Consider the following 60,948-nt stretch of genomic DNA (forward strand, 5'->3'; position numbering starts at 1 on the left):
CAAGTCTAAAATATAATACCATACGCGCTATTTATACATGTACCTATCTGTACATTATACTTACCTGTTAGGTAGCAATGGCAGTAGCCCTACAGGCTGTTGGGGCGCTGGGAGCTGTTCAACGCTTGCCGACCATCGTGTGGCTAAGCCATAACTTCAACAAGTACCGCGAAATTCAAATATTTACAATCAGCTATCGTGCCCATTTAGAAATAAAACAGTATACAAATTTCTATTCGGTAGAAGACAATTTTTCTATTCGGAAGTTAGTAATTATCGATTCAAATAGCCGCGGTAATTTTTATCCATTGCCTATTCGTCGTATTATATTTAGGTAGTCGTTGTGCAGGCTAGATGGCGCTGAGGCTATACGTGAAAATCACATACGATTATTAAAAACGACGCATGCGATTCACTTACGCAAGCAATTTCTTTGGATTAATCAAATGCTCGATATGAGTATCAATCACATATCAGATTCGGCTCGAACTAAAGTAATATCTTATAAGTAGTAGGATAATTGGTCGGCTCGTTATGTTTTTACAATTATCCTACAATATCTTTTGTCAACGTTGGCAAAAATATTGCTACAGATCATTATCAATACCGGGGATTGTGACGACAGGAAGAGATCGTAAGCTGCACAGTTTCATAGATCTGTTAGAGAGACCACAGATAGACCCTGGCAAAAGCCAGCTCAGCTTGGCCCCTTGTAGTGAGACAAATCTTTCTTCCATCGAGACAAAACCTTCTTACATCGAAAAAAAAATAAGTAAAAAATAAAAAAAAATAAAAAAAAAGGCTCTTTCTTAGTAGATCACGTAAAGAGGAGGAATGAGATTGACAAATAGTATCTATAGTTGCTAGCTAGAACGCTGAGTTATTTAATTTTAAATCTACGATAGATGGCAGAATCGTAGATAAACTCACCATTCCGCTACGTCGCCACCAACAGGCAAACAATAATTGCCTGAGGCCTGAACAGATCATACCATAGATCCAATACGTAGTTTGAATGTTTTTGTTTATGTATATGTATTTTATTCGCAAAATGCTTATTGTTATTATCATTGTCTTCTGCACAATGGAACCTTGAAAGTAGCAGCCTCAGTCGTCACTAACTCACCGCGACCTCGCAAATGAAAACTATCTTGAACAGGCTGATGAGCGCTACATGCTTTCGCCCAGTTTTTTTCCTACTAGCACTTTTTTTTTATTTAGCGACAGCATTCAATAAGTGAATATCAAACAAACCTAGCCTCTTCGACAGACTTGGAGTCGGCTTTTGCTCGACGCCTCAATGGCGTTTACAGTTTGAGCTAGCCTCTAACAGGCATACGCAGATCTAGATTTTTGCCGGGTAACGCCAAGTGGAATTGGATGACGCACACGATACGTATGCTAGATAGGGACGTAGTTTGTTGAGTTAACTTCAGCCTGCTGTAAGTAGAAATGTCGAACACTTGATACCCAGTTGCTATGTGGTACCGCTCGACAAACAATGACCTTCTACCATACATAAACGACACATCGGCAGGGCACCTGTAAAGGACATGCGTGAATGAGCGCTGGTGCGTATGTTGAATACACATACGCATATAAGAACTAGTGAGCCTCGTTACTGCATTTCAGAGGACTGCTCGGCTCTGTCAGAACATGACGGCTGATGCGTCAAGCGTCAAAATCAGTCTTCTTTAGGCCCTCAATATCGAATACATAATAAAAGTTAGTTATTAAATAAATAAACAAACACTCTAGTAAAGAAGCTCTTCCAGCTAACGCATTCTTGTAAGAGAAATATTGGTCGGACAAAGCACATGATTGTTCGAAGGAAAATAGACACGAAGTGCCATCTAGCCTATGTATAGCTGCTTTTTCTAGAAGTACGATCTATATCGTCTTTTGTGGTGCATTGAATTATTAGCATCGAGCTTCTTTCCATATCCTTCGACCGACCCACATTGATCTTACTTTGTGATATAGCAGAACCGTCCCTTCAAGCTCCAAATGGGCCCGTTCATTGCAGCTTTGAGATTTCTGCATGTTATTGTCTGCACACATTTTTGAGCAGTTCTTTTAAACTTTTCCCTCTAAAATACCTAAAAAAAACGAATATTCACTAATAGACACAAATAAGGTGCATACTGTAAGATGATAAATTAACGCTTCTCTTGCACAGTATCTATAAGAGCCACAAATTTTCAAAACGCAACGATTATCCTATCTTTTGTTGGGATGCAAAGTTTTCTTTCTAGACTAAAATCAATGAAATACCAGCATCAGCTGACATTCTCTTATGTTCAGCCACTCTTTGACAAAAGTTTAGCTTGCCCTTATTGCGCGGGTTCCGTTAACACCTCCGCCTCTAATGCACAGCGTTCCTATCGACCTAACATTGGACTTCTACAGTAAAATCTGGCATTCATCGGCTCATTTAGATGAGCATCGATGGACTCGGTTGGTGAACTGATCATGTATACCATGACATTCGAATTCTGACAACTCAACCAGAGCGAATATTTTTATAATCGATATTATTATGCCCTTTACACCTATAATAGTTCAGTGAGTCACTGCAAATGCGTCTGTGGGCCTGCCTGATACGGACACGTACGTCCTACCGCTATCGAAGCTCGTGTGTATCTTACCGTCCAGCTACATAGTAATGGACAATCAAAGATCAGAATTGCCCCGGCGGCGGTTGCTAATTCCCATTGAAGCGTTTTGCCAGTTACCTCTCATCACTAATCAAAGCAAAAAGAACTATTTAGTTCGAATAGCGTATCATACTGCCGCGTGATAGTGTACACACACATAGAGATTCAGATGTACCGTTTGCGCTAAATGTCCGATCGCACCCGTAGTACTTACACTACGAGCAGCATTAAGGAATTTACCAACTCCGACTAAAGATTTTTATCGATTGGCGCCGTGTCCTACTAACAATACGCGTCCAGCTTTAGAAAGGCAAGCACGGACATTCTTGTCGTTCAGGACGAGTTTCTCTCATAGCGTAGCTTTCATAGTAATCTGTCACAGTTGAATGAGCTACTGGATATGATTGAAATGAAGTAGTCAATATAGACTTAGTATCGATCATTGATACCTGTCAAAAATTGAAACCAATACACGGTGGAAGTGAAAACGGAAGCATACTTGTTTTTTGCGGCATGTGTACGATCGATACTTGCCACAGATGAAAACGCGTATAATTTTCTCGTTGTTACTGTCGCACCTAGATTAGGCCCATTGCCAAGGCTTTAAGTCATATTATTTCAAGAAATGTGCGCCATACGAGAAACATTCTCTGTCTTTACATCAGTAGTTTTTGGCATCCACTATACCGGTCACAATAGTTCCATTCATCTGCCACTTTACGAGGTCAAGAAGTAGAGCTCATCAATGAGGCTGCAGAACCCCGCGGTCTAACTTACAGACGTGAACCACTCTGGACCAAAAATAAACTATTCCCGTCCTTGCTATGAGCTCGTTACATCAGGTCGCCATTCACAGAAAACTGCTTCCACTGTTCATTCATTCATTACTAACGATCTTACAAAAACTGACAAAAAGCAGGTTTCCTAGCAACATTTAATGCTAATGCTAGGCAGACGGTTCTACTCTACACCAGTATGAATTTCAACATGGAGTAACACGAGTAGCACATGCAAGGCCTACACACAATCGTCGCGAGTTCGCTGTTTACTGCCAGCCGCTAATCGTCTCCGAGCCTTTTGGCGCCTGGAAGTTCAGTATTTAATTACCTTCACTGTGATCGCGACCCGCACCATTGGCGCTGACTTACATCCTTTTATGCCTATGCCATAACCCTATGCTTCTTTACTATACGGATCAACTTTGCTGGGCCCGACGCTGCAGTTTGTTTTAGCCTTTTTCACTTATATATCCAGTCAAATGTTGATAAGTAGAGCCGCACAATTGAATCTAGGTTGACGGTAGTGCAGTTCCTTAACACTCATTCGAGCAGCTCTTCACTCTGTTGAAGAACCCTTCGCTTTTTTGTTTGGCCTTTCCGAATATGTTCTCCTTTTGCTTTGCATAATAATGCATCCACACGCACATACACAGATTTACAAGCAAATTTCGCTTTCGATACTTTTGTGTGTTAAAAACAAGTCATCGACATGCTTGAGAATCAAAATTAAGCGCAAACCATCCCATCGCCTTTAACGCTGCAGAGGCAAGCAACCCATGAACACCGAACGGACGGTATCGTAACCTAAGTGTCGTCCTGAACGAGGGCTGCTGCAGGACCACTTGTCCCCGCTACTGAATCGTACGTAAACTACAGCACAAGAACGAAAACGTCAGGTTGGCGACAAGAACTACAAATCCGCAACCTGCCCGCAGGGCGCAAATCGGCCTGACTGGTTCGGGGTAGAAAATGCGGGGGTTAAGCCCGTGGGAACTGAGGAAAGATCAAAAGCAAGGTGGCTCTTGTTCGCCAGAAATAAATGCGAAAGGAGGCGGTAAGGCTTATCGTTTAACCTGCCGAACCTGACAGCGTACTCCCGTTTTCAAGCGAAACGTGACCGCCGAAACAGCAAATACCTGGGAGCCGTTTGTAAACCAGCTTGTACGACTTAGCTTCCTTTGACGAGGGTTCCTCTGTGGAGCTTCAAGATATCCCTAGTATCTCATTAAGTATTTTAGATGTTTCATCTAAAATAGAAAAAAAAAATAAAAAGTCTCATGATTTTATTGATCATACTATGTAGCCGTAAAAAGTAACTTTTCAGAGGCCCATTTGAAATGAAAAAAAAAACCAAGTTACAAAGATGGAAACAATGATTCAACTAAGCGCATTTCTAAGTTTAGAATGAAAAGCGAGTACTTTGAATATATGCATATATTCAAGGTACTAAATTTTCATATATACATATACGTATATGTAATACATATAATTATATATGAAAAATATATGAAGCTGTCAGTTTTCGGACCTCTACAGTGAAAAAGATTGGCAACAAAATCAAAAGCTATATGGCATGCCATTCTGTATACTAGACGTATTATTCTTTTCATAAGAGCATTGGAATAGTAATTATCTACGTAGTAAGAGATGGATCAGATATCTTCACTGATCCTAAGCTTCTTCGATAATAATCAGGCTAATGTTAAGTTCACTTAAAACTTCATCAAAAATGGCAACAGCCAAATGATTCTTAAGTACGTATTATATTCTTTCTGCTTTTCCCGATTCTGGCTTTTAGCTTATGAAATGCGCCCATATCCTATGAGACAGAACAACAAGGAGATCACAATTCTGCGTTGTCTGTTACTTACACTTGTGTTAGGATACGCTCATTATCTTCTAGGAGCGCATCTGTAGGTAACAAAATCACCCAATCGAGAGACTCACTGAAATAGAGCCTTTTTGATCCTGTTTTTTCATGTATGTTACTGGCTTGGTTATTACTTGATTTTACATACGATCAAAAAGTATCGAGTTAGCCGCTAGTTTTTTTGTGCCGGGATAAATTCGGAAACTTATATTTCTCCGACGATTTGTTTGAGCAAACAGCTCTTTTCTTTGAAACTCGACCCAGTATATCGTTATTCTATCTTATTTTTCCTTATAAAGTAAGCGACCGTACAGCTTGCTCAGGAACCCATACGACGATAAGATACGAGCGTCCGCGTGTCTTAAAAGCACGTATTTACGTACACATAGCTACTGTTATACATACAAGATTTGCGCAAAAAGCATTTTGTACGCCATACATACCTATATGGTAAAAGCGTTAAATACATCTGTTTCTCTTCACTCTGGATAGTTTGATGGATATCTCCGTGGCGCGCCCTGTCGCCATCGTTGTCGACAAGAGTGGGCGAAACGTTCGCTCTTCCGCCACTGTCCTGTTTAGTGACAAGCGACTAACTATACTCTTGGTCCATGTATCGTATACCACGCAAAAGGTGTCCAAAACAGAGTAATTTGTTGCGTCGTCCAAGGAGGCTGTTCCGTTTCACAAAGCTCTCTTTTGAGAAAAGGGCGGCCCATGACGGGCTACTACGATTCTTCCAGCGTCAAAGGGCTTCCAGCCCATCCTAGCACTAACGCACTGCACACCTGCATGATGGGCAGTGTGCCAATTAGTCCCGCGGCCGGAACTACTTTGCTTCAGGGTGGCCACCATCTACTCGGTGATATTCCTTCTCACGGTAACGAATGGTATACTGTTAACATATCTTGCGTGTTTTCTTTCCGCCAAACTGAATTCGTTTGCCAAGTTCTCCTGTAGGACTCAGTGCTCCTCGAAGCTCTCGTAATTCGCGGTGGTATTTCCGCTTTCGATGATCGTAGAAACGGTGACTTTGGCAAAAAAATTTAGTAGCATAAAACTAGCAGTAAAGAAAGTCCAAACAATGGAAAATTTCGATAGATTAGAATTTAGGCGCATAACCCAGACAACTGAATGAATTAAAAAGCATGGAACACATGGCTTTTCACATGGTAATTGTGCAGAAACTATCACTCTATGCCTGTGAGCATAGGACAGTTATAGTTTATTGTTTCTTATTAACAAGATAATAATAATTTAATAATCAATTAAATAATTTTTAATAGGGAACATACTGTGCAGGCAAATTTACCAGTCAACGTAAGCTGATACGCATTTCCCCACGACTGACGACAAACAATTACCTGTTCCAGCAAAATTATTCAGTTGAATTAAAATAGATTATAATCAGAGCTCAGTCCGCTACGCCTACCGTTATCATGCCAAGTCAAAATTGTCTTTATTAATTCGAAGAGTAGATGGTAAGAGGGCTAGATCCCATGAAGTTGGCGCAAACGTTTTTCTAATTTCCGCCGGACCGTTAGTAGTTAAAAATAGATTTATTTACCATGTGCCTGAAACCGCCCTGGCATTTGAAACTTTGATATAAGGCATAGAAAAAAACCGTGGCGGGCCCATTTTTTGAGCCACATGAAACGAAAACCGCGCAATAGACAGTGGATTCCCATGAAGTGAGCAGTAAATCTGATTTCACAGATCTTATACATAGCAGTAGAATAACAACGTGAGGACGGTAAGATGTAGTGTATTAGTGAAAACTTCCAGTACGTATTAACAGCAAAATTATAGTAGTTAGTACTTTCGCGGTAAAAAGACGTATGTAATCGCTTCCGGAAGAAGCACGCCAATCTCAACATTGGCCCGCAACTATCGGTCACACCTTGTCCTATTTGTTGTATCGCCGTTGCCTTCAGGCAATTAAGCACACACAGAAAACTAAGACTGATGTATACGAAGAAAGGATCGACCGTGGGCTATACCAGCAGCGATGCGGAACACCGTGTTTGACTTAACTGAGCGTAAACAAATTATATGAGGAACCGCAATGCGATTTTGCGGCATTTGCAGCGACACACTTAAGGTAAGACAGGTAGTTTCTAATGCTCAATAATAACTTCGCGGGCAGCCGCCTCCAAGGAAGTTCTACAGAAAGTTGAAAAACAGAAAAGCACAAACTAGTACCTAATAAAATGACGCATGTTTAATCTGCTAAACGTAAACTAGACTTTAATTCTTTCAAGCGGAATTTGTATAAGTCATAATAAGCCAGAGAGAAAAGTGGTTCAGCTTATATAGTCAACCGCTAATGGCCTCTGCCTTAGTAAAAGGTCCGTTGTGCATAGCACGAGGGAGTTTGCCATTACCGCCAAAGTGTTCAAATGGCCAATATCTAATTAATGCAATGCTACATTGCCTATAAGGACGTCCTGGACGCTTGCGAGCTGGACAGTGTGCAACCCTTAGTATATGAGTATTGGCACAGCTATTCTAGTCGCACCGCGAAGAAAACACATACTGCTCTAGAGAAAATACCAGGATGGATTGATGCGCCTGGGCTGTAAATGAGCCCCGAAACGAGTTAAGTAAAAGAGCTTCTACCTGCGAAAAAAAAACCACGCACCTATCTCGCTCTCACTAAATGAAATAGCAATACGAATTAAGTAGTTAGTTTGATATCTAGGCGTTGCAATGAATCCAGGCCTTAAACGAGGCCTTATTGTTGAGAAAAAATAAAACAAATAACGAAAATAGCGACTAACATAGCAAAAATCCTGTTGAGACCGACGAAAGCTACACGGAGCAGAAAAACACTGTGAGCGACAATAGGTGACCTTACCACATTATTCGCGGCATCTACATGGGAACCGATGAGACTGAGGCAACATAAGCTGGAATTCCTGAAGTATAGCAATAAAAGTAAAACGGGCTTATGCAGCCTCAAGATAAAATGCCGCATTCGCCTAAGCATAGTTAATATACCAGCGAACACTTACTGAGGAAGAACCAAGTTAAAAAATAAGCCAGCACGAGCTAAATAAAAAAACAGGGCTGTGAACTATGAAAAGTGGCAGCGCTTGATTCCAGAGGGGGTGGGTTCAGCAACCGATCTCTGACATAGGCCTGTGGTTCAACAAAATCATGGCGACAGTACCCAACACGAGTCCTGGCTGGGCACAGAAGTTCCCAGAACTAACTGTAAAACATAAAGCAGGCTGACAGCTCTCCTTCGCATTGTTTAACATTTGAGCTCATTCGCATGGGATTTTACATTGTCAGAATGACGTATGGGACTACCTGTCGCCTGCATGATCAAGAGCAACCGTATATGAGCCTCGGCAATGGATATGGTAAATGGATAGGGTGATAGGTGACAAAACGAGCTCGAACGAGAAAGGGTAAGGAGAATCGCTTGGGACGTCGATAGGTCCAACGTAAAAAACGACCAATGAGCGTTTTAAGAACGAGCGCTAATGGGGCTTTATGTTTTATCACTGCATATCTATGCACGTGACACCTTTGGACTTGGGCTCAGCTCAAAGGCAGGCATTGAAAACTTGTTAAATATATATATGCATACTACCAATAAATAGTATGGTTAGCGATAGTGCTATTCATTAACGGGTACGATTAAATACGCATCCCTAACATTCAGCAGTTAGCTCAGCTACGTCCATTATATTACTCAAGGTCGAAAATCCTGCAACGTCTTCTTTTTCGTAAGGTAAGCAGGATAAGACGGGCTAGTTTGGGAAGTTAGTGGATTCCTGCTAAATGGCATGCCTCATCTTGTTCTAATCAGCTGAGCCGTACAAGCTTATATGGTTTATAATTTATTTAGATAGGCTAGCTACTTTTGTTCTATTTCTTCGTTGTTTTAAAGACACGAATTACAGTGCTTTTTGCTCGATCAAAGTCCCGTTGTAATTCAAGATCCTTTGTTAGCTGTTCCACAATGCAATGTCGAATTGCTAGCTATTGTACTATCCACGTCTTGCCTGACCGGGAGTCTAGCTGAAATGTACTGCGTATGGCTAGTTCAGCGAACACACGTGCGGTCCTGATACGCTTTGTTGCTAAGTAACACTGCGTCAGATTCATTAGACACGTGTGGTGAATGTAACGATCCCAATTGAGCCATGACCTCACCAACAAATGCACCCAACTCACCACGCGTTCACATAATGATAAAGTAACTGGCGGTTGATCGTTGGCCGCAGGTTCATGAAAACGTTGCCTGTTTGGTAAAAGTCCTTATAAAAATAGCATACGTGGTGGCCAAACATTTTTCTGAATACACAAATGTTAAAAAAGTAAAATAGCCTCAAAGAATACCTAAAGTCCTGTCAATAGTCATATTGACGCTAAGAAACTCGATTTTCGCAAAAAAAATATTGTTTAATGCTGGCGCGGATCAAAAGCGCAGGCATGATCTCCTGCCAATGTTTTTGGTACAGAGATATCAGCGAACATTAGCGTAGGTCGTGTTCTGCCTGAAATTCACGCGAGTAGGACGTGTTTACTTGTATCTGTTCATTATACTAAATCTCTCATGCAGCCTATTTTTTTGAACGCGCAATGTTGACATGTGGCGCGACGAATTTTGTTATCGGGCTTTTGTTTTCATTAAGTTTCGATCTATTCGTTTAAAAAGTCGTTTCTTTTTCGTTGAAGAATCCTGCTTCATTGAATAGCAGAGCGTACCGTACCATCATGTAGTGGGCGTCATTTTCCATACTTTCTACAGAAAACTACTAAAGTAGGTTCAGTTGCCTATTACTTGCTTCTTCTTTCGTTCTAAATCTACCGTGCAGCTTGACTGTAACTTAGGCAGGTCATCATTAAGTGGAAAACTGTGTCTGACATTCAATCTGTATGTGAATCTGAATTTCATAGCAATGGCACCATTGATTTTCAGTGCAGTGACGACTGGTCGTATCGCCTATGGCACTTATCAAACCCCGCGGGAGGCATGGTTGAAAAGGCAATGAGAATGTAAGACTGGCAAGAACACCATGGATCAAGGGATTTGGCACATAAAAGAGTTCCTTCGACCAAGGAACAGAGAAGAATACTGCAGCGACACGAAGCACAACCAAAAAGAGACGCCATTTCCCCAGGGGTTAAAAGGAAGCTGGCAACACCAAGCACACGTAATGCTGGCCGACTACAGCCGGTTGTTCTTGTCGCCAATGATGTAACATACCATGGCATGTACGAACCACAAACTAGACACAAGCTGGTGGACAAAAGAGGTGAGAGTGAAACGTCGTTGAGCTGCAAGGACACCCTTTGTTTTTTCTTGGTGCAAAAGTATTGCAACTCTGTTGCAATAGCCCACGTTTTGGGTTTTGAAAATCCAAGCCTCAATGCCGAAAAACTCTCACCAACGTTATCGTTGGCTAGCCTTCTTATGTCATGTGAATCGGAAGCATGCTTGCGTTTCTGGATTCGCATCGTAGTGCTCAGCTACTAAAAATGGCGATGACAAACCTGAAAGCCTCAGTATCAGTCTGGTACGGAGAATCGTTCCGGTAAAGCGTAAACAAATTTGAGCAGTGTAAAGCAGGGGAACTTATTTACGGGCTGTGGTTTCAGGCTGATGGTTAACTTGTCTGGAAATTCAGATGATGCCTATCAGGAGAAGATCTAATAATTATATCAAAAATATAATCTGTATATTCACTGATGTCTTATATAGAGTTTCGATGATCAATTCGGTTTTGCTCGCGCGATGATTTAGTAACAATAGGTTTCCTTATTAAGCTTAAGGACGCACGAAATGGTCTCGGCTCAAACTATAATGTAAAACATATTTTGCCTCGTACTGGCCTTAATACCTTAACTTTAGCTGACAACCCGGCCTACTGTCAGCGTAATTATGTACTAACTGTTAGGAAACTATGTTCATACGAGCAAGTTCAAAATAACTAAGTGTCATAAACGAAGACCTTCCAGCGTTTGCCGAATTGTTCAATTCTCATTGCTTTGTCTGGCGGGTAAAGACGATTACCACTCGACCGCTGGAAAAATCGTTCGCATAATGATTATACGTAGTTTCTACAGCGATCGCTTCCATGTGCAGTGAATTAGCCCTGTATTGTAAAGCAAATCTTGGCATTGTCCCCGTGAAAGTGTACCGGTAATATTCAAGGACACGTGGCCTGAGTTTCAGGCTTAAGTACATTTCGGTTCGAATCTATAGAAGCCAGTCGTATAAAGCGAGGTCTAATTATGGTCGTATCGGATGCCAAGTAGAAAATGATCCTTTGGACAAGTGCCCAATAGGGAAGAACGAAAACAATGGAGAAGTCTGAAGCGTTCATGGGGGCAATAGGTTCGCTAGCCATTTAGAAAACACTACAGTATCGATGGAGGATATAGAAGTAGCATACTATATTCACAGCCTCATGTTACGATGAAAGGCAGATGCAGTTGACATTTTGTAAGCAAGAACATTTGGCCTCGTAAGTGCTATAAATGGTTGCTTTCCTATACTCTATCGTACAACCATTTTTGACCGGGCCCAACACATAGCGCACTGTAAACGCAGAAGACTAAAACTAATTGATTTCTACTTTTTACCATGGCAAATCGTTAAAACGGTATAGATCATTTCATAGCATTCACCATAACGTTTAAAATTCTTTGCATGTATGTACGTTTATACGAGACTATTTAAAATAGACAGAAATAGTTGTAGCTCTTTTTTTCAGATCTGGTCGAATATTTTTTTGATAGGCTCGGATTGGTTTAGCCCTGCCTGCGTCGTCTATACCTAAACCTGACCTAAGGGAAAGTTCCAAATCGAGCTGGAGAGTTAAGGTTGCACACAAAGAGTCGTGTATCTGATGCGGACGAAAACAATAAAGCAAATCATGATTAATCGTAGTTTGTCGCTGATATTTCCCTGCCAGCTGCGAATACTGCGGCTATACGGGACGCTAGGCGTTTTAGAACTCAACTGCTTTCAACCAGCATCGAGTAGTTCATCTATACGACGCCTGACGAAGGCTGACGAGTAATAAAGGGGCAATGTTGTGCATAATAATCATCATGTATTTTTTTCGCCCACGTTTTGATTAGGATTACGAATAAAATAATAAATCAAATAGAAAACGTCGTCACGACCATGAAAACATTTCCTCTGGGTATTTACTAAAGAAAACCACTGTTCTCTGAAAATATTCACATCGTTACTAGCTGCATAAGCACCCGCAGCTTTAAAAAACCCTGCCTTCACCCTTATTGTAGTTTTACTCTTATAACGCTCAAAGTTTATCGTTCTGTTTACTAAATACAGGACAAGTTCCGAAGCAGGTCACCGGGCGAGGTTCACAAAACGATGTTAGGCGATTTCGCGTGTAACCTTCTGCGTCATAGTTTAGTTTGAACGTCAAGTTTAAAGACCGCTGAAGTTTTGTGGGCTTTTCTTCTTTCTAATTCTTACGTCATATTATCTTCGGAGAACCACACAGGGCATAAACGCTGTGGTTCGGCACGCGCGTTTCAGCAAAATGAAGACATTTTGTGAGTCAAGCTTGCCCAATAAGCGAAGTACCTGAATGGAAGCCAGCTGAAAACCTGAGTTGAGAATAAGGGAAAAATGAACGGGGTGATTTCACCCAAAAGCTAGAAGTTCGGCATGGGGGAGCATCTCGAGGTGGAGATAAATTTGAGTACCGTGGGTTGGTTAAAAAGCCAGATGCCCGGGCTTTTGATGAGACTGACGTTGCTCAGTTAGCCATTTGAAAAGGGGCTCACGTGAAGGAACGCTATTTTCTAGTTGGATCGTCGTCAGGCTGTATGACCAGCTTTTCGGAACATACTAGGGGAAGAATACAATATAATTATTTGTAAAAAAAGTTTATAACGGTTTTGTCGCAGTAATTAGTCTAGTCATTAAAGCGTCACAGAAGTAGCTATAGTAAAGTACGTTAACTTGAATTCTCACAATCTAACGAACCTCAAAAATGTGGATTAATATAGCTGACGTAGGCATCTTAAGCGTCTCTGCCTAACAACACTAAAAGATCAACTCTTAAGTTGGATGCCCTGTATGACGGTGAGTTATTAAGGATATTTTTCAAATAAAAAGCTTTGGTACAAAGTTCGTCTTACCATATACGTATATATATATATATATATATATATATATATATATATATATATAAGTTGCACTATATGTTAACTCGATTTCCGTATATGAGACTAAAATAATATTATTCATTATAATAAACAAGTCATTCGAGTATTTACCAATGTGCTATGTCAGCCTGCAGTACTATCTTTTCTGCCAAAGCTTGGACGGAGTCTAACTCAGTGCCCTGCGCTAGTTGGCCGCCTCGATTTGTTTCTATTTAGGACAATAGTTAAGCTTCTCGAAAAGTGAATTAATAACCCGTAGCCGCTGACGCTCTTTTCTTCGGCTTATTGGTTATTGTTATGGGCTAAACGATTTTGCATGGCAGATAACTCCAATAAACGCAAACACGAGAATTGTTAGATGCACCTGGAAGATCACAAGCCCAATTCACGCACTTTTCCCGTGCCAGTGGGGCATCGTGTCGTATCGTTTCATTTCTATCCATTTTATTTGAATCCACGATAATTTTAGATTTTGTGTAATTACGGTTCGGCACTGCGGAAGTTCCCGATTAATTATCGGAGTCAAAGGAAATAATCAAGATGCTATGATCAATATGGGCACGTGAGGCTTTTGCGATAGGTGTGAAAAGTTGATATTAAGAAATAGAAACTTGGTATATAGGCTATTATTGTTCTGAAACACAGAACTGTCCAGTACCATTGTGTCCATTGTGACCTAGCCGTTAGTTACTACTATGTTCCAGAGATGACAGCCCCAACATTGTGAGGCCTGTTTGCCTGAACAGAGGTCGCACAAGAGTCTGCCGAGCAACCGCATTTAACGAAGTGAGGAAAGTATCTTTTTCGCTTATTTCATTTATGAACCCAGTCGTGTTTAGCTCAGTGTGCCTATTATTAAGGATAGGTTTAATAAACGGAAAAGTAAATGAAACAAAATCTATTTCTTTACATTTTACGAAGTTAGCTGTTTAGAAAATCAACTTGCTCCTTTCAAGCTCGTACCGACACAAACCCGGTCCCGATGATGGCTGATAGCAAGGCTCTATCATAGCCTTCTTTGGCTCAATCATAAGCCATTGGCTCGAATTTAGATATCCGCACGAAAGGTATTTCCGAAAGGAATTTTTTCATGAATAAAGAACTGTTAGTAACAAGGCCAGAAGGTCAAATGGAAACTGCGTAACTACAGAGCGCACCCCATGACTTACAATAGTACCCCCAAAACACTTTTGAGTCAAAAAGCTCAAGGCACTGACGCCTGTGGGTCGGCCAGAAAAAAAAAATCTATTTTTAGGCCCACACAAACGTTGATGAAAGGCCTGGATATGGCGACGCACGAGAATTACGAAACACGAGCGATCATGTGTTGTCAAGTCTCGTTGATGTTTGGGTTGCATTTAGCCCGCTCTATTTTTTGCCACCAGCAGCCGTCACTGTCAATCTATTATAAACCGATTGAAGCAATCTATACTATTTTCAACTATGCCGAGCTCCGTAAAGTGTACACCATTTATATTATAGATTTAGATTATTTGTAACGGATGAGCAATCGTCCTGGGGAGTTCTCTAAGCACTCCAGAAGCTCAGCGCAGGCCTTTCCTTTCTTTGGCTGCACTGAAATTGATATATAAATGATCGTTACGATCGAAAATGAAAAAAATAACTTTGTCGACAATTTGAGGCAATTAATAGTGTCTATACGAGCCCATTATTCAAATGCTTCCCTCGTTAAAGGCTATTACTTTTGTTTTCGATATTTAGTCTTTGTAAGATAGGGTACTGCTAATACCTAACCACTAAGTTTCATTTGGAATTCTGTCTCAAACAGCGTAATCAGCGCCTCCGACCTACTATTCTGCGAGTATATAGCAAGTGCGTTATGGGCACACAAAAAGACAAAATGTGCGTACCCTATCGACCTGTGTTTAGACATAAACGTTTTTGTGGCGAAACGTTCATGTTAAAAACAAATGGTACCTGATGGCTGGATTGCGAAAAAATAACATAAACAACAGTTAACAGCGACTAACTTCCTGGGCTAGCGGAGACGAACATCAAGAAACGAGCAATTTGATTTATTTTTTTTTATGAAGGAACGACAATTGGCATGTTAATTGCATACAGTATATATCTTCATAAAAGCAGTTAGCACGCTTTATTTTATGCATTTCCCGTTTTGGTGTATAGTTGTGTCGTATAGATTGTAACTTTAAATTAATAAAAATTTGCTTACTTTCCCATAATTAATTTAAGCTGAAACCCCGTGTCATTTAGACAGACTATTCAACGATAATCTGTAAGCTTGAGAGAATGAAGACAAGCCGCATGAACGATAGATTTACTTATATCCTGATATTACTAGTGTAAGATCGTCGTAAAACGTTAACAACGCCTTCTGTCTTCTACGATCGCCGCACACCTTTCTCGAACCCTATATCAAAATCTGCATGGCACGGTATTACTCACATTAGCCAATGCTTCGAATCCAAACACTTAGCGTTCTCGCAACGTAATGAAATAGATCATCGAAGGTAATATTGCCTTTCAGAGTGTGGCATCAGGATACTAACGGTTCCTTGAGATCTTTTCTGCTGCCATGGCATTATATGAAACAAATCTACAGACGGAGAGTACGACGGCAGTACGTTGCGAAACGGTCACTATCTATTGTTTTCCTCCTTATTCGCAGAATCATACTGGTCTTCTGGCTTTGCAGAAATGTCTCAAAATGTGCACGATGTTCGCTACCGACTTGTAAATAGCATTTGAAGCCTTTGGGAGGCACCGATACACCGAACATAGCAGACTCATACACAGCTTAAAAGGATGCGTCGGTATCGGAGGTGGGAATAGTGGCCGATTTCAGATCTGTTTAGGCCTACCGATATGCTCGAGTATGCCAGCTCGCTAAAATGCTGTTTATCTGTGCCCCCAATACAGATTCTGGAGCAGAGGTTTTCTAGCAATGATAGCGACATCATCCCATCTGCCTCATGCTAGTTATACAAGATACGGCGGTGTGATGTAACAGTCATTTGCTTGTTAACGATTATCAGTAGTAGGCTTGACGTACTCCACATCCCCATGTAAAGAGCCGCAAAAAAATCGATAATTGGTAGAGGTGACACTTAATGATAAACGCGAATGGCATTGGCCGGTGCAGGGTATAAGCACTACGACGTCGAGCGATCGTTCGGGCTCTTTGTTTGTTTGCACGCGCTACTGCGCAATGAGTTTTTCGATCCACGGCGATAATGAAAATTTTAGTACGTTTTGACGCTTAGCTCAAGCGATATGGCTGCATCCTGAAATAGACTCAGCTATGACAATTTGCAGATACCACAAAAGGGCATTAATGTCTGTCGTCGTACCGTTTCAAAAAAAAAAAACGTCGATGTAACCTTTTGATGCACCCTACGGATACTTGTATTCTTCTGCGGTATAATTTTACGACACACTTTCCTGAATACAGGCACCGACATAAAATAGTCTGCCTCGTAATTTGTAAAGTACTTCCCATCACCAAAAAAAGCTTTAAATCCGGCTTGTGAGTTTACACAAGTCTTTCATGCATCGGTTCGTCCAAGCAATCAATTTAAAAATGGGTCCACTGCACCCATTAGATCTGCAAGTGACTAATTCTTGGCGATTCCATAGCGAAGTCTTACATGGCTTCCCTTCAGGGGTGCAATGAAAAATTCGCGTTTCATTTACGGTTATACATTTGCAACAACTTCTTTAAGATTATACAGTAATGGATCCACATAAGAGCTGAAAACGCTATTTCGGCATCGGTTGACCCGTTGTGGACAAATAGTGCCGTTTTTTATAAGGAGGTCGTTTCACATGGTCTGTGCATCACTGTATATACACATGCATATCCACACGGCCAAATCAATCTTGATACCTTTGCCAACCACTCCATTGTCGATATAGCGTATCGGAGCTGTCGAGTCATACTCTCGCACGTTTCCACTGTGTACGACACATTCAACGGGAGCTTCGTCACCGTCAGCTCGAAGCACTCGACTCCCGATCTCCTCCCGGACTGTTTTCCGCTGTGGAGTCCACTGCTTGCGCCTCGTATTGTTCCACGACGGTGGTTTCTTCAACTCGGCTGTTCAACTCGGGACCCCCTATCATATTCGGTCAGATTTTATTGGATTCAGCGACGATTCGCGGATGGCCCTCCGAGTGCTGCTGATAGTAGTGTGGCCCTTTATGCTTTTGTCAATGTTCGTATTTTTGTCTTTTCTTCCTCCGCGAGAGTGTATAACGAATACTATACAATCAACAATGGCTGTTAGGCTTACTGTAGTAAACGAGCCAGGCTCGTTGGTTGGAAGCTAAAGGGGGCCCAAAATACCTCATGAGAGAGCCTATCGGAATAAGCGTTAGTAGCCGAGCTCTCGTGTGGGTTGGAGTGCGTCTTTCTCCCAGTAGACAGTGCCGAGTGGTGTTTGCAGTACCCAGCAGAGTGTGCGGAAAGCAACCACACACACACACACACACTACACACACACACACACACATAGTAGAAACCATTTATCTTCACACTACTGCGACGATCGTAACACACTTAACGCAGAGCTGTTACCAGCATTCTTCCAGCTGAGCTAACGAGACCCAGATACACAGTAGGCCAACGGCGTATGCTATTGTATAGGAGCATCATTAGATACCAAATGATCATTGGCATTGGGCAGCGCGGCACGTGAGTCGGTGCGTGACGATTGTAGATGCCAAGGAAGCCTGTTAATATACAATTTCTCCCCTTTGTGCGCCCCTAATTTCACCACGCACGGAAGTCTATCTGTACCGAAAAAGATTCTGCAGAGAAATAGTTGCTTCATGAGAAAACAAACAGACAATACATATTAGCAAAGTGTGGGAGGCACGACGAAATCGTTCGTATTGCCTGCTTTCGTAACGTCCCTATCGGCAATGTGTCGGATACATGAAAAGTATGCAAAACTGCTAATGTGGTCATACATACATTAGATACTGGATCAACGTCTTCCATGTACCTAGCTGTCCCCACATATTCAACTATGGTCATAATTTTGTGCGTGTGTGTAAGTATTAGTGTAATAATGAGGATCTCCCTTTCATTAATCAACAAGTCTTTTGCCGATGCGTGTCGTTGTGATCAGTCACTTTTCATTCTGTCTAATCGCTACGATTAAGTACGGTAACCCTAACGATTGCGGTCAAGGTAAGACGTCGTCGCACTAACAGCAACTGGTCTGGCTTCGTGGCGCCTTACTTTAATGGGAATGCTTAAAAAACCTGCCGCCTTCCGATGGTTCGCGTCACCCTCTTCATCTACGCAGACGCACAGCAGCTGCATTGACCACTAATAACAACCTATTCGTTAGTCCTACTATTTGTAACGGATCGCTGCCACCAGTAGAAACTCATATGGGTTCTGTGCGAACGTTACTGTTCTGTTTTCGAAACCACCTACAAACTACCTCTGTGTCTACTGTACAATATTTATCTCGTGTTTTCAATCGCAGAAAGATGTTGGATTTGTAATGAAGTCGCTCATCACTTCTGCTCTCATGTAGCGGAATTTTTCAGCGTGCCTGGGTAACCTCGCTCACTCCATTGAGAGTTTGCCATTCGAACCGATCGTGAAGGCAACAGCGAAATTCGTTAAAATCTGTCGACACGTGTCGTCGTTTGTTTTGTTCGAAGGGTAAAGAGATTTTTGCTGATCAATGCAGCGGGATTGGATACGGGCCTTGCTTCCTCACAGCCGTTCGTTATAATAACGTCGACATTCGTGGCCCACGTTCAGAACTGTGCATTTTCGAAATTATGCGCACGAAAAACAATGCTATCAATACTATTATACAGTGGCAACAATGGATGAAGCATGAATGAGTCTTACATACATCTCAGGTTTAACATAAGCGCGTTATTGAAAAAGGCAGAAGCTGGGAGACAGGAAAATTATAAACTGCTTCAACGTCCGAATCTGGGGTAACCCTGTAAACTTGTTTTAAGAGAACAGTTAAAAATTCAAACCTAAAAATCCACTGTCTATATTTACCAGGTAAACTTTGCAGGAAGAGCTACTAGAACGTGACGCGTCCGAGCTTGAATCCTCCTCAAACGTGCGAACTACGACGCAAGACAAAGAGGTATACTAAGCATATGGGCAGTTAATTTCCATTAATTCACTCAAAATGTTTAGATAAAATTATGTATATTGCTTTGTAGTCCTAGTAGGACAAAGAGAACACCAACACTTCGATTGTCATTATGATCAAGTTTATCACACCAGCTTTCAGATGTTATCTCGAAATTATCTACACCAATTGAAGCTGAATGGCGAATGCGAAAGAGCCATTCATAGACAAATAAATTGTCACCGATATACCCAAATGTCAGTGGATAAAAAAGAAAGGAAAATTCTCGGCCGGTTCTCAACCCATAGGACCCCCCTTTGACAATGTGAGGAAACGGTCTGCTAGCTTCCTCCCGGAGCCGCTATCTCGTTATTTTACTCTCTATACACACCACTAGCTTAGTATCTACCCGTTATAAAGAAGATTGCTCCGGATTATCGCGCCCGACCACCAGCAGCTATCGACACGCCGGAGCGTCCTCTCGCCCAACAAGCGCTTGGCCGGATGTCGGCTCTCGGCTAACACTTCGTACGCTATCATCGGTTTCACTGGTTTCGTAGCATTGCCTCTGATTGTCGTCTGTATCATGATGAAGCAAAGGCGGTGGCTTCAATGAGCCATACGACGCGACTCAACTACGGCTGACGATTCGGGCTAAGGCGATAAACGTCATTCGTGGATACTCGACTGCTGCCGGCTCGTCTCAGCGTACACTTCGATGACTGCGGCACAGGCGACGCTGTTTCAACAGTCACTGCGAAAAGATGTAATTTAGTCGAATTATCTATGACGGCAGGCGTCAAGACGAATTTTGGCGTGCTCCTTCGTTTTTCAGTGACTGGGAACTCTAACCTGCAGAGGTATTATCTGACAGAGAAATCATTCTTGCCGTATACGAGTGCAGGTGGTGCGTGATTGATTACAAGTAAATTGCTACTGGACATTTACATCTTTCTGCAGTGAATTCGTCCCGTCAACTTCTGGTGACTGTGCTCTTGATCGTAAGTTCGTTTGCTTTGATAGAGGTCCGAAAAATAGAAGGGTACCTGAAGTACGTTTTTCTGTGACTTCGATAAGCTGCATCGTCAAATTAGTGACATTGATATGAAAGGAAATTGCCTCAGCTGTTGTGATTCGTTACCGTATGAAAACGTATAAACATAAATGTAGTATTGTCATCAATATTCGATATGTCTTGTTAGGATACTGCATACAGACGTAAATATAACTTATTTGTGCATGTCCATACGGATAAACTTGGAAGCGTCTCCTTGTCTGCTTCATGTCTGCGCGATGCGAACCCTGGACAAACTTTTTTTACAATGTTGTGTGTCGATTGTAGGACTTTGCGTATGCTTCAAGCAAACACGACACGCAGTTATTTATGGTCGTGATTAAAAATAAGCTACAAAAAATAAATGGAAGTAAGGTCTTCTCTTACGGGATAAGAGGGTCTTCGGGCATGCAAGCTAAATGGACTTAAGGTCCTTTCTAATATGGGATTTTAACTACATGTCGATACCGCTCACGATATCATTACTGGTTCCACATTTTGCTAGGCACCTTTTCTTTATCACTCACATTTTCAACAGGTAGTCTACGCTACAATGCGTAATAGAGTAGGAACGTTGTGGAATGTTTTTGCACAACAGGCGGCACGATAGCCGATTCGATATGGAAGATTAGACCTTCTGTGTGCTACAACAGCACGATAATACGCGGATCGCTATATTCCGTTGTATTCCATTTGTCGAGCTTTGCTTTCTATCTTTTTTACTGGATAATGACTACGATGAGGCCAGTTTGGTCTGCAACCTTGACAGCCTTCAGACACTCGTAGCGTGCGTGTGGGCGGCCTATTTTTTAGAAGACACGAATGTCGTAGCCATTAAAACTTGATGTCACCACGTCCATCAGCTCCTGGCCATGGCTTGCGAATGACGTTGAATCGGAAAAAGGAAGAACCGGCGGCAGCCTCAGTCGAATCATTTCCGTTATGTTCTTTATCAGGAGAAAAAAAAGAAGGCAATAACAAAACCACAGAGACGCAAAAGGTCTTGTGTTGAAGGGCATGTTAAAGATCCCCAACAATCTTTACCTCGATCCTTGTCGCGACTCCCGTCATTCCCATGGGTTTGCCATAAGTGAAAAACAAGATAAGTGTCACGTTAGCGGAAACAGGTGATGTAAATTTAGGTTACCAAATAAAACCAGCTCCGCATCAACTAACCTTCAGTGATCGTTTACTTTTGTTGTGACGGATAAAGAGAAATTATCTATACGGATGGTTGTCTTTGCGGTTTCGCGCCCCTCTAAAGCCTGCGCCGGAAAAGTTCTTAGCCTCTAATTCTGGCACACTTTCGTTTTAATTTGAGTACTTTCGATGACAAAAATGTCCACTACTTTTCGCAAATTGTTGAAGTAGCATTGTGTGAATGACCGACCTTAAAGGTTCCTAGCTTGCGTCGCGCAATCCTCCTGAATTTCTTAAATCCCTTAGAGCGCCTTTCGCACAAACTGCTAAAACGACACGTGTATATATATATGGGTTTTAGGTATTGGGTACAGGCACCCACGCCCTTTGAGGTCAGATCAACCTATCAGTAGTTGTGAAGAAAGAGATCAACTAAGATTTTCTGAAAATGTGACTGATTCGAAGAAGCTCATAAGCTACGATTACACGTTAGTACGTATCAGTTTCGCCGGACGATTTACCATTGGAGAGTGAGTTTGTTTTAATTTTATTGTCGAATGTCTTCGTAAGAAAACAAAAAAACTCACGTTCACGGCGTTGCGTTCCCGATACGGATGTAAATAACCCGTTATAGTAGTATATTGTATGTGGTCATTATTATCTATACAATTTCAGTGCCGCCTCAAGACGCGTTCGATATCACTGAAACGTTCCTAACAAGTAGCGCTGCTAATGCCACGTAATTAGATGTTTTTATGACCAATTCAAGTCCTCCTACCCCCTGCCTCTTGATGGGTGTGCATAGATAACGCTCAGCTGGAACCGAGTCATTGTTTGTTTACAGTTGTTAACTACCGTATATCTCCATATATAAGGCAATCATCAAACATATGTAATAAATGCGAACTGATGTCGTATGTAATTTAGGAAACCCGTTTCCCTGTCCGTCTGCTAGTTGACAGACTAATACTGTCTATTTCCTTGTACTTCGTAGCAGAGCGTGAAAAGATGAGAGTATATAAACAAAAACACTTTGCACCTACCTTTATGATAAATAACGATATAAGTCAGGTCCATTGCACGAACGGCGCCTGGAGGACAGTTCTAAAAAGGAAATTGTGTCATAAAAAAACTGCTGACGATGAGCTGCGTATTAACTTGTCCAACGTTTTCAATCAATCTGCATCTAACCTTAATAGCAGCAGTTATACATCTGTAATAAATTGAACATATTGACTATTTCACTTATATTCATTATTTAAATGGGTGTTTTTACCGTCTATAAAAGCTATCTGTTTGTGCGGAAATGGGGCATCCGGGTGACACACCTTAAACAACATCCTCGTTTGTTCTATGCAGAAAACAGAAACTGATTTCGGAAACGATCTAACGGTTGCTAGTGTTATATGGACACAAAGAGACGCTGCAGACAATAGCTGATATATATATATATATATATATATATAGCCTTCGCCCGCTCGAATACACGTTGCCACTTTGTTTAGGTAGTAGCTTACTAACCGCGCTGTTCGCCACTGGCCTCTACCGCTGTTTTTTGCTCTTCACGCAAAAAAAGCTGGTACGTAGCTTTGACGTTCGCGAATTTTGGATATCTTCTATAGCTGATAATTAAATAGTAGTGGAAGTCAATGTTAAACGTTCGGGTGCTGTTAGATTGGGTTTCATTGGTTTTTTAGTCGTTAATACGTGTGTCTCATATGTTTTGCAGGCTTGATAATTACAACCTGCCTAGATTGCCTTGATGATTTGGTTAAATAAGTGCGAAGAGGTCTCTGGCGTCAAGCGCTTGCATAGTTGGTTCCTCCTTCCATAAACACACAAGGGTACATAGGGTATCATTCGTTTATTGAAGTGGATCTGATAGGGTTCTTGACTGAGTCCGTACATCTTCACTAATCGAAACAGCTGCATGTAGCCATATTCGTATGGAACACTTTCATTATAGGCGCCACAGCAGCGAATGCGCTTTTAGCTCTATTAAGAGCTTTTACGACGATCAAATCCTATAATCGTTACGTTACCTCTAAAAGATCTAATGACCAGCTAAAAGAAAGATCTCTCTTAAGGTCGATAATAAGAGGTGGTGTAGTTTGAATGACGGCGCGCATAACTCGCCCTAGCAGTTATCAATATGCGGCCATTGCTTGTTCAAATTTCAGCGTGGCCAAATAGTTACTATGGCATATAGTAAACGTGTCTCTTGGAGAAATCCCAAATAAATCCAACACGATTCACCGTGGCTAGGCCTTTTTTTTTTGATATTATACTGAAGAAATAATTCTGAAAAGTTTGATTTTTGAAAATAAAACTAAATTTGCCATCGGGCGAAAACGTAAGCTGGGCTTATCATGCCCAATGCAAGGTGTCGTTGTTTTTATTAGAAGCTTATACGGCAGGTTAGAGCTTTCGAATATAAAAAGACCTTGCGCCTAAAATAACAGAGTGCGTTTATAGGGCGCGAGCCGTATATGACGGTGTGCTATTCACAGTCGTGCCTAAATACCTAGCAAACGGTGAATAAAAAAAAAAAAAACTTATTTGTGGAATCTTCAGGAACCTCGGCGTTCTTTAACATGAGTACATTGCAGGCCGCAATCTGATTCCAGTAACATCAGACTTATGGAATTTTTCCAGAAGAGCGCAGGAAACAAGATCTTTTTTAATTCCCTTGTCCATTCGGCTCTAGAGATTGAAAGGACAATGTCTGATAGAAGAATGATGTCATGTCATGTCACTGGGAATTAGCACGCAGCCGAAAAACAACGGGAGGCAGTAACATACCGGAAGGTATTATTAGAAAACTAACGATTACTTGCTTCAGTTTGGGGTTCTGTCAGGTACGTAACTTGAAACATGGGTTTTGTTGGAGGTAGTATGTTTTCAACACTTAACTGACATATGTTGATGATATGCTGGCGGTAAAGCGCTCACTTGATGCTCACTGTGATTAGCCGTGTGCTCGAGACATCAGTGCTTTCCTATGCAGCTCTTCATATACGTCCTTTTGGTTACTCACCACGTATACGTTGCAGCCAATAAATAGACGGTTATCCGTCGCCACAAAGGTATTTCTTCGTTTCACTGCCGAGAAATGGAAATGCTCATCTGATGAACTGTCAAATTTTTCTGATTTCATAAAAACGAGATGTCCCTTTTCTTCACACCTGCTACATCCAGCTCTATCTGGCTTAATTACTACCGTGGCATCAGCGGCCTACATGTACAAATTGGAGCTATTCAATAAAGTACAACTGTCATTGAAACTGATTAAACCGGGGTTTCTACTCAACGTATTTTCTAACTTACATAAGAAAAATTGAGCCATTCGCCTTGCACCTATCTGCGACAACACACACCCAGTACAGGCGTCACAACAAATCACCCCAAGAGGAGCCAGGTGCTCAAGTGTTGATTAGATACCTCCACGGTCTGCAGAGGTTCTCACGTACCTCAGTGTAACAACGCTAGGTAGCTACAGTATGGTTCCTGAAGCAATTGGTTTTGGCCTGTTCGTGTGTACTAGCATATGAATATGAGTGAAACCGATGGGTGACGATGGCCAAAATGACTTGTTTGTTAAACAATAGAAACACATTTGTGGCCTACCTGAATAAGTCAACTGTTACATTGAAGTCGCATTCATACATAGAATCTACTTTACTCTAAAAGGCAAATTCTCATTTAAAAATATGTAGACTTTTCAGCGTTGTTGTATGGTGCATGGATGTATTGTACAGTGGATCAACAAACGAAGTTGTTCAAAACTGCTTTGTTTGTTGTAAGCTATTTGATCCGAAACAATTTGTACCTATGATCAATAACTTAACAGGTTAATAACTGAACATTCTGAGAGAACTTCTGCATTACCACCGTCTTTTAGTAATTATGTATGTATGTATGACTCGTGCTATTTGACAGTTTGACCTTATATTTTTCTGAAGATCGGCTAGTTTCTTTTGACATTTTCACCTATATGAGGTTAATACACCCAATGTCTACTTTAAATAAACTCAGTCTTTGGAGCAATCAAACTTAAAATTTGCTGGAAGGCCACTTATGCCTCGTGTAATTCACCTGTTTAACTACTGCGACTCTAAAAATAAATTGAAGCCAATAAGAGACGGAGTAAGATGAGGCGCTCATCAACTTGGCTGCTCGGTACGCGCAGTGCGACGGAATAGAGGGCCCACTTGGGAACCGAGATCAAGAAGAAACGCAGCGATGTCTCATCTAACTTTTTTGAACCAAGGACCGCAAAGAGACCTAAAAATGGTAGGAGTTTAGACATGATAGTCGTCTCATTCAGGAAATGCTTCGCGATGGTACAAGACGCTGCACTATTTCTGGCTCTCGAGGCTTACTGACTGGCTTATAAGACATACCCGCTGCTTCTTGGACAAGTGTAGCAACTTAACAAGTAGGGCTTCTGAAGAATCTGTGATGGTGTAAACCTGATGTCTCTTTCAGAACAAGCGGAGTTTAATGGAGAAAAAGCATTACTTGAGATGCCGCCTTTGTTAATGGTCTTCTTGATGTTATTCGCTACGCTTCCAGGTGCGAGCGAAAAAAGGCTCCACGAAGTGATGCGGCCAACCACCAACGACCGAGCAGTTGTGTGGGTCAAGATGGTTTCGACACACAGAACCGCCGATGTTGTCAGGGGCTGTGCCCTATTTGCTGCTACAAAAACGTGATAATTAGGACATCAACAATAGCCATTTGTGACATTAGTTGGAATGAATCTATCAGAAAAACATTGAGCGTGACTTGTTTTAGCAGTAAGAGAGTAAAATAGGTGTAAGGCTATAAGAAAAGATTGAATGGCTTGTCACACACATACAGATGGAGCCACATATAGGAAGCCTTTTTAGGTAGTAGTTATTACCTAAACTGGTCAATAAATAGAGAACTTGGTTTTTAATAAACACGCGAGTACCCGCCAGGTATTCGCATCCTAAACGTAGCCATGTTCTTCTTCATATATATGCTCAGCGAGACTATACCTACCTGGCTATCGAAGTCCGTCTAGCCCTAATTTGCTTCATGAGAGGCCGTCTATGCGTTAGGCAAGAAACTGCCAAATCGCACCACCTATCAATCAGACGCATTGATCCGAAACGCCTGAAAGTGTGGTGATAACAGACGCACTTAGCCTAATACAGAGATTATAATGCAAGATTTCTGTATGAAAACCAGTTGACAGTTGGCCTATTGCAAAAGGACTCTGTGACAGCTTTACGAACGAAATGCGAGACGAAATTATATTAGAAACCCTCGTTTGATTGTGGACCGTATAAATATTGATAAATATTTTTTATAAACGTCCATTATAAATAATAATCTAAGTAAAGTTGTGTAGTTCGAGATAATTTAATATTCTGAATAGACGACTCGAGTTTTTGGCAGACTGTATTGGTTTAACGATGCAATATATAATTATTTACATAATATTAACTGATTCTAGCTTAAATGATACATTTCAATGTGGGTCTAAGATCTTACCCTAAGTAAATACATTTTTCACGGGCAGCTCATTTGGTGGCCAGGTACCGTTGACTCGTGAGGCAAAAAAAAAAAATAATTATCAACTCTTAGATTATATTGTACGTTCCACTAACCTGATCACGAAACGTCTGTTATAGGTCCTTTAATAAACTACTATTGATAGTTCATGAAGCATAACCCGCAGGCTTAGCTTTCCGACTTCGTGTACGCGTCTTATGGTTGTATGACGCATTAGCCAGTGCTATCGATAAAGGGATACTATCATTAATCGTTTAGGACAAAAGACAATTGGTAATAGGATACGATTGGCCAGTGACCGGTCGCACCTTTATGTAGAATTTATTATTTTCGTTCGTTGTCTGTCTCGTCGTTATTTCACTTTGAAGCCAGCTTGGAGCAGATTTCGGACGGAGCTTTCACCTTGTCAACGCCCATAGCCACTGCCGATGTCAATCTGCGATGCCCGATCTTCCGCAGTTAGACAGCCAATAGCGGCTCAACAGACAATCGTGGCTCAGCATGACAAAGCAACTTGTTGGTAGGGAAAGACTGACCACCGCCCAAGCGGGCGGAGCTTGGCAAACACCCAACAACGAACCCAAGCTGAGGCTGAACATCGGATGAATTCAACTAAACGAGATTAGCTTGACAACAGACGAAATTTGTGATAGCGGTGGCAACTGAGCTAGCGCCGGCGAACTTACTTATCAGCTTGTAGATGGATAGGCGCACTCCTCAGCCTTTAACCAGAGGCAGCGTCCTGTGTACTAAGGGGTCCTACCCGAGCCAAGGCAAACCCGAGAGCGTTACGGCATAGAACTCTCTGCCGCTATGAATGCAAGAATTCTTTGCTTAGAGTTTCCTGTCAGTTTCACGCTGCTGGGAAGTATCGGCAAACGACGAAAGCCCCGGGGAGGGGTGTGCGCAACTATTTTTTATTTAAAATTTGTAGTATGGAAACAGCGCAAAAGGGTAAAACGAAACGTTGTGGACCATAACGACGGCCAGTCAATGGGGTTTGATAGTCTATGCTGTAACCAGCGTGGGCCTGCTTCTATGTATCGAACGTGCCAAGTTGCAACAAAGCTACCACGAACCGGAGCCGGCACAACTGTATTTTACTTAAACGTGACGAAAGGAAAAAGCCGACAAAGCGCCGACTGTCTGGCGTTGAATGTCGAAAGAGAAGTGGATTGTAATCACGTTGTGCTGAACCGTAGTTGAGTCTGGACTTTGTTGATGGCCCTTAGACCGCAATGCCCTCAGGCGATGGCCAGCCCCCTGCGTGACTCTGTGGAATTGTAGGGTTCCACGGTCGGTTGTTCCTAAATAACAGTGGTACTAGTCCATTTATTGGGCTTTCACCCTCTTACCATAGATCAACTCGTGCCCTCAGTCTACCAGGTTCTATAGTCTCCTCTAACATTCGCTCACAATCTTCAAAAGCTAGTTGACCTGGCAAAAACCGTCGAAACCTCAATTAACCGCCAGCTTTATCAGAACTCAGAGAAATAGAGTCTCGGTCTTAGTCTCGGCCAAGAATGAAACATCGGAGAAAGCATGTAAATAGTGACAGATTGTAACTAAGAAAATGATCGCTGTCATCATTGCAAGTTCTCCTTTAAATACGACAAGATACAGTGTTCAAAGAGAACGATGTGAAACTGTAACGGACTTCGTTTTTAAGCAAAATGATGTTTGCTAATGACTACAAAAAAAAAATGGCTCATCAAAAAATGTCGGCTCGATTGCAGGAATCAATAGGGAATATTGAAAAGGGAAAAAATTCTAAAGTATGAAAAAACTTCACAGCGTGATTAACAGTGATTCGCATCAAAAACTCGGTGCGTCAATAAGCCCATTTCCTCATAAAACGAAGGAACGTGACGTTTTCACTTACAGAGTAGGTAATTATCTGTTCATTATTTTGCTTGTTGCTCACACCCAATCACTCTGTAATAATGCATCTGGGGGTACGGGAAATGTCCGCTTGGGAAAAAAATTATATGAAATTAATTTCATTAGCTTTCCTGAATGACGACTCTAATTATCTAACGTGAACCACTAATTCAGTGTATTGTCGATTGCTATCTATTAAAATATAAATATTTGCTTTCATATAGTGAACTCATAGAGACCTCAACCAATTTGGGTTCTGATAACTAAAATCGCAGTATTAAATAAGTGTACAGATATATAAAAGTCATGGCTCGTTCATCTTATAGAAGCGTTATTTCTACCATGGTATAACGCATACATAATGACGGATGCATCGCACTATCGCGAAACTTTCCATAAACTCAAAAAGTTTACATAATCCTACCGGTTGAAAGTAAGATTTTGGGAAAGGTTACTCGTCAAGGTAAGGACGCTTTGGTGAAGTACGAATTAAGGATGTTGAATCAGCCCAGGTAGTTGCTTGGCCCTTTGCACGTGAGCCGACTGAAGAACTCAGTTTACCAGTGAAGAATTGAGTGCCGGCGGTCTGACTGGCTATGGTCGATCAAGTGCAGAGTGCAAGAAAAAAGCTTCTTGACCACCTTTCTCGCCTGAGCACTCAGTGATTCGTATATGTATTCTACGATGTGCAGACAGCACTACGGAGTGCCTTTGACTATGCTTCTTCTATCCAAAAACTTTTGCTAGGTCTTATACCAAAGAAGGCAGTATGAGAACCGTACCAGACACTAGCTTGACCGGCAGCAGTAGAAAAAGACAAAAGCTGTCTTTGGAAGCATTTTTAGCTGTCTCTTTTTGTCTTTCTCTCTGTCTCTTTCTCAGTCATATTGTTCCTCACGGGAAGAGGACATGTGTGGAGGCCTTCTTTGGGGAATTACGCGGCTCTATCGACTCCTTCGTTGCATTAGGTAAAAACATCATGCAGATAAATAGGGTAATACTACTGCCCTCAACAACACAAGGAAGGTTGACGAACAAGCGCTAGTTTGTAGCTAGAGCTAAGCAGGATATCATTGAGGTCAGCGAAGCAAGTAATGCTCAATTGTTATCTTGGATGCCAGACAATCGAGCATTGCAAAAAGATGCTTCTTCCGTGCGGGCCGTAGAGCAGCGTACCGCGAAAGGCAGTGATGCAAAAGGAGGATGGTTAGCGCTAAATTAAGCTAAATGGAGAAACGAGCAGCTAGCTAGCGTTGTATAATGGTATGAAAATAATCCTTCTGCGTATATATGATAACTATGACGGCTTACTATTTAGTCACAGCAGGATTTTGCTGATTCTAGTTTACAGGTACGCGTTGCAACTTTTACAAGCGCTAAGATTAAAGCCACAATTGACAATTCACATGCTCCACCTTTCGTACGTATCAGAATATGGGCACTAATAAGATATCATTTGGTTCAAAGGACACAGCGTGAACGTTGCTAGTGGTCCATTAACAGGTCCTAACGCAGAACGATTAGTTCCTTCGACGTCGGCCTATTAGGCTCTGTTTTCAGTGGAATCGTTTGGTCGAACTGACAGCTCAACTCTACGACCTTTGTCCCGGAGCCCCAGTTACCTCAGCGACATTGACCCAATGGGCAACGTTGGAGAACTGATTGACCCAGTTGCCAGTAGCTTGGCTCCTGAACGAGCTAATAGCCTTATGGAAACAAAACACACTCTGCTGTAGTTATTTATAGATAATCTCGGCTCGATCTATAATACGGCTGAAGAACATAATGCAAAGGAGTCGATTTTAGTCGATGTAAACGATTGGCTCTGTATCGTTTGTAAACGATAATTTCATAAACGAACATTTCATGGGTCTTGCTCGATGGGCCTGCTTTTGCTTGCTGGTTAGAGGCGGATAGATTACAGAAGATTGATTAGCTTATCGGGCTTACATTGCCATAAAGAAGGGTGTATTTTTTTTACTTATTACGATCTTTCTCATATCTTTTCTCCTCGCAGGCTAAAAAGCTTGTCAGAACATTAGCAAATTAAAGGCTGCGGAATAGAAATACATGTCTACGTATATGATATATGCACGCCAGAATCGGCATGGGTATCTTTGAAAATTAAAGCGGTAATATAACGTGACCATGTGTTGAAAGGGAGATGATTGAATAGACTGCATCGAAGCCGGTAAGCAATAGAGAAGCTGCTGCCGCAGTAGCAGATCTGAATTGAAGATATAGCCATATTTATTTTACTGTTATCTAAAAAACAATATAACATTGCAGTGAAGAAGACATGTCTAGGGAGACAGGTTTGTAATAGTCTAGGCTGAATGGTTTTAAGAATCGCCACAGCCTTTACGGGAAATATGTGCGTTTTGTTATTCTACGGTCTAAGTGAAATGATAAATAAGAAAAAGTCATCTTTGAAAAACTTTTTCCTATAAGCTGGAATTGCTCTCGCACGGTGAGTCATTTTTTTGCGCGAAATAACGCCCTTGCGCCTATTAGGGTGATCATTAGATCTTTGGTATCTTCGCTGGGCTGTTTTTGCTGAATACGAGTCCATAGCATAAAGATCTGGTGTTGTCATGATTTAAGTTACACATAAAATGTCATTCATCAACCAAAAACGCATAGCTTACTGTTGTTTACCAGTCCTTCATCCACTTACGGGACGATGTTGCACTACTTATAATGTCTGAGCAGCCTTTACCGAATTCTGAAGACGCTGAAGTAGGCTCACAAAAAAAAGGAGAAGAAAATCCTTCGAAACATCACGACGCACTGAAACACGAGCCCCCGGGGGTAATGTGCGTTACATATTATCAAAGATTGAATTATCCGAAACAATGGCTAGTTAAGCTGTATGTTCCTTTTAGTAACAAAAAGTCTGCTACGACAAAAATGTACAAGTAAATGATACAAGAATATATAGAATGTATAAACTATTTTTATCAACACGGCGACTCAAAAGAACATCTTATCGAAAACAGATAATTGGAATCCGGTAGTATAGCTGGCACGAGTATGATAAATAGTAAAATTGTGTCATAAAAATTTTCAAAGCTTCTTTAATAGAAAATAATATATTCAGCGTGTGGTTTATCTGTGTAGATGTTCTTCTTTTACGGTCAACGCCACTGGCGGTAGAACGTTAACGTAGTTATGGGCTATGTTATGAGTATGCTTGTGGTTAAATTCGTCGAAAGGATATTTAGTCAAAAATTATTTACGCTTATTTTGTCTAAGCACCCGTTGTCATTGTTGCAAGAATTTCTGATGTGTACACAGCAAATTGAAGGTTGGAACCTTTATGAGCCACAGACTGCTCGAAAACCCTGAGCCGAATATGCTCACAATTTCGACATGCTTTTGTCCAAAGTTAAGACTTAGCAAGTCTAGCCAGCCGAGCAGCGAACAGAAGGACAATCCAAGAGGGCCTGTGCCGCCTGGCCATATATGTAATTCAAATCAGCTTTGCCACAAACGTATCCTGCACAGGACGACAGCCTCCATCTCCTCACATCGCGAATCAATGCCTAATCCAGGGACACGCGCAAACAAGTACGGATATGAGACATGATAGAGTTCAGTTCAGTCGTTTTTATTAACAGCTATATATATTTATAGAATGAATGAGAGCCATCACTCGGCCTGGCGTTAGCATGAGACATTCTGGTACTGGTTACGATGCCAGGCCCTAGAAAGTTTTAGTTCTCTGGTGGAATTAGCCAGAGGTTGGCAACGATATATAGACCTACGATCGTCTTGTTGCTGATTTCACGGAAAAAACTTGATAGTAGATAGCGGAACCATGCCGATGTCGTCTTCTTCTCCAGTGGCTTCCTGATGCCCCTCGTTTTGCCCTTCAAAGGCTTTAGCATCGTATCATCGGCAGGAAATTAAAAATCTGCTTCTACACTGCTAACGGATGGTTTCCATTTCAGGTTTGTGGTCAAGTCGACTGTCATTGACGAAGAGTGAACAGAAGAAAGTGCCACAACGACGAGGAACACTTCACAGACGATGAATATAAAACCTACAAAAGCTCACATTGGGGGTCTGGTTACCGTCGCGTTGATGACAACAGGTAAGACGCTAAGAAAAATTAGACAACGGAGGCGTGGGGATCTCACGTTTGGAGGAACGGGATAATGACTCAGTATAACAACAAATACGAGTGAACACTGCGTATCTGTGACGTGGGTGCATCAAACGTATGCGTCGTACGAATCAATTATGCGTATAGGGTCTTTAATTAAACTCGTTATACAAGCCATTCGACTCGAGGGTTGGCGCAGGAGTGATCTATATAATAATATATTGCTTAACTTTGATTCGTTCAAATCGTCTAAAGGTATTCAGGCTTAATTACTGCAGCATAAATGAGTGACTGGCAGACGGTCCTGTGCAGCGGAATGAATACGATAAAGCCTTAATAATAATCTCAAAATACAGTAGATACAACATAAAATATAATAGATAATAGAAGATAATCCCAAAATAGGCTCGACGACCTTACACATACGCTCAAAGATGTTAATCAATAATTGCTCACTGGTAATTTTTTTAGTAGCACTTATAGAATTAAACTAATTTCAGCCCTGTCCAATTCATAAGTAAGAAGTTCCGTTTCTTTTTTAATAATAGTAATAATACTTCAACCTAATATATATACCTTCACTCCAAATAATTGCCCTATATGCTAAATGTTCGTTGGAACATTCGTTATTATATCAGTTTCTAAAAAGCCAATTCTAAGTCTGGCACGATCGGGTCACTCCCATTGTGCCCACCCATTACCCTTTGCACGTGTCCACTGCGCATCGAAGTTATCTAAAAGGGCCATACAAAGTTACTCCAGCACCAGTGGACGAATAGACTTGGGTAATTGCTGTCGCTAGCCCTAATAGACTGGTTGTGTGCCTGTTTATATCGAATAAGTGTTCAGATAGCCCTATCCAGGTAACATCTCGCGATCGCCATCGTTCGCCCTTTATCATCGGACGAACGGATCGTGAAACCATTGAGCCACACTTTTATGCAACGCAGTTTCTTAAAACCCCTTTTAACCTGTTACTAGCGTCGCTAGTTGTTTTCTGTTGCCGCGTCGGGTGACTGCTAGACCCTCCGACCATTGGACCTGTCTCGTCTGCCAAGTCCTAATATCTGTTTAGAAAATAGACGACAGAGCAATAGGACGGGCAACAAGCCGACCGCGTTTCAGTGTCCTAAGCTGTGCTACTGTTAGTCGTTAGCATTTGACGGTGGAAAATACGAAAACGACGTTGTAGAGGAAAGAAAACTGTTACATGAAAACTAGTTATCGTGGGTATCAACTGCGGTTGGAACCGACAAGTCAATCAAAGTTGAGTATGTTTTATTCAAAGTTAGAAGTAGTTGTCGATCATCGGCTGGTGCGCGTCCTTTTCCGCTACAAAAACATTGCTATAATATGACAATACCATTATGCGGGTACGCGCTGTTTAATTATGTTGGTTCTCCTACGGGTATATTTACATAGGGTGCTACATAGGGAAATTGTCTGTTGCAATACGCGCGCCCAGATTAAAGTCTAACCCCTAATTTCTCGTTAAGATTGTCACATACAGATATTTATCGCCTCAGCCGGAACAATTTATCTACGTATAAGTAAATTTCTTATTGTATTGTTTTTGATTTCAACGTTATTATCAACTAAAGCAGCGAACTCTGTAGGCAGATTTTTAACTTAAATATACAAGTACGTGATATTACTGTGTATCTTTGTATCGAAGTTACTGTGTGCCGAAGTTTGTTTAATACATTAACCTAGCCGAAAAACAACAACTACAAGGCCTGTGAGCTCAGAGTGTGACTTTTATGAAACTAACCTATCATTTTTGTTTAGCACGTCATACCACCAAAGCTCATCGTTTTTTTCTAGGTAATGATGGCAGGTTTTTTTTTCGGTTAAGTATATGCATCTATGTAACGTAGGAAGTGAACTTAATTAACAGGTAATTGGTTTCTATATCGGGGGCCATAGGTTTTTATCCGCTGAGCGCTACGGGAAGCCCGCATGAGCGGCAGCTTGCTGTCGACCTCTTACAGTACTACAATATCGTCGAGAGGCCAACGAGAAACCTCAGCCAGCCTGTAATCGTCAGAGTAAACGTCAACATACAAAAAATAATGAAATTGGTGCGTTCTATTCACCGGTTCACGAACTGGTTCACTGCAAACGGTTCACGATTGAAGTTTTGTTTATAGAGACGACACAGATAGGCTTCTATATGAAGTATATAGGGTACGCTTCTGTATAAAGTAGATTGCTTATCTTATAAAAGTGGTAAGTAATACGATTCAAATAATATCACCAATTTCAATGAATTTACGACCATAGGAAGTCCCTTTACCCCCCGCTTGTAATCGACGTATGACAATATTCCGCATATTTCGTATGAAGGTCGTACTATATATTTCGTGATTACTACCCAAATTAATTAGCAGCACTTCTCTCAGTGAATGCCGATCTAAATGAACGTTATGAATAATCTATCATCTAAACAAGTATTTCGCAAACATTACAGGGGCAAAAAAATGCCACGCTCTTTCCTTTTGATACAGTGTCTATCCGCTTATGAAATCGTTACGCTTATTTGTAACACAGGACCCAAACGCGGGTGAACTCACAACTCGGATTTGGCTTTCGCTTCACTGGGAAGATGCAAATCTCGTCTGGGACCCCCTTCGATACAATAACGTGTCTGCGATTCGCTTGCAGTCATCAAGGATTTGGCAGCCCGATGTCCGCTTTTATAATGGGTGAGAGAAAAGGAACAAATGGGGAGCTTAAGCAGAAATCGCTGAAAATATAGCAACGTTCGTGCCTAATCATATACAACTGTAAACGATATCCCTATATATATATGTGAAAAAAATTGTATAATTTTCTACCCTTCACTACCTTGTTCGAGTCCTGCGCAGTTCTTAGAGATGTGTTGATGTATGATACATGTATAAAAGAGTGGCACTGAGGTAAGTATTATCTATTTATTCAACAAACCTATGGTCATGCGTTAAACTTGCACATATATCAGCATCTTGGCTTTCCTGTTTTAGCGAAATCGGCAAAAGGCGATAGATGGGTATGTCTATTTCTTATCGTTGGAAGTAGTTCGTACGGAAACAGTTCCATAAGCCTTTGTTCGCTTTACCTGCTTAGTATAGTCAGCGTTCAGTCGATGCTGAAACACGCCACCTCAAACCTGACTCCGGAGGGCAAAACGTAAAAAGGGTAAAGAAAGTTCGTCTCCCAAATGAATCACCCGTAATTAATCCTAGCGTTCGCATGTTGCGTGGGAATGGCAAAACTTTGTCTAGTTGCTTTTCACTCAATTCCAACCTTTGCCAAAATCGATGTTCCCCCAGCCAGAAAATCATTGCGCTTAAGATCTATAGCCGTTCCTTCGCCAGTGACCTTCAAATAAGCTTGCGTCTTCTGCTGTGTGTAGTCAAGAAAATTAGGCACTCATTATGTAACTTTTAAGGAAACTGTTCGTAAACGACAAGCTCTCTATTCGGCCAGTGAAAACCTTGTGACGCGCTATATAAAGAAAAAAAGGTAGTCGAAGATGCGCGAAACACTTTCACAGTCCGTTGATAGAATAACGTTCGTTTTACCGTTTAGGTGTACCCGTTATGAGATGTGAGTAAAAGCAACCACAGCTTATCAACGCTAGATTCAAATAAATTTAACGGCTGAGGTACAAAAAGGTTCGATCGCTAAAATGATTAACTCTACCAATCGAGTTTTCTACGTTTTTCCTACGTTAACGTGACCCGGATTTGCTGACGTGTGTATGCCTGACCTATTCAACAGGTTCGAGATGCGCTCTTTTTTGGTATCTGGTGGCGCTGCTGTATCGATTTCGAAAAGCTACATAGAGTTAGTGTAAAATTCATTAATTAAGAAGGAATTAAATAGACAGTAGAAACTAAATTAAAGTGAATTATGACAACAGCTACCTGAAAATGCTACAGTGATAGGTCCAAGAGCTTGTTAAAAATAGAAAATGACCTACTGCCAATAAGCTACTATCGGCGAGAACACATCATTATTTAGAGTGGCTCTCTCGCGCTAAGTAAGCATTTTGTCTACAGATAATTATAGTATATAGTTTTTCTCGGCATCTAATAAGCATCATACCAATACTCCTGCAGTTTATCAGTGAAATTACTACTTGCTATGTGACACAATATCAGCGAAGTAACTATAATCTATGGGACTTTCCTGCTCCTCGTTTAGCAGAATCTCCGAGCAGATCGAGCCGACGCAGGCAATAGTGTTCAGCAGCGGAAAAGTTAAGTTAATTAGCCCGATCACAGTGAAGACCCGATGCGGTGGCCCAATTGAAGGCCTTGGCCGATGGTTCCCGTTCGATCAGTATAGCTGTTCACTGATTATCGGGACATGGACATCTTACAGCGGCAGTGTCGATCTTCACTGGCAGGAAGAAAACGGAGGGACGGTTCGGTTTAATGATCAAGTTGCGGACGACACGGGCGAATGGCAGCTGCTCGGTTAGATGTGACCCAGTGTTTCTGATTATTATTATTATTATTTCGTTTATGAACAAAATTGAAATGATTCGGACCTTAATTTTCGCCAAATTAATACGGCCACATGAAAACGTCGAGACGAGACCAGTTTATGATTGGCTAGATATGGTCAAACAGACCATGAAAGTCTGTCTCTTTTGAGCGTACGTACGATGAGATATTATTTTTCCGTTAGTACAAACAGTATCAATTCTAATGAATTGCGATTATGCCAGCGATTTTCAGAAAGGATTATTTTCATATTTATCAGCAAAATCTATCAGTTTTTCTTCTGAAAATGGCCACATTTTAACGCAGTGATACGCCGACCTTCATTACTAGGGTAATATGCATTCATAGATTAGATGAAAATGATGCAGAGCACGTCCTGGCGCACCAGGTGCTAAAGACAATTAGACGTAGGGGTTCCCGACACAGGAACCACTGGACCCGTATTTTTAGGTAGCACTTCCTATCCTATCTAACTAGAGCCACCACGATCCTGCACTAGTGTCCTACTGGAATGAATAATGGGCAAATAATTTGGGCTAAGTACAATCCCGAGCCAAGCGATGGTTTGTCGCCTCAAGCTGTAATCAAGCAAACGTTACTAAGTTAGTGAGTGGGCTGTCCAGGGAAACTGTTTGGTTCGCTGCTTCCCATAAAATTCTAAACTGACAAAGACCAACATATTTATTTTCATTCATATCCCGTATTTATTATTATTATTATACAATATTTAGCAATATTTTTGAGTATTGCTAAACTTGCCGATGTTAGTAGACAGCTACGGTGACAACAATAAAGTACAAAGGGGTCCGTGTAGTTTTCGTCGATATCTATTTTTATCGCTCAAAGCGACAACATTCTGACATTTATCAACTTTATTGCATGCTTGTTGTATATACAGGATGAGACAAAAAGTCGTTTGACAGCTTGAAACAAAAAGCGCTAGTTGAAATGTAAAATTAATACCCTATGACTGTCAAAACGTTTTTGCCCCACCCTGTACATGTATTTACTTTTTCTGGGATAGATGTCTGCTACTTTAAATGCTTCGTTGAGCTCTTTCTATTTCAATTTTTGGCCTTGTCTCCGACCCATGACGTACTTTTCCGCTATATAGGTAATCATAAAGGTCGCGCAGAGGTGCAATTTGCCTGCTGTTCTGAAACACATACGTCCATGACTGTACAGTTAAGACTACAACGTCGAGCATTTTCCTACGTGTTCTCGCATTATCTTCCGCTGCTGTGGATGCTCGCCTTAGCATCCAGCACCCTTTTAATACCCAATGACAGAACCGATCTTCGACTGATTGCAGGTAGGACTAAAAAAGCGCGATTATGTCAAGGGCAGGTGCCTTTTTTCATATGAGAGCACAAGTAACCCTATATATATATATATTGCTTACTTTCGAGCGAAATGGCGGGATCAATCACAGCAGTGCCACAGAGATGCGTTTAAGGAATTATAGTGAGATAGCATTTTTGTATGATCTTCAGGTACACTCTTGATGATGGGTGTGTTTTGGTGGCCTTCCGGTCAGCATCTTCCGTTCAACGTAATTTCCATCGGACACCTCTTTACCGGACTCATCATCCTCGGGGTTTCCTCATGCTTTGTCTCGCATTGTGTCCAACTGGTGTTAATCTCCTCAAGTATCGACACTACTCGAAGGCAGACCCCATTGGCGGTAAACTATAACAAGAACTACTACAAAGATAAATTATAAAATACTTTAGGATGTGATCACTCACTATTCGCCGTTTGGATAACGAAACACAGTGTCGCATATGGCATAGTTATAGAATTAGCTTGATATACGAAGATATGAAGAGAGTATATGTACTGTTCTTGTGAAGATACCGAGCTTCTCTAGATAGATGGTGCCTAATACATGTTAGGGAGAGACTATCTTATGAAACATGAGCATCGTCTTAAGATCATGGCCTAACACGGTCAAATCTGAAGCGGTAAATTCTTCCAACTAGCCTTCGGTGGGGAGATTGATTATTTGATGATATAATAGCATAGCATAGCAGCCTCATAATGAAAAGTGTTTGCTCTTGTTTTGGTCTTTGATTCAGGAGTACCTTAATCGGTTACTGACTACCTCTACGGCCCTCAAACTAGCACTCATATCGGACAATCGGCCCGAGCATGACAAGGTAAGATTATCCTACATGAGGCAAAAATTTTCATACGTTCGTAAGTGCTCGAGTTTTTAAATTCATAATAATATACAGAAGTTTTCTTGTAGTATTATTAAAGTGTAATGTCTTCTGTTATGACAGGAAAATGAGTTGAACTGGGATTATTCAAGTTGCTTTGGTGCGCTTCATAGTATCTGAGACTTCTACAAATAACGTCTACAGCCAGATGGTGTCCAAGCCTCTGTCGACTTTCTAATCATAGGGGTTCACACTCAGAAAGGGCTTCATCCTCACAAGAGGTTCTTTTTTTGACTTGAGAACATACTGTTGTCTGTTTTCCAACTGCGTCAGAGGCTATTTGTGGTCATTACTATTTTTATCCGTTCTGCACTGCACTGCACCAGCAGCGTTCTAAACCCGTCTAGTTCATACGTTACTTCCAATAATTTCCTCGGTTTAATTCACGCTACTCTTCTCGCTTGCACAGAACTACAAATACACACACATTCGGGAATATCCGAACATATGAAGCGGCGAAGGCTCTCAGGCAGGAACACAGTGTCTATTGAAATACCAGATCCTACAGTCGATGCTTGCATGAATATTACTTAATGACGAAATTCATTTACATTAAGGGCAATGAGTTTTCCTTGACCAGAACGAATTAGAGTGCGCTTTACCTGCAGAATCCGTGCGACGTAGATAAATTTAGCCATGGTTTGTTCCGTCATAGTATGCTCGATTAAGTCAGCCTTTCTTCAATGAGGAAAAGCTGTATACCTAAGGTTTCTTTAACTCACCGAAGGTATTAATTAATTAGATCTATCTGCACAACATTGGCCTTACGTGTTTCAACAGTTCATAGTATGCTACATCGTCCTTACTGCATACACCAAAGTGAACACTATATGATCTAATTAGTGCAAAGTCGAAAAGACTCAATTTTCAAGTTACATCTATTAGGCACGAGTCGTCAATGCGTTTGAGAGCGTACGCAGCCACCAAATGGTATATGTGATTAAATAAGGAAGCAATTTAAATAGTTATCGATGAAATTAGACATTAAGTTAATTCAACTTGTACCGTAGGTCACTGAAGCAGTGCTCAATGGCAGTTATTTTTGCGGAAACGGGTCCAGTGTTAGTTGATCGGCATCGTTGCGGACAACAACACTTTTTGCTTGAGCCCATTGCAAGCGTATTCCTGTTCGGCCGAAATTAAGCAAACAGGCAAAACCGAATTTATCGCGGTGGCCACCGAACGTCAAGCGGCTGTAGGCTGGTACAAGCGAGAAGAGTTAAGACAAAGAGATGTCAACGATTTGATGATATTTATCCGCAAAGCTCTCCAAGAAGCTCAGTAAGGTGAAATTCCTGGTGTAATTCTTAGCTTTTTATTTGTTTATGAAATATTATGTATTAGATTGTTAGTTTTCTATTTGATAATAGGAAAAGTTTTTGTTTCGATAATAACGCAGTGAAAATTTCTGCTACACAGTCTCAATTTCGATATGTTCTAAAAATCAAAAATGCTTGATACTGTTTGAAACGTTTTTCAACAAGGCATCAAAGTTCTATGAACGCTCAGTAATGACACAATAATCAAGAAGTGAAGTAGAAATCTTCCTTTTTCTTCTTTGGTTCTCCGCTGTGTCTCTACCTTCTATATACGATCTCTCTCTCTCTAGATCCGTTTATGCAGTAAGCGGGATTTTAGGTCAACTTCAGGCCTCAAAATAAATTTTGCAAATGGGAAAGGCATATTTTCGATACCGGCTCTGTTTCACTTTTATGGAGACCAAAAGCAGTCGAAGCAGCTTGTTCTGACGGATTATCATTTTTCCCGATCTCTGACAAATTAGATTCGCAATCGCCTATTTAACAGTGAAGAGTGTCTGAAAGCCCTGAAAAAAAGGCCAATACTGTGCCTAGCAATTTCCGGCTAGAAAGAATGAATAAATCAGTTAATAGATGATAAAAAGTCGTGGACAGTGTTACCGAATACACAATAAGTTAATTTGTTGCTGAAATTCGGATGAGACGTTCCGTTTTCTGTTGCCTGAGAAAACCAAAAATACTTATTTTCCAACTTAACTTATTGTACGAAACTTGTTCTATGAAACAATTGAATTTGAGCGAACACAATCGCAGCAAAAGCTTTTCGTTAAGAGAGATACTGTGATCAAAGCAAAGGAAACTCAAATAGCCTGTATTATTTATAGAAATAATACAGGCTATTTGAAATAAAATAATGCCAAAAATCTTTTGTATGAAATTATTGATAAAATACTCTTTCTCCATAAGCAAAATGACAGTTGATACAAATAGAACCTCTGTATGAAAGGTCTGATGCCATACGCAGCTGGATTTTAGTATTTCCAAAAATTGTCTGCAGGTATGCGTTTACCAAAACTTCGCTGTCTTTATAATAAACACTCGGGAAATCAGAGTGATTAGGAAAGCAAAAAAATCTGTCACTGATAACTACAGAGTAAAAACGCTTTTCGTCTATATAGAACCCTTTCGTATAGCTGGTTACACACGATAACAGCTATTATACGGTGATTCACTATCGTTAAATTATCCATATGGATTTTTAAATGTTTCGAACCTTGAATCACTGCTTGAGACGGCTCGCGCCCAGCACAAAACGAAGTATGTCTTGTTTGGTTAGAAAGTTAGGCCACCACGTGTGTGTTTCTAAGTTTAGTAGGCGAATAAGTTACCATTGCCCCATTGCGGAGGCTGTGTGTAGAGCTCACGCGACCAGTCAGGTAGGCAGCTTGATTCACCATATGTACGGGATGGACATTTTTGTTTCTCATCGTTACGCGCGATTGCAAAAAAGGACATCTGCTTAAAATCTTCCGGTGTTATTTTCCATTCTTTCAGGATGGCCTACCTGACTGTTCGCGAGTCTTGGATCGCCTTAGCCTTCTTTTATTGGCAGTTATTGCGTGTCTGGCGCTTGTCATCTGCCTGATTCTACCATGCATGGTCGCATAACGGAGTGCCGTAAAAAGTAGCGTGTAGCAATTGCGCAACTCGCTCGCCTTGTCAATGTGTCGCGTTCTGCCCTGTATCTGCAATAAATCGGCAATTGGTCAGCGTCACAAAAATTTGACGCTTGCGACACCGTTTTTAAAGCAAGTCACCGACCACATCATAGCCTTGCCCCCAACCATCGTTTGTTTTGTCTTTCTGCGAGGTAATGCCATCGCAGATAGACGTTATCAGTGCGCATACGAAACGAAAAATTTGCGGTAATGATCGTCAGGGAAATCTACTCCGCTACCGAACCAGCAAAGCCAGAATTATGCCGCAGACGTAACCACGCCCTTGATTAAAAATATGCGTCACCATTGGCGGCGATGGCAGGCCGCTTATAATAACAGAACCAGATAAGCGTTCAATTCCAACACAGTCGCTTTCAAAAACCATGGTTTTCCCTTAAATCCTATAAAAATCATTAAGGTTTTAACTAATCACGCTCACTTTACTCATGTTTTCTTGACGACATCAACGCATATAGCCAGCCCTCGTGTAATTAAGGACAGAAACGCTCCATGAGGTCAAGCGCAACTTCTTTTTCTGTTCTATCGTTCCGGCATACCTGAGCATGTATTAGATGCTTGCAATCAGTAAACCAAGCAAATTTTCCTTGAAGCTTTTCTCATAATTGTTTTTTTTTCATAGACTGAACAACGCCCCATATGGTAGATGAATGAATCTTTTCTCGCTAATCGACACATTAAAACGCTTTCAATATGATTCGCCAAGCCAAATACACATGTTTCAAACGGTTGTCTCGCCCACTGAGTTATAGGGTTTTATGTATATGAGTAGTTCTTGTACCTTTTATAGCTAAATTAATTTTACTCGTTAGTTATATTAGGTTATTGTTTATGGATAGAAAACTGTATGGTTGCTTAACAATGTATGGACCTCTAAATCTCGAGTTTTACATCCGGCACTACCATTAAGCATTCCATCAGACGGCCGATTCCTAGCACGAAACAAAGTGTCTATGCCCAGATTCGAACCCGGATAGGTGCGTCTGTCGAAGATACACGCAAACACATTATTCACTAAGTTATCATGAAGTCATAATATGGGTGTTTCGGCCTAGCTTGCTGTTCTGTTCGAGATACATTTTATCTGCGGATGTCAGAAAAATATATTTATTATATAAATATCACTCATATAAACTCAACGCGAAAATCAACGTGCCATGTATGTTGTTACGGATAGTAGATGGAGTTTTTTTTATTAACTAACCTGAATGAAAGGAGCTTACAGCTGAAAAAATGTCCGCTAGTTCAAACCGATGCGTCGTCAAAGACCTCAATAAATTGTAGGTAGCGCGAGGTAATAAACGCTGTCAATTTGACTCATTTTTGTCATGAAAGAGACCGATTCTGTAGTGACGAGATTATGTGCCGTATTGCTAGATGCGATTACGGTTAGCCATTTATGGTCAATTTTTTTTTCAAAATTGATATTTTATTCGCCGGCGATTGTATGAACCTATACGGCGTTTCCTATTCGGGGCCTGATTCGGCGTAGGTCATTGCCGCATATCTGTCGCTCATCGAAATTATATACTGATTTTAGTCGCCTGTTTGCTATTGGCAGCGCTATTCAGTTGTTTTTCCTTTGTCAGGAAATGTTTCCGTTTTGCGAGTTACTTTAAATCGCTGCTACGCAGTTAGCCAAAGATTCTTCTTCACCTTTCTGAGTGTTGTTGGATACTTTCTCACCATCGCCCCGCGACGATCAGCTTATGGTGCGCTCGGTGATGCGCAGAGATCTTTACACGATCCGCGACAACAATTACTGGCAGAAGTATATAGCTAACTTTAGGCTCTATCGCGGAAGCTTATAGCGCTTCAGGGCATTTGATAGGTAGGTCTACCGTGCATTGTACACAATACTGACACAGATAGGTGAAGGAGTACGAAGTAATGAGAACTCGCGTGTATTCGATCGGAACTAGACGTAGCAGGTCCGCATTGTTACATAGCTGCAACTATAAAATAATAAAGAATTTCTACAATAACATTTTACTTATGTTACATGTAGTTTAATTTTTCTATCAGCATTTGATCAACACGTGCATGTTCATGTGCCATGCAGTACGGAAAAAGAGAATGCCAAGAGACAGCTGTACATACTCTGGCGCAACGAACTTTTATTCTTTTTTGTCAGATTCGATCCCCAAATATAATTTTATAATTTCTTCAATTATAGGCCCATTGTATCAGGTCACCGTACAACTGCATGCAGCCAGAATCATGATATATTTAAAATCGGTTCCTACCACACACACACACACTCATCGTTAAGTTACAGTTTGGTTACCAGAACTTTCAGTTCCGACAAAAGGAAAACATCGACTTTTTAGGAAATGATACATGTAGGCATGCGCTTATGAAAGGACATTAACACAAAAAAATGAAATGATATCTCGCTAATTGACGCCAGCTGACCATATGTCCCATGGCAAAACTCTGGATATTTCAAAGCCGCCGTTCGTTTAAACCAGTTTTTTCAGGGGTATCGAAAAGTTCCAGCGGCACAATCACTGGCCGCCTACGTGGTATTGGGATTCCTTTTCGTAGCCTCTAGTTGATTTCTACGCAGCGATAACTAGTCCACGACCAAAACACGCAAAGGTTTCACAAGGCGTAGTTCGTTGATTGACCTCCTGAGTCGCTACACTAGAAACATCAGGAGACAGAAGATTTCTGCAGACAGAAGAGAACTGGCACTAAATAAGATAATGGATGAGAAGAAATATTTGTTTAGTCAGCGGCTGGCAACAACAATATACGTTATCATAATATGCCATAGTTATGTGTGGATCGCATTACAACAAAAAGAAACTTACTGCATCCTATCTTCAGCCTTCAGTCTTCCTATCTTTAACAGATATTTGCTTCAGTGTTGATCAGAGTAACGCTTAGAACGTTTTGAGGTGTCACAAATCAGACAACTGCTTGAAAAATGCCCAGCACATGAGAAGACTTTGGGCTTAACGATTTTTTTATCAAGATCAAAATTTTGCCTCTGATTTTGTGCAATTTTCAACCGTTGACATTTCATAGCACAATCGTCTCACACTAGTACTGTTGGAAAATATGGCAAATTTACCATTATTGAGCTACCACATGGAGCAGCTATGACAGTCTTCTAGAAACATATTCTAGGTAACAAGCACGTAAACTTCATCTCGAAATGGGCTCGTGTATTGTTTTTCTCGTCACGGAAACGCTATAGCATGTTTCGACAAGAGATGTATGTGAAAACATTATACGTGGTATCGAGTGAACAGAAAATTGATATCGTATATTCATTAGGTTGCTACTCGAAACGTTAGCGCACGGTAAAAGGCAAATCTTCGCCGACGCTCACTAACGAAACAATTATTTCGCTAGTCCATATAAATATGGGCCTCAGATAATTGTATTGTCTGAACCTGACAATGTCAGTCAGGCGCGGGGAATCAATTTTATATTTGCGTGATTTACTTGGCCAAGATAGAAACAGAAGATTTTCGTACTGTTCTCCTTAATAAGAGCTCGTTCGTCGACCTTTTATCTAGATCAATCTGCAACGTAGCTATTAGTTTGATTGTATACAAATCCTACGTACAGGCGTATAATCTCTTTGATTAATCAGATAGATATCGATTCAAATTTTGTGCCACCAGAGTCACTCCGAGACGCGGACACTCATACCAAGAATCGTTTCCGTTGCACCAAACAAACGAGATGCTTATCGTCCGTATATTTGAATATGCGTCTCGGTGATAATCGTTGAATTGCTGGATAATAATCCATGTGTACGACACGTTCGGGAGTTGAAGTGTTTGACGGCGCCTGTGATGGCATGTTGTCAGGACAGATTTTCCAAAGCTCGTATAAGGTAAGCTAGGCGGATCAGACCTTTGTAGTCGCAACTAAATATTGTAAGAACAGCAACGCCAGACAGGACGCTACAAAGGGGGTCACATGCCATGGATAAGGTTGTCGAACTGATGAACTAGTATGCAAACTTTTACTAGAGATGGGAATGGAAAGGATAATGAACGCACGGCTGCTGGACGCCTCCTGTACCCCAAAAATAGCACGTACGTCAGGACAAAAATTCGAGACCTTTCCATGTGGCTCTGAGTGAATCCTGTTACATCCATCGATCATTTAGTACAGACGTAAACAAGTTATAAGTATATAAACAAGGCTTATGTCCAATTCTATGTGAGCCGTTAAGAAAGTCGAAATACATTTTGCTACCTTCAAAAGTATAGCCGTGAAAACGACAGATTTATTCTTGTACACCATCATGCACACTATTCGAACAGTTAGCTTCTGCCATTTTTACTGTTACTTTATAATATGCAATCACCTAATGAATAAAACAAATATTCTACCCAAACAAGAGATTTGTTACCCTTGCCAAGCTAAACAAAGGCTGTTACACAATCAAAATCCTTCTAGTTCTAGTTCTCGAATCAGACAAAACTTACAGTCCATCGAAAATAATGCAAAATTATTGAGGACTACAATGAACATCATTGTCTTCAAAATACCTTTGTCGTTTATATGCGCCTTGTTTTTTAATGAATCGATTATAACGCTGCGCATTTACACTAGGTATAGCTATCTACAGACAGCTATGATTGTTCCATAGACTTCGGAGCCTTTTGGATACCTGGCCCTGTTCTTCCTATACAGTCTCCGCAAACTATGCTCCTTTTCTTTTCCACATAAGCGATCATTTTTAGACCTCAGATCAGACGGTAAGATTTTCCCGTGCACCCATAACATCACCCTCAATTCGGAATCGAATTGAATCTCAAATGGAACTTCACATAGGCAGTATCCTGACGATCGGAAATCGCTAGATGTCCTCCGAAGGACGCTCTGTCTGGAGAAACTAAGTAGGTAGGTGAGAAAGGATAGCAAAATTGTGTGACGACGGTATTTCGTATTGGCCTATTCGAGAGGATCTACAAAAAATGGAACTGGACCTCAAGAAATCGAAAAACGATCATCGGCCTCACCTCGTTCATTATTTACTAATGACTTACCTGCAGTATAATAGGTGCTCGTACGGAAATGTAATACGATAATTGTAGCGGCGCAAGCTTAACATAAATCAAACAGATGACGCCTATCAGATTTAACGTGACAATTCAAGTTAAAGCAAACTCTCGAGAAAATGTTTAGATCTTATCATATACTTTAGGAACAAAAGGAGTTCAAGTATATTTCATAACTAGATTAACAATTATGTATATATATTTGCTATCTTTCTGTAGTCGCATTATATACTTATTCGAAATTAAATACGTGTAATTAAACAAACTTACACATAAAAAATAGCCACTTCAGAACTTCTACTTCACAGCTATCAATCTGCTAATCAAAGCAGATTTTTACCTAAAGTCGTTGGCTAAATTTAGTTGGATGCGAGACCGAAACAACACGTAAGATATTTTTGTGTTTGTTTTTGATATACATGCCCATTTTGCACTTACAATTGACGTTAATACAGTCTGCAATTTCCGCCGGCCTTCGTATACAAAAACACTCGTCTTTCATAAAAAAGTCCATAATACATTAAGGATGGACCTGATTAATCATGGAAGTTGGCGGCACTGGTCATAACACTATCGTCCTGTTGTTTCGGACATCTACAAGGGTTCCTGAATGATTTCCGTTCGAGTCCTAGCGTGCATAATATAACTGTGTTGTAAAGAACATCGTGCCTTTATGGCAAGAAAGATTATTCTTGACGTGTCTCAGTAATTAGGTGTAGCCCGGAAAGAGAAAGTGTATATTTGCCCAAGCTACATCTAAGAATAACTCTTTGTCAACTCACGCACGAATTGACGCTAAATTACTCGTACTTTGTCTACGATCTATACGGGGCCAAGGTCATAATTCTTGCAAGTTATTAGAATAACTATCATTGTTTTCATCACGGATTTATCAAAGGATATCGTGTGGTTATACGTAAAAGTCCTATTCAACACCTAATGCTAAATCTACTTCTATTATTTAAAACGTTAGATCCAATGCTGATCTGGGCGTCTGCACCTCGTATTACATGACTTACTTATAAGCATACACTGCCTATTAGATTTTGTGTAACTTCAAGTCTAGAGGAAACTAAAATTGACTTCAATCCCGAATTATCGCTAATGTGTGTTAAAATTGACGCCCACGTCACCTTGCCAATATGACCTTTTGCCCTAAGCCCAAAAACTGCATTAGAAAAAATTGGCAGATTCATTAGGAAATTCCCTAGAAAATCTCCAATATACCAACCTAATTGTGAGAGAAGATGCTTTAAATATTTACATATGTACCACTGAAGCAAAGCAAACTTAGAAACACCCGCAACACCTATTTGGTCCCGTCCGTACACATTTTAGTGCTCAGGATCACTTTTGTGCCTACATCGTAATATCTTGTCCTATCTAACATTTTTGACTAAACACGTCTCACCCAAGGTGTAAGTTGAAAGGCTGTTTTACTGCCAAATCTCGCTCGAAACAGCATTTTCCGGAACGGGCGGATTAATTAGACGGACCCCCCAAGCCAGTCATTTCTGCCACTGGAACAGCGTACTGATGTTGTTACTTAGTTCAAGTTTCCAGCGCAGAAACTCTAGATATTTCTACGGTGCTTGCATCGTCGGTAGTTTACGGATCAAGCTATTTTATTCAAGCAAGAGGATTATACAGCGAATAGAATTCGTTACAAAAAATAACAAAAATTGAAGATTGAATTAAATATGCGTCCGCGGTTTTATTCGGACGGAATATGAGTTGTTCTATGCGGCCCCCTACTATAGTTCGGATTTAGTCGAATCTCAAATTCAGTAAAAGGACGTTGTGTCCTTGAACATGAACATTAAAGGTATACAGGTGCGAAAATATATAATGAAATTGATTAAAAACATTTTAATTCGCGCACAAATTATTATTCATCTTTGTTTATTATACAGACTACTACAAGCAGAACTGAATTTTAAGAAAGCATAATTTGGATAACTTTTCGTAGTGCGAAGATCCATTTTTCTAGTTCAGTGACATACATCGTTTGGATACAGTGCCTGGAATAATTACTACCAGAGCGAATATCGTTTTACGTTATACGGCCTACACATAATACATTTGAAATGATCCATACGTAAATCGCCGATGGGAAACCCAAAAAGGAATCGTAAGGGGATAACTTTCTTACCCTTATCCTTAACCTAATAAGATACTATGAAACGATAGGATAAACGAATTATTAAGGAAATGTATGAGACAATACGTTCGGGAAGAGGCAAAAAATAGGAAAAGGCTTAGAGATATCTATTAATGGCCATTCGCAGCGAATTTGACGCATTTTGCAACCCTTATGCAACTGGCACTGCTGCTGGCACCGAAAAGGCGATCGAAATGCTGGTATGTAAAGAGAAAAAACAGATACGGGTGTAAAATAGAGCTATGGATAGTGGCGAAAGGGAACAGCTGGCGGGGAATGTGGGTTAGGGATAAAGGGACCGGTAAAGGTTGTTGAAAGTAAGCCCACATGATGAGGTCGTGCATCACTGTTTAGCCGCAAGATCAACTTAAGTAACTGTGAGCGTGTGATATGGATGGCGATTGCATTGGCAATGTGGGCGATGATTTAGTTTAACATCGGCTAATACAAAATGGTTTAATTGATTAATCGTGAAGCCCCAGATGGCGATTTAGTGGGTCAAGTTCCTAAAATACATAAAGATGAAGTGTGAGTTGAGTATGCGGACGTGTTTGTGGAAACAAACCGACTTATCGTTGGCAGTGAGCAGGGGCGCTGGCTCGGCAGTTGTTGTTCGAATTCCACGTATGTTGATCGAACTCCGCTGAACGATCTCCGCGCTTTCGAAGAGAACGTCGACACAGTATATCTATCCTATCGAAACGATAGTAAAACTACCGCGTGTAACAAGTTACTGCACGCAGTCGAGGATACGGCAGCCCTGCAACGAGGATGCGTTGTCGGCCAATTGTACAGCACCTATGGAGCGCCTTTGTACAGCCTGGATGATTTCAGCATGTGCGTAAATATCATATTAGTGCAAAAACAACGTATCAGGAGTAATTGAAAACGTTGACGACTGGCAGGCCGTATGGTGGTAGGCAGCTATAAACGCACGAGGTATGTTTAGGAAAGTCGAAAGAGATTAGTCATGTGGTCATCTGGCATTCTAAGGAAAACCTAGATTCTAACGAAACTAATTTCAAGTAAGGTGTATTAAAGGGAGACTCTTTTTTTAAACAACGGGTGGTCCGAAATGGCCGCAGTACGTGAGGAGAACAAAGCGTCAGTCTGGAGGGTATATGAAGGCTGTCAGGGGAACTGGATCTAGGGATCACAAGGCTGAGTAGAAATTGGCCGCTGAATGGAACGGAACTGCATCGATTCTGGGGACGGTTCTACAACGGAACGAAGCGGCGAAGGACAATGCGAAGTACTCGCCGAGGATCTCAAGAGGTGCATATTGTTATTATTTGGAAGTCGTAGCGCAACATAAATAAGCGGCGCATCGCACGCGAGTAAGACATGAACAGCCAGAACCGGTGCTAGTTAGTGTGAAAGATGTACTGATATTTAAAAAGATGCTGTACCGTCAAAAATGGCTAAATTAGGGTGTATTGTAGTGGTTATTGGCTGGTCCGCGCAGTTTCGAGACAGCTTGTTTTTGTTGCAACATATAGTTGACAGGAAAGTGTCACAATGGCGAATTGATCCTGAACCTGAGACCAGCTCCTTCTCTCCGTATAATATCGCGCTTTCAATTCGCGTAGAGCCTGGCAGGCCTTTACCAAAGCTTGAGAACACCAACGGTTCAGTTTGCTGATGAAGTACCGAACACAATTCTTGTGATTGAAAATTACAGCGCTTACAATTCACAAGCACAGACTAGTCAACTTTCCAACCTTCCTTAGCTACGCTTAGTACCGGCGATCTCTAAAGACTCGTCATTTGATATGCCGTTATCGTCGCCGTAAGAGTGACCTCCATACAAAGGTTCTGAGTTTGCACACACGTCCATATAGATACATGCTGGCATCCTGGTCGGGGTTGATGCGAGAGTCGAAAATCGTTTTTGAAATTACTGTGTTCTAAAATGGCGGTAGCATTTTAGGCCGGGTGAGACTGGTCGCATATTTTGTCAAGCCGAGAGTCAGACCGCCTTGGGGTGTCGGGCCTTTCCAGTAAATAGTCTCAGACTAAGCAGATCTACTCGGTGTACGAACTCATTCGTGTTATCGTGACGAACTGGGGAAAAAAATGTAAACTTCGTGATCCGTCGTACATTAGTTAAAAATTGCTTAACATCAAGGTGCCTTTTACCCAACGAATTAATCGATACTTTAACTGCTCGATCAACCTGTTCGGTTTGCTACTACCAAGTCTAAGGGTCTTCCATCAGGCCGCGTACGACATTATCCATTCTACAACAGCGCCAGCGTGTTGCAAGATGCTGAGTACACTTCTGTCCTTATTTATGCAAAACATATTATGTCGAGGTTTACGCTGCGCTCTAATTGATTGGAAACCATTTATTATAATCTAACGTATCTGCTTAAGCGCGTCTCAAAAAATACACATGTATATATTTCATAATAATCCTATGACTATTACGCACTGATATATACAGGATTCACAAAGTGAAACAATACTGTTAAGGTAATTCTTTTACCGGTATGAGTGCTGCAACAGCGTAATTTCAGTAGCAGCTAAGCAAACAGATCGATTCTTACGTCCAGTACTGTTGTTATCTATGACAAAACTTTATGAGAAATGTTAAAACAACTCTGATTCCCAAAATTTGCGTGGCTTTAGGCCCTTGTTTCGAATTAAGAAAACATTTGTTAGTTTCAAAGGTACGTCGGCCAACACGATGTTGAAAGAGGCTCTCTTTTCGAGGTACAGCCAACTGAGATTTTGTTTGACTTGCTGACTAATTCATGCTAGGATGATCAATTTTCGAAACGTACCGGTCTTTTATTCCGTAGTGAACTGTCGCACAACAGCAGATTGAACGCCTGTGCCATTAGAAAGCACGCCATTGTAAGAGCGACATTAACTGCACGAGACGCTTACGGTCAACGTCAAAGAATGCCTACTGAACAGTATCTACCATTACAAAAGAACATCTCTAGCTTCTGCCCCGTATTTAGAGAAATGTCTTATTAGGATAACTATTGCCTAGAAAATGCGCTATGCCTTAATTTACATTACAGTCTATTTAGAGGTGTTTTATATTGTCAGCGCTAAAATAATTGGAACTCATACAAATTGAAACTTTACCAAAATCCCAAAAATCTAATTTTCACCATGGTCCATCCTCTGCAAGTTTACAAGCAAAAAATGGCAAAAATTGCTAGAATTTTTGCGGGGGTCCTAGATGTGGTGGAAAATCTTTACCTAGCTTAAGAGTTTGTTAGCAAATGGACGACGCGCAAACTCGTATTATACGGTATATTAACGTCCTTCTGTCAAACCTTACGGTATCAAACATAAGCAAAATCCAAGCATTTCTATTCTTGTATAAACACTATTTACTTGGATGGAAAGCTAGGTAGGTGCCATTTAAACGTTGTTAAAAGTATCTATTTTATATATAATACATGATAATGTGCTCACAAAGAACACCAGTAACAGATACTGAGTCAACTCGAACAGAGCAGAAAATGAATTATGTAAGGTGGAGGGGAAGCCTCTTTCGCTGGAAATGTGTGGAGTGATAACATATGGTTTCAGATATAAGTCGATTCCAACGTTACACAAGGTATATTAAGCAAAACCGTAGGTAATAATACAAATGTTTACACTATATATACATATATATATTATGCCAAGGGCTAACAAGCTTATTATTATTAAGGGCAATACTGAGGCTATCTGGACATTATTTATGCATCGACCCTGCTAACTGACAATTTCTGGATTCGCACTGAACAGAAACGGGAGAAGCTCTTTAGGCCTCAACTGATTCCAGCTGCAGTGTCTGTCATCCCGTTGCCCCTGCGTGAAGCTTGGTCAATTAACGATTGACCACGCGAACATGAATCAGGCGCAACAGGCGGCTTGATCATGCCTGTTGCTTGTGCACTATGCTTGTTTTTTGCGTCTATTTCTGGTTCGTTTTACAAAGTTATTGTATTTTAACATACAAGCCCTAAGGTGGCTTCACTTTAAAGAGACTTAGACCAACAAAGATTTCAAAAGTGGAGGCAGTCTCATGCAACGTATAGCAATAAAATAAGCGTCGACACCAACATACTGCAAACGATGTTTAATGAATCTTGACTCGGAAGGTTAATAAAGCGAACTACTTTATAGCTGTAACTATGAAAAGGCTTTGTGGCTTTTTGTGCAGCGGATATGGAATAGTAAGGGGTTCCAATTATATTTGTCTTGATAAGCCGGTGCTTAGCCAATTGGTCGTTTCTGATAAGACATTTAGAAAGCTGGCAGCGGTGGAGATCAGACACGGTTCATTGATTTGCGCATCAGTCAACAACAATAAAAACTTCACGCTTATTGAAGAAACTTGATGCACGAACAGGTTTCGATAACCCAATGATCGTCCGAATCGCATTACGTTGGATCATAGATACCATATTTAAATACTGAGAAAATGTTTTGCCCAAACCCAATCGCGTACGGTTTAAGAAGGGGTTTATAAAAATAGTCTGAATCGGAAGTCTATTCCGGGAGGAACTTCTGGTAAGACTAAATAACCTAGTAATGCAAGCACAGAGTTTGGATGTAATTTAAGGAAATGATTAGCCGAAACCAGTTTTTGTCCAACTGTCAAGCCAGCGTACATTGCGAATGAGGTTAATTCAACGACTGTCCCACCAAAATCAAGCGGTGTGGCACGTTGATAAGATATTGATAAGCTTTAAAGAGGATATTCCATTTTGGCAGTGTTTAGTAAAGGGTCAAGTAGGTAGCTATAACGTTGCCTCGTTTACTTTCAAAGTTACAAATGTCTACGTTGGCGGACGAGTTGCGAAAACAAACGCTATATAACGCTAATGCAAATTCACGCGACTTGATGTAGAAAAGCATTCATATATTCATATAAAAAATACAAAGGGGCCTAAAACTGAATTTTACGAAACCCCACGTGTTAACAAATGGACATACGAGACAATACTGCAGTTAAGTAGTCGGTGGAATCAGGTTTGAACCAATCGTAGACCACAGGGAAAAAGACATACTAGCGAATTGTTTCTAAAAAGACGACACAGGACATGGCATCGAAAGCCTTTACAGTATTGATTAAGTGGCCTGTTCCATCGCAAGAACGAGTAATGTAGGTACAAAAGCTACAAACCCCCAGACCACAAAAGCGGGAGCCTAAAAGGTCTGACGAACAAAATAAGGCTGAACAATTAGTTTGAAGCTGATGTTTAGCGCAAGTTTCGCATTGAAGTGCGTCATAGTGATAGATCTATAGTTGGTTGGATTTTTATGTCTGTCTTCATGTTTACAAATAGGACAGCCAGCATTTGGAAAAACAGCGATGTCAACAAATAAGCTTAACTTATGTTCTGCTCAGCTGAACCTCGTATTTATGCTGTTGGAACTTCGACACAGCTATCTTCAGTGAAACCGAACGTTTTGCATCGATCTACTTTAATATAACGTTTGAAGACATCATCTAAATTTCTACTTTCATGCTCATGACAGGTACCAAGGAGTCGCATACTGTGATAAACTTCGGTAAATGCCGACTCATTTCTATATGAATAATGCATGTCACAGTTTTGAGAACAATTGGCTTAATCTGGTGTACCTCATGAGTAGTGTTAATAACACAAGCAAATTTCTCTAAAACGCTCAATCTTATAATAATAATAAAAAACCTTATATTCGACAGAACTACTAGCGAATGAGCTCCTCTACGTTTTTCAAGTTCGGCTCCGAGCCAATTGCACACAGAAGCAGTGTCCAGCATCTAAAAGGTGAAGGCTAATCATTGCTGAAATTTATTAGTGGCAAAAATGACAGTGACTATAACGATATTTGCAATTACTAGGTCTTCTAAAAGTTGTTTGGAATATTTTTTCGGCAAACTTGCCGCCTCTTCACTACGTCGAAGCTATTTTCACTGGTAATTGGCACGTCAGAGGCGAGGCTAGCCCATTAGGATTCTCAATTTCATCACGTTTTACACCCATGTTGGGCAAAATGCGAGTTTTGGGCAAAAACGGTAGATGATACCGAAGAGTCTGCTAACGCTTTCACCACGAACAGCTGACGAGGACTACGAACCATTCGGCCTCCATTATCAAAAAACATAAACGTTAAGACAAACCTATAAATCAATCAAAAATAAACCAAAAATTATAAATCCAAAAACTAAATTACTAAAATATATAGCAAGCAATGTAATTTGTGTAGAGCAGTTCACCAGTAACCTAATTGACATTATGTCGAAGAATGGCTTAGGGACGAACAGGAAAATGTTTGTTCAACATTTTGCGACCCAAGAATTCACTGGTCCAAATGTAGGCCCAGAACACAAGCGTGACGGAAGTGCGCTCGGAATATACTAAACCTAGTTGCAGCAGTAATTGCAACAACCAGGATTAAGGCGACTAAATACTAACTTCAGTAAATGGCCTCGTTTCTACAGCAACAATTGTATCGTCACATATGTTATCACTAGAAGGGAAAGCAGGACAGCTTTTACATTTAGAAACCCGCACGCAAATTGTGATCTACCGTGACCACCGAAAGTCAGTATAATCGACAAAAGTTCATACAGTGAATCGCATTGTTAAGCAAAGGTTCTAAATGGACATAGTAAAATTTATTTTCTTCTTCAATATTGCATTTACTCAGGAGGTCATTTGGGGTGAAATTCATTGATTGTTTGCAAATGACAGAAAGAGAACAACGTTTGATTGATTTAGTGCATCTTTAAAACGTTTAGATGAATCATTTTTAGAACTGCGGTATTACAATTGAGGGAAGTACTTCGAACGTTTTTATAGTTTGTTGTGGTTATTTTTGAAGTGAGAACTAATGAAGCCTACCAGTAATTGCTATAGTGGAAAGAACGTAATTATGCTTGTGAGTTCTGACTACAAATAAAATGGAATATGGTACATTAAGAGGTCAGGGGGTATCGCTACCAGTTTCGCACGCTGTTATAAGCTCAGAACGCCGACCATCATCAGAAAGGTAAACATTTACCTAAATAAATATATCGCAAAACACCTTTGACCAAAATGACCATAAGCTTCTTCTAATAATATTTCAAAGTAACTCGGCTGGCTTATTCTACATGTTTATCAAAATCGAGGGGCACTTTTAACCTTGGCTGTCAATACATACCGAAAAACTTCGTAAAACTTAAACGGCTAATTTAATAGAAACCAACATGAAACTGATCTTTTTTCAATTAAAGTACGTGTGAAGCTCGTTAAAATCACATAAGTTAACTGTGCGGAATCGGCTAGTCTAGCTTGCAACGACCTTCAAATACCTAAACTGAAACCTAAAGAATCGTTCTCAATTCTTATGAAGCTACTTCCCCTACCACATGACAATGCACATTCACTTTAATTATCGCTTACCAACAGATGGCTTTGTTGATTGAATTAGGCTAATAACTCGTCTTCCGCAATGACAGTCTGACTATCTAAAATAAATTTCTTTATTAACACGGCTTTATGTAACTGGCTAAGTCCACATAGAATTTTTAATAATAAAAATTAAATATTTAACAATTTTTTTTGATAAAAACTGTTACACCTGAATAGATCGTAGCATCTCCCTCTCTCTATCTGTCTCTAATGTTGGTCACTGGGTTCATTTTCTTCTGATGGAATCGCGGAAGAGTGGGGCTGAAAATGATAACATATATTTTTATACTTGCTACGTTTTGTACTTAAACTTTTAAGGGACAAACGAAATAAATAATTGGCCTTTAAACTTTTCCTTAAACTGTTACATTAATATTGTTTTACCTTTCTCAAAAAAGATTACGCGCTTGTTTCCTATTCAGTTTATATTGTGTCTTCGTTACTGTTGCAACATCGAGCATGTTATCTTCAGCTGTTCTTGCACATAGTTTACTAACGCTGTCGGGAGAGCCAATATAATAGGCACAAGATACATTCGGCAGCCCGACCTATTATTGACGTTTCCATTTCGTAAAAAAACTTGCCCTCATTCGGAATATGGAGTACATAATTTATACATCTAGGAACAAATTTGCCGTATTGGGGCTCACCTTATTAAGTAACCATGCAAGAAAACAGTCGTAGAGAACGGCCAAATTGCATACGAACAGAAATCGGTATTGCGGCGAAACATAATAGAAGTTGATCGCTTGTAACGGTACGTATCCAAACCAGTCGGCTATGCAGACCAGGTGCAGTTTTTCTTTAAAGTCATGTCCACAGCTCTGTAAATTTTTACCCTGCAGTATGCCATAGGATACAAATGTGTAGCCTATAATAGTGTGAACATTAAAAAGAAAACCTCAGTGAGTTTCCGCTGGTATACCTTAAATAAACCTTAGGCCTTGGGTTGCCACTTGACTTTCTTTATCGCATCACGCATATCTCGCAGTCATAACACCGTCATTACTTTTTGACCTTCGATTAAATATAACAGCGAATCTTCCTCGTATAGTGGGTTAACAAATATGCATTACGATTCTGCTCTACTGATTGTCTGTTTTGCCCAAAAATTAACAATCGAGAATAAAATTATTGAAAGAAATTACTAGAATTATTGAAAAATAGTTGCACCAACTAAATAATCGTTATTTTTATTAAATATTATTTACTTGATGCAACTATTCTTTTTATTAATCAGCAAAAAACTTGTTGTCTATTTACTTCAGGTTATATAATAATAGTAATTGATGATTATAATGAAATGTTACCTTATGTGGTACGGGGTGATTACCTGCAAATGCCGGAGTAGCAGCACATTCTGCTAGAAGTTTTGATCGAATAACGGCCCAAGTTTTTCCTGGAAAACGCCGGTCTAGAAAACTGTACCAGAAATGGCCCAGAACACCGAAGCCAGTTCCCATAATTGCCATATTTTCTGAAACGAATCACAGTTTCCCAGATTCTGTCGTCAGCGATCGATTTATAAAGTAACTGTTGTATCACATACCTTTTTTGTTTATGTTTAAAATTCTGATAGTAGCATACGCATGTTCCTTATACACATGGCACAGCTAAATTTCACAATGAAAGAGAATATTGGCAAGATCGTCCGAGTGGCAAGTAATTATATATTTCGTTTTCGCGTTTTTACTTGCTTCATTTCAAAATTAAAAATTAATACTGCTTACAACAATGTCTAGAAGAAAAGCTTACACGTTTGCAGGTAATTTTATTGCTACATTTTACATAAAATCTTTATTTCGTTGAATATATCTCTACCATTACTTCCGTAACAAAGAAACCCGAATTCGCACCACGACCACCTTGTATTCCTCACGTTTGGAGGTTTTACCCACCAAGCTGTAACGGAGGAGCATCAACTAAGAGTCTATATCTGTTAGCCACTAACTTGTTCTTTTCCAGTTGTGCGCTTCATCGTTCGACGCCCTGGTCACTTTTTGAGCTAGAACATCTCCAGCCAGCATAAAACCTGAACCCAACGTGAGATTTGTCGCTAGCAGGTAGTCTGAAAAGGCCTTTCGAGCAAATTTCCGCATATCCGTATCTAAGGGCTGATTATAAAATCCCAAAGAGCAAAGCTGGAAATTTCCTTCGAAGTTTTATAAAATGAACCGGTTGTTCTGTAAAAACAAAGTACGTGTAACATTCTGTAGGAGGAGCCTCGTAACATATTTCATAATAATAATAAATTACTTTTTACGATAAGCCTCAAAATGTCGCAGAACATCACTCAGAGTCAGTGCTTGATATTTGGTCCTAGATCTCTAAATGGATTCTTTCACATTTTATCCAAATTTGCAAGCTGCTTTCTGCAAGCTGCTTTCTAGAGGCAGAAAGCCTTAAGCTGCTGTCCATTACGATGCCGCTGTCCACTATGAAACACAATAGCAAGTCCACTACTTATTTATTCACAACCTACCGTTCTTTGTCTCGTTGTTAAGCAGTTTTTTTAATATAACTACTTCGTGTTCACTAAAAATTTACACTTGTGGGTTTACACGGGATCAAAGATGACGTCTGCCGGCAAAACAGCTGATCGCGCACCAACCAAAAATAAACGCAACAAAAGCTGTGAGCTGCATGCTACCTTTTATTCAGAATTCAATGCGGTCGCCATACCTTATAGAAGTGTATTTATATACGTATAAAACAATTATCCGGTTAACGTTCGCTCAAAAGTGGCAAATGCCATGATATCTATAAGCTATCGACAACCGCCTTCATCATGCTAAGATGTCAGTATTAAAACATTTTTAATAAACTTTGCCAGTGTATAGCTCTTGCAGCGCTGTTTCCGTATTGAAATCAAATTTACACGAACTTTTCTTTATGTAGTAATTTGTTGTAACGTTCTTCTAGTGTCTGTCTGTTCCTTTTTCATCCGGCCGAGCAACCACACTGACATCAGTTAGAATAATGCGTTCATTAATGGCATTTATGCACAGGTTCGTTCGAAACCGATAAAACTGTGTGATACTGTATATAAATACATAGTGAATAAGTGTACGCCAGCCGTTTTAGGTTCGGCTGTTCTAGAAAAATCTGCTAACAATGAGAGCCTTTTCGCTATTATTTTACTTGTGCTACATATGTTTTGCTTGTTTTGCCAGTCATTAATTTCTATCAGACGTTGGTAACAATCTTGCCGATAGTCTGTCAGGTTGTGTGTTCCACAAAAGAGTTTGATGTGTAGCGTATCTATAAGCAATAGTCATGTCAACAAAAAAAGTCTGTCAACATTTCCTGATGAGCTCGTTTCAGGAAGGTTGTGCAATGTTTTGTCTTGCTTA

General features: G+C 40.6%; 2 protein-coding genes and 1 long non-coding RNA gene across 8 annotated transcripts; 1 reads left to right on the forward strand and 2 right to left on the reverse strand.

Moving 5' to 3' along the window:
• The first annotated feature begins 18,782 nt into the window (after nt 1–18,782).
• LOC111253393 (neuronal acetylcholine receptor subunit alpha-7-like) lies at nt 18,783–54,454 on the forward strand. 5 transcript variants are annotated; one of them, XM_022812714.2, is made up of 10 exons: nt 18,783–19,582; nt 19,726–20,571; nt 33,143–33,285; nt 35,224–35,378; nt 35,848–36,002; nt 37,486–37,760; nt 38,905–39,102; nt 39,284–39,474; nt 39,869–39,949; nt 53,952–54,454. In XM_022812714.2, the coding sequence occupies exons 3-10, from the start codon at nt 33,222–33,224 to the stop codon at nt 54,042–54,044; spliced, it is 1,212 nt and encodes a 403-aa protein (XP_022668449.1). In that variant the 5' UTR covers nt 18,783–19,582; nt 19,726–20,571; nt 33,143–33,221; the 3' UTR covers nt 54,045–54,454. The 5 variants fall into 5 exon arrangements, with proteins under 5 accessions (XP_022668449.1, XP_086849442.1, XP_022668447.1 ...); XM_086993316.1 differs by lacking the exon at nt 53,952–54,454 and adding an exon at nt 41,023–41,161 and having other exon boundaries at nt 18,964–19,582; XM_022812712.2 differs by lacking the exon at nt 53,952–54,454 and adding an exon at nt 42,826–43,418 and having other exon boundaries at nt 18,971–19,582.
• Nucleotides 38,471–41,139, reverse strand: LOC147754835 (uncharacterized). Its single transcript, XR_015330487.1, has 2 exons — nt 41,018–41,139; nt 38,471–39,494 (listed from the first exon to the last, which is right to left on the reverse strand). It is a non-coding gene; the product is annotated as an uncharacterized LOC147754835 (long non-coding RNA).
• Nucleotides 54,455–57,648: 3,194 nt separating the features above from the next.
• LOC111252746 (mpv17-like protein 2) lies at nt 57,649–60,635 on the reverse strand. 2 transcript variants are annotated; one of them, XM_022811116.2, is made up of 6 exons: nt 60,480–60,630; nt 60,078–60,190; nt 59,547–59,778; nt 58,929–59,072; nt 58,246–58,466; nt 57,649–57,856 (listed from the first exon to the last, which is right to left on the reverse strand). In XM_022811116.2, exons 3-6 carry the CDS (start codon nt 59,692–59,694, stop codon nt 57,803–57,805), a joined length of 567 nt encoding a protein of 188 aa, XP_022666851.1. In that variant the 5' UTR covers nt 59,695–59,778; nt 60,078–60,190; nt 60,480–60,630; the 3' UTR covers nt 57,649–57,802. The 2 variants fall into 2 exon arrangements, with proteins under 2 accessions (XP_022666851.1, XP_022666852.1); XM_022811117.2 differs by lacking the exon at nt 60,078–60,190 and having other exon boundaries at nt 60,480–60,635.
• Between the last annotated feature and the right edge of the window lie 313 nt (nt 60,636–60,948).

Source organism: Varroa destructor, unplaced genomic scaffold, assembly GCF_002443255.2.
Source record: "Varroa destructor unplaced genomic scaffold, Vdes_3.0 BEIS01000006.1, whole genome shotgun sequence".
Classification (NCBI taxonomy): domain Eukaryota; kingdom Metazoa; phylum Arthropoda; class Arachnida; order Mesostigmata; family Varroidae; genus Varroa; species Varroa destructor.

What these genes read in the sequence shown, in the direction of transcription:
- LOC111253393 (XM_022812712.2), top strand. Translation starts at nt 33,222, where the DNA reads ATGAATATAAAACCTACAAAAGCTCACATTGGGGGTCTGGTTACCGTC. An exon ending in TACAAAAAATAATGAAATTG is followed by an intron (nt 35,379 to 35,847) that starts GTGCGTTCTATT and finishes TTTGTAACACAG; the next exon opens with GACCCAAACGCGGGTGAACT. An exon ending in GGGCGAATGGCAGCTGCTCG is followed by an intron (nt 37,761 to 38,904) that starts GTTAGATGTGAC and finishes TCCGCTATATAG; the next exon opens with GTAATCATAAAGGTCGCGCA.
- LOC111252746 (XM_022811117.2), bottom strand. Translation starts at nt 59,694, where the DNA reads ATGCGGAAATTTGCTCGAAAGGCCTTTTCAGACTACCTGCTAGCGACA. An exon ending in GCACAACTGGAAAAGAACAA is followed by an intron (nt 59,073 to 59,546) that starts GTTAGTGGCTAA and finishes GATTCGTTTCAG; the next exon opens with AAAATATGGCAATTATGGGA. An exon ending in TGCTACTCCGGCATTTGCAG is followed by an intron (nt 58,467 to 58,928) that starts GTAATCACCCCG and finishes ACACTATTATAG; the next exon opens with GCTACACATTTGTATCCTAT.